Here is a 71692-nt window from a genome sequence, read left to right on the forward strand (position 1 = left end):
CATCTGTCAGAATTCATAGAACTGTACACTTAAGATTTATATAAATTAAAGTAAGCCACAATTTATAAGAGGAAAATTTTATTTTCAGAATAAGTCTGTGGTATAGGATGTCTCTTTGTAAATTTGATCTTCATTAGCACTTGTTCAAGGATGATATAATTGTATTTTATTTACAAGACATCATGAAATTGTCATTTGACCGGGAAATTCCCAGCATCTACAATGGCTCTCATACTTTGGAATCAGAACGGCATGTTCTCTATTACATTTCACTTTCACTTTCAGTGTTGGATCCTGGGTAGAATCTTTATATATATATAAACCTAAAAACTTCCAGTAAAGAAGAACTCAGCTAGAACTGAAGTCTTTAAAGCATTCTTATTATGTGAAATTCCCATTTAAAAGATCATGATTAGTTTCAAGGAAAAAATATTTTTGATTATACATCACTCTTAAAGGTTTATCAGAGTCCTAAACCAAGAAAGAGGCGAAAAACCCTCTCACTCAGACTTTGTTCACACATGATACTAGAAGAAAGCTGGCAGACTAGAGATAATAATGGCTATATGTGTGTACATTGTCACCTTCCCCATACTTCCTTAATTATTTTTGTCTCTAAAAGAGTATTTACAGGGAAAATGTATTTAGGTAAAGGGAGTTTTAATATAAAACATTTGGAATATCAAAGGGTTAGAAACAAACTTTCTAATCATATACTATAAAAATTTGAATGCTGGTTGAAAATGGAGAAAACCTTGGCTCAAATCCACCTTAACCAGAAGATGTCTCAGCACAGTCCAATTTTGTGCTGAATGCCCTGTGTTCCATTTCCATCGGAAGACTAAGTACCAAGTAACCTTGATGGGTTGTGTCTTTGGTTAGTAGATTGTCTTTGATCCACCAGAAGACACAAATATCATATGAGCTCTCTCAATCCATCTGTTAACCTGACATGTAATATTATTAGGTAAAACTGTTTAAGTTTACTGCTTAAACAGAGAATGTGGAGGGTAATATGGCAATGCAGTTAGACTCAAAGACTTCAGGTTTCTGTAAGAAGGTAATTGTAATGTTCCAGAGACCTCTTCTGTAACAAAGAGGCTAAAAATGAGGATTTTTTTCTCCCTAGCTCAAGCCATCCTATCATCTGACAAAACAACCCACCTATTAAAATAATTCCAATCTTTAAAATAGTGAAAATAAACTGAAAAGGAGAGTTGCATGATATCTTTTTACATAACCCTACGCTTCTTTTTTTTTTTTTTTCTTTTCCCTTCAGTACTGGTGGGGATTAAACACTTGGTCTCACACTTGCACAAAAGCTGTTATGCTGAGCTTCATCCCCAAACCCAAAACAAACAAACAAACACACAAACAAAAAAACTCTTATTTTGAGACAGGGTCTCCCTAAATTGCCCTGGCTGGCCTCCAACTTGAGATTCTCCTGCCTCAGCTTCCTGAGAAGCTGGGATTACAGGCGTGCAGCCACCGTACCCGGCTCTTACGCTCCCTTTCTGGAGCAAAACAAAAAGTGAAAATAATGAGAAAGATTTTGCAACGTTTCAGTGCTTTTTTTTTTTCTTTCAATGTTGAACTTTATGTTTAGTAGGTTGGAAAAATCTAACATTTTTCATCTGTAAAGTACATGGTGCACGGAGGGTGGGAGGAAGAGGCGTTGACTTCTTCCAGTCAGGCTGACCAATGATCTCTATGTCGGTTATCAAGATTTCCTCTGACCAAGAACAATGAAGCAAAGGTCTTTCAGTAAATGCCACACGGATATGTCACAGTTAAGTCAGGCATGTGTAGGGTCATGGAAATCCCCAAGTGGGTCTGCCAGGCCACTTATTAAGGGGAAGTGCGGGTGGTTATTACCGCTGGAGTTCCCCTAAGTCTTAAAAGGAAAGCACCCGCGCACATGCAAACCACTGGGAGGAGAGCAGGACGAGGGCGTGTGCAGGTGGGGACGGAGGCGTGGGGGAGTCGGGGCGAGGCTTTTAAAAGCAGCACGAGACTCGGACCCGCCCGAAACAGGCCAAGCGACAGGTGTACTCGGGAAGACTCGGCTGCTCCTCGCTGGTGCTCGTCGGCCTCGGCGGCGAGGGCTGCTGTGAGTGTGCGCGTGTGCAGCGTGCGTCCCCGCCTCGCGCGGGGCAGGCACGGCCTGCGGCTGCCGCGGGTCTCGGGGCTGGGCGCGGAGGACCAGCGTCGGTGGGGTGGCGCGGTATCAAACGCAGCCTAGAGGTCTGCTGCGGATCGGCTGACGAGCCTTTCCGATCCGATCCGGGACCAGCCACAGAGCGATTCTAGCTAGGGAACCCGGGCCTCTTCGCAGGAGCGCCCCAGCGGCTGCCGCGGAGACTGGGCTTTCCCGCTCGCGAGAGGCGCCCGGGGCCCAGGATCCCCCGGAGGGCGACGCTGGGGGAGGGCGACCCTGCGGGAGGGCGACCCTGAGGGCTGGCTCCGCTGTAGTGCCCCACCCTACCGTCCACCTTTCTGCTAGGTGTTCGATTTCTCTTTCATTTTTGGGTTGAGTCAGTAAAAAGTTGAAGCTTTGGCATTTTAATTCGATTGTCAAGAGGTATTACCCGGTCTTTGTGGGTGCCAGATAAGATTCAAGGAAGAGCCTGAAGCAGAGAGCTGGCACAGTAAGGACTCAATAAAATATTTAATGACCAAATGGAGGAATGTTCCCAAGTGGTGACAGAAGGCAGCAGATTTTTGGTTATTTTCCTGGTGATCAGCATAGAAATTCAATAGTGCTCCTAATCTAGTCAGTAAATCGTGGAGGTATTTACCTGATGCTAAAATAACAATGAAATGTATTTGGTATTTGTCACCAACATTAAGTGGTGCTATCTACTTATCTTCTGAAGACTCTACATATATTTGTCACGTTTAATTACGACAATCTTAAGAAGCAGGTAACATAAGCATTTCAAATTGAAAATGAAGAAACTGAAACCCTGAGGACTTATTTGCTTAAAGTCACACTCCTGGTAAAAGAGGACTAATTTGCTTTGGAAATCCAAGATATCTGACTCCAAAGCCTGATGTTAAATCACCATTAAGTGGACTTTGTAGTCATGGGTATAAAACTGATGTTCTTAATACCATGTAAATGATTCTGTGACCATACAGGGCTTAGTCAAGTTTGCTAACATTTACCTCTTCAACAAGAAGTCTGTATTTTGGGCAAAGTCTGTGGCTTGGTGGTAGAGCTCTTGCCTCACATTGGAAGGACATGGATCCAATCCCTAGTACCACAGAAACAAAGCAAACAAACAAAAAATCCCCACCAGCAAGTCAATATCTATATTCTATGCCAAGCTCTCTGTGATTGTTGTGGGCTTGAGAACTGGTACAGAAATCAAACACAGTTTCCATTCTGAAGGAAGTCATAGTCTGGGTGGGGGGTGAGAAAAGGGATATTAACTGGTGGGTATCAGAGAGGTGGCAATGTTGAATGCCTGAGAGGATAGGAATAATCAAAAGCCCTGGGATCCAGAAATGGTAGAGTAGGAAGAGAGGAGTTGGGGGACCTGAGCATATCTGAGAAGGAACCATAAGAAAGGAAAGAGGAATTCCAAGAGTGGTATCAGAGAAGTCAGGGGAATCAAGCCTTTTTAAGAGGAAGTGTGCCCCAGTGTCAGAGGCAAAACTTTCCATTGGTTCTGGCAAGAAAGTCCCTGGTGTTGTTAATATTGAATATTTTTCAGTGATGCTGGTTTAAGGAGCAAATGGGAGGGAGCAAAGTGGAGACATGGATGGCAGACACACGTTCAATTCATTAGGCCATGAAGGAAGGGAAAGATGAAGGGGAATTGCCAGAGTGAAAAATGGGGTTGAAAGAGGATTTTTTGTTGTTGTTGTCATTTGTTTCCATTTGAAAGTTAAGATAGACTTCAGTATGACTGTTACAAGGAAGGAAGAAAACCAGTAAGAGAGTGAGAGTTGGAGATGTGAAGGGAGATGGGGTTCAGAGCTAGTGAGGCAGTAGGAGAACTTGGAACCCCAGAGGGGCAGGTCTTGCATTGAGGCAGCGAGGAGGTTGTGAGCAAGAAGGTATGGATGTGAGAATGTGAAAGAATCATTGCCCAATGATGACTCTTTTCTTTAAGGAACAGAAAATAATTAAATAAAAATGAGGAGGGGAGAAATTTGAGGAAGTTATTGAAGGATTGGAAGAGTTGCCTAGGACCATGGCTAAACCAGAGTTGCTAAGGGACGAGAGAATAAGTCTGAGTGATTTTCAGTCTCAGTTGTCAGGGTTGCGGATCTTTTTTAGCTTCACTGGGAAGTGTAGGTGGTTAAGACAGGTTGAATTGATCCAGGGTTGTCATCTTGACATATCTTTTTTGTATTTGTTGTATAATTGTTGCCTGTATTTCCACAAAGATCTGCCTTGCTTCCATACTGAAGCTTTTTTAGGGTAATATCTGTGTGAGGGATTTGCAAACTCTAATGTACAAAGCCCAGGCAAGTGATTCAAATGAGCAAAACCACGGGTGGCTCTTTTAAATAAAAGTTTACTCTGCTTGTATATTTGAAGTGATGAATATTCTTCTTTTCCACAAAGAATTATGGTTCTTTCATTTTTTTCATAAAACAGGTCCCTCTTCATCTAACTTTCATTTTTGTTACTTTTGATAGGCACAGTTATTACAATTTCACTCCCCCCTTAATTCTGCTATAAGAGAGACAATAGTGCCAGTTCAGTGACAAAAACAACTGACAGTTTTTGTGTCAGGAAGTTGAAGCGCAGTGCCAGATAGAGAGCACTGAAGGGTACAACTGATACACCTGACCGTTGCCAGACAGGAATATGGGCCCAGGAACACCAGATCTTCTGCCTTTTCAAGAGAAGTTGAAATCTAGGATGTTATGGGGAATCTTTTACATTAAAAAAAAAAAAAAGTTAGCAATTAACTATAAGATTTTGAAATTTTGTGGTTCAAGAAAAAACTTATTTCGAAAACTGGTGAAATTCATTTTGAAAACTGGTGAAATTCACATAAGGCATGTGGATTAACAGTATTGTATCAATGTTCACTTTCTGATTTCTGTAATTGCACTATGGTTATGTCAGATGTTATTTTTGGGAAAGCTGATTCCAGAGAATGTGGGAACTGTGTGTTACTATTTTTGCAAGTTTATAACTGTAAATTAACTTCAAAATAAGAACATTTAAAAATTAACTGGCCATGGTAGCACACTCCTGTAATCCCAGTAGCTCTGGAATCTGAGGCAGGAGGATGGGGAGTTCAAAGCCAGCCTCGGCAATAGCGAGGCACTAAGCAACTCAGTGAGACCCTGTCTCTACATAAAATACAAAATAAGGGCTGGGGAGCTGGCTCAGTGGTTGAATGCCCCTGAGTTCAATCAATCCCTGGTACAAAAAAAAAAAAAAAAAAAAAAATTTAGAAAAATACTATGACTGAATTCTGTGCAAGCCAAACATAACATTTCTATGTGCCATTAGCTTGAGATCTTTGATCATTGTATGGGACTTCTTGTCCTTGGTGATGTCTAGGGCAGCACTTTTATTTTTTATTGCTTTATTTTGTTTTTGTGGAACTGTTGATTGAACTCAGGCCCTTGGGCATGCTAGGCAAGCACTCTACCATTGAACTATGCCTCCAGCCCCAACTTGTATAGCATCTTGTACATGATAGACAATTAGTAAATACTAGTGTTCTATTTTGGAGAGAATGTTTTTAGAAAAAGATGATTGTGTTACATCTGTGAATTATTTGACTTTTAAAATTCTCTCTCTCTCCCTTTTAAACAGGTTTACAAAGGACACAAACTGTTTTACTACTTCTAACTTTTTTCCAGTTTCTTCTGTAAATCAAAACATCTCAAAATGGAGGCCTAAAACCCTTAAAAGGGACCCAGTCTAGTCTCGGGAGGTAGTTTTGTGCATGAACAAACAAATTAATAAAGTTAACTGGCCTTTAGGTATAGTATCCAAAGAATGTTAATTTAAAAAAATCTAATTATATGATCTGTAACTGTAATGATTTTGAATTTGATTTGTAGAAGTATAGAAATTGGGGCATAGGGTTGAAGCACTCTTTTCAAAGTTAGCTAGGCAATCTCCTACTAGCTGCTGTTAGAGTAGAAAAAAGTACCTGGGTTTGGCTGAATTTAAAAATGAGTGACAGTTACCTGAACCAAGAGCTGATTGCAAGAATAGAGAAATATGCAAATGAAATGTTTGACACAATAAAAGACAATGACAAAGAATGTCAAGAACAAAACATTTTAATAAGTACAACAAATTTAGAGGAAGTAGGGAAGATAAACATGATGATTGGTGAAGAAATTATCATGTAGAAGGCCACTGATATTTTAAAAGTCTAAATTTTAGTTTTTTCAAATAGGCTGTTATCTCTGAGAATGATGAGAATAAGAATGATGGCTAGGGCTGGGGAGATAGCTCAGCTGGTAGAGTGCTTGCCTTGCTAAGCACAAGGCCCTGAGTTCAATCCCCAGTAACGCAAAAAAAAAAAAAAAAAAAAAAAAGAGAATGATGGCTGAATGGTTACATATTTTTTTCAGAAGGGAAATTTATATAAAGATAACTTTTTTATAGCAATGTGTAACAATTTTGATCTTCTGCTGCGTGTAAACCAAGTATAAAAACGAGCATTGAACTCTGCACTAGAAAACCCCAACATCTGTGGGCTCAAGGAAACCATGCTTGCCAACCACTGGTAAAACAAACAAACAAACAAACAAACAAACAACAACCACAACAAAAACCCCACACAGTGATATATTAGTCATTGCTAGTATTATTGACACAGAACCTACTTATTAATAACTTATAAGTCATAATTGAGAAATTCTAAATTTTGAGGTTTCTGTGGTTCACATGATAATTTTTATTTTATTTTTTGTCATGATAAATTCTGGTTCAAGGTACACTGTGAAATAATTTCTGACCCAAACCAAATTTATACAATTTGATGATTCATCTTAGCATGTAGACTTGGCATTTTGTAACTTTTGATTATTTTAAAAATTAAATCCACTACCAGAGAAAATTTGATGTACCCTGAATATAATAATGAAATTCAATATCATTATTGGTGGTTTGTGGCAGTCTTCAAGTTCAGCGCCTTCTATCTATCATAATTACCAAGGGCACTTCCTGGTTCTGGCCAATTACATCATTAGAACAAAGGAATGGTAACATTGAGTTGCCTCAGTGGCATGAAACTGAGTCCAAAAGACCGAATGAGCAGATACATTAGTCTCTGATGATTTGTTTAGATAGAATGTTTAATTTTTTAAGATTTCACATTATTATGTAATAAATATTGAAACCAGGTTTTAATGGCAGCCAATTCTGTTATTACTTAATCTTTAGAGGGAAACTTTAGAGATTGTTTTGTTCTCCTTATTAAAATGATCATAGAAGAAAGAATTACTTAATTTGAGAAAGATTTGGGATAAACCATATTTCACTGAATCTAAGATGCCATCACTTATGAGACATATTATTATGTATCTCTAAGAAATAAAAGTGTTGTTAACTAAAATATGCCATTGATTTTAAATTACCTCTTGATAACAGACATCAAATTGAGTGTCTTTAATTAAATCAGTGACCTATGGTAATGTAGTCTTTTCTTCCTATGAGATATGAGATAGATATATGCTTTTTTTTTTTTTTTTTTTTTTTTTTGGCTACCAAATTTTATAATTTCCAAAAAAACACACACAAAAAAATAAACATACTTTGACTATTTTTTTGTATGATGCTTATGGAGCATAGCTTTCCACCATGAAAAGCTAGCATTGTGAGACAGACACCTCTGCAGGTTGGTGAAGGCCACTGCTGCACCCTGGAGGTCTGCAGATGCTAACCTAGTTGTGGAGATGCCTCCTGGTAACCTAAAACACTTTATGCCTCTAGGAAGGGTTTTAATTTTCATCACAGGTTACTATGTAACATCATATTTACATTGTATGTATAAATATTATACAAATATGCAGTTGTAACTGTCCCTTAACATGTATCAGTGTAGGATTTAGACTCTCTCCATGCTGAAACCCTAAACACAGAGAGGAAAGAGTGAGAAAGTTCTCATTTTAGATGTTCCACCTAGAAGGAAAACTGATAAAATAAAAAAACCATGCACAAAACTACCTCCCCAGAGGAAGACTGGTCCCTTTTCTTCCTCATTCATTCCATTATGAACATAGTAGAAAATAGCATCTTCTTATCAAATTTGATGAAGAATGCCAACACATTTGAATTGAAGTATGACTTTTCATGTGAACTGTACCGAATGTCCACATATTCGACTTTCCCAGAAGGGGTTCCTGTCTCAGAAAGGAGTCTTGCTCGTGCTGGTTTCTATTACACTGGTGTGAAAGACAAAGTCAAATGCTTCTGTTGTGGCCTGATGCTGGATAACTGGAAACAAGGAGACAATCCTATTGAAAAGCATAAAAAGTTGTATCCTAGCTGCAGTTTTGTTCAGAACCTAAATTCAGTTAACAATTCGAAAGCTACTTCTCAGCCTTCTCTTTCGCCGCCTTTTTCTTCTTCACTAACAAATTCCACACATTCATTACTTCCAAGTCTGGAAAACAGTGGATATTTCAGTGGCTCTTATTCAAGTTTTCCATCAAATCCTGTCAACTCCAGAGCAAATCAAGATTTTTCTGCCTTGAGGATGAATCCCTACCATTGTGCAATGAATACCGAAAAGGCCAGATTACTCACTTATCAAACGTGGCCATTGACCTTTCTGTCACCAACAGATCTAGCCAAAGCAGGCTTTTACTACATAGGACCTGGAGATAGAGTGGCTTGCTTTGCCTGTGGTGGAAAATTGAGCAATTGGGAACCAAAGGATGATGCTATGTCAGAACACCTGAGACATTTTCCCAACTGCCCATTCGTGGAAAATCAGTTTCAAGACACTTCAAGATATACTGTTTCTAATCTGAGCATGCAGACACATGCAGCCCGCTTTAAGACGTTCTTTAACTGGCCTTCCAGTGTTCTGGTTCATCCTGAGCAACTTGCAAGTGCGGGTTTTTATTATGTGGGTAAGGAACTTAATCTGATAATTTAAAAAATTCAGCATGTTTTATTTTATACATTTTAGTGGGCAAATTATATGTATTCATAAGTTTTGGTCTAAAATAATTTTAGGTCACAGTGATGATGTCAAATGCTTTTGCTGTGATGGTGGACTGAGGTGTTGGGAGTTGGGAGATGATCCATGGGTGGAACATGCTAAGTGGTTTCCAAGGTAATTGTTTTGAAATTCTCTTTGCAAATGCTTGTGATAATCATGAAGTGGGTTCAAGGAGTTTACCCTACAATCAGCTGTAACATTATTCTTTGTTCCAAAAATACATTTATGAATAAGTTTAGAATGGGTTATTTAGAAAAATAATTACTTTAAATATTTTGTTGGTTTTAAGACAAAAAAGACATAGACTTGAGATTTTTTTATTAAAAAATGTATACATTCCAGCACCACAAAAAATTATAAATCATTTAGATCATATGAAAATGTACTAGGAGTAAATCAAATTTGTGTTAATTATTTAGACTGTATGTTAATAAATAAATTTAAAGATTCACATGCAAAAAATATGGATCATATTATAGAATATTTATAGGTATATTTATTCTATTTATTATAATTTTTATAGTTTTACCAAATTTTTTTTCAAGACAAATAAATATAAAAGACTTAGTTTTCAAAGGACTAAGATTTATTTTTTCTTCTAAGTTTATAATCAGTGATCTAAAATGATTCTGAATTTGGGACACTTAAACAGCTTTTAAATAGAATAAACACATAGGGATGATAAATTTGTTATTAAATTTGCATTTCACGTTTATAAAATTACCTTTCAAACTCTGTTTATATTTGAGGTGTGAGTACTTGATAAGAATTAAGGGACAAGAATTCGTCAGTCGAGTTCAAGCCAGTTATCCTCATCTGCTTGAACAGGTAGGGAAGTTTATTTTTTCCTTTTAAACCACTGGTTGGTTACCAACAGATAAATTTTTTCTATAATTATAGAGTGGTATTTTAGTCAAAAGATAAAAGTTGTTTTTAAAACATATTTTCCGTTTTTGTAAAACTTGATATGATCCTAGAAAGTACTATTCTTTGGAGAAAAATAGATTTGTAATTCATTAACTCCTGAAAAATAACATTTGTTATCTTCGTCTTTCAGCATTTCTCCAATCAAGTTGTAATAAATTAAACTATTTGAGGGAGAAAACTGGCTGGGGTAGTAGCATTTAATAGGCTTGCTATATAGTTTTTTTCTTAAAAAGATTTGAGAAAGAATGTTATTGCTCTTTCTAATCTTTCTGGGAGGACAAATGACAACTTATGTAATAGTTTGGGGGTCAAAAACTGTCTAACTATGGTCAATGGAACTGATTTATTCTATCCCAAAAGATGACCTGGGAGCATAAGATCTGTTATCTCATAGATCACTGATGAGCTGCAGCCCTTTTCCTGCCTTCAGGAAGATATATTTTGTTAGTACAAACACATACAGAGAAACACTGTTGGTTTATGGCCAAGGGAATAGCTGGTGGATGTAAATGAAATACTTGTTTTGATTAAAAAAATCATTTTGTCAGTAGGCAAGTCAGTTTGCAATAAATTTAATAAAGTAGGTCCATTGGCTCATTTTTATTGTGATGGGCAGGATGAAGTTTATATTTAACTGATATACATTTTTTTCTGTAGCTGTTATCCACCTCAGACACTCCAGAAGATGAAAATGCAGAGACACCAAGTATGTATAAAAATAATAATTGCTTCATTGAGATAGAAGCATTTAGCATTATTAAATTGAAGGTGATAGTAGTAATATACATTTATATTGATTTATCATTTTATGATGCGTTTTCAAATACACCATGTTGATATTTCTCAAACTTCAGTGCATATTGGAGTAGCCTGGAGAACTTTAAAAAATAATGCAGATTTCTAGTTTATCCTTCAGACCTATTAAAATCGAATCAGAGTATTAAGGGTGGAATTTGAGTATCAGTAGTTAGTGGATTTGTTTTGTTTTGATGGAGCTGTGGATTCAATCCAGATCTTTGAGGATGCTAAGCTTGTGTTCTTCCACTGAGCAATACCCACAGCTCTAGGCATCTAATTTTAACAAAATACCTACATCTAGTCTAACCCTTGTTCTTGTACTGGTGTGGGAAGAGATGTACTATGACATTAGACTGCTTACATATGCTTTCTGTGAAATGAAGGAGTATAGAAAATATTATCCCCATCCTTTAATAAAGACCCCAAAGCTCAGAGAAATTAAGTGACTTGCCTTAATTTCTACCTTAAACCTAAAAGGGGATAAAGCAAATGTTTGAACAATTGCTTCTATTCTATTTTCTAGCATTAAATAGAACTATTTAAATAAATATATTTGTATTTACTGTTCTTAGGGAAGAATAGGAAACAGGATAAGCATGACTCCTGCTCTCATGATAATGATCTTCGGGATATAAACAACACACAGATAGAAGGAGAAGATTTGGTGGAGAAAGGAAAGTGTGATGTGAGAGTGCCTGAGAGAACTAACTCAGACTTAGAGGATCAGAAAAGGCTTTCTGAGTCTTGGCAGAGAACCCAAGGGAAGAGGAGTCAACCAAGCAACAAAGGGAAGAAAAGGCCATTCTAGACATAAGGAACAGCATATGAAAGGCCTTTGTGAAATAGAACAGGCACATTTGAAGAACTGAACAAAATTCTGTATGACTAGAAGTAGAAGTTGCAAACAGATGAATGCATGAAGCAGGCTGGCTATAAGAGGGGTCAGTACTGTAGACAGAATTTGACCCAAGTGCTATCAGTTTGTAACTTCTGTCCTAGAGAGCAGAATACAAATAAGTGGCAAGGGATGAAGCTGAAGAGGCAAACAGGGTCCCAATTGTATGTGCACTTATAAGCTAAAATTAAATTTTGTATTTTATCCTGAGTGCAATGGAATTGTTGATGGAATTTAAGGAGTATAACACAATCAGATTTGCTTTTTTAAAAAATCGCTGGTTGCGGCATCGAGAATGAACAGGAAGGGAGCAATATTGTAGGAAGCCATTGCAGTAATAGAGGCGAGTGACAACAAAGGCCCCTTTCAAAAATATGTATTTAATTTAGAAAGCTCATTTGTTTATCCAACATAGGGAAAAAGAACTTTCCATTCTGGTGGGGAGCGATCTCTGACGTTCTTTTTCTTTCTTCTGCTTTCATATACATATTTAGCATGACAGATAGCATATATTTTGTATCTAAATACAATCTTCTGTATTCTTATTTTGGTAACTGAACATATTTATCATTTTAAATTTAACAAAGTTTATATAAAATGCATATACATTTTCTGGGTTTAGTGTTTGTGATATTTTAATAACTTTCAATTTAAAAGCATACAGACTATCCCAATGTGAGTCAAATCTTTTGTTCCATGTAGTTGTTCATTTTGGACCTGGAGAAAACCATTCAGAAGATGCTGTCATGATGAATACACCTGTGGTTAAAGCTGCTTTGGAAATAGGCTTTAGTAGAAGTCTGATAAAACAGACAGTTCAGAGTAAAATCCTAACCACTGGAGAGAATTACAGAACCGTCAGTGATCTCGTGTTAGATTTGCTTAATGCAGAAGACGAAATAAGGGAAGAGGCGAAAGAAAGAGCAACTGAGGGAAAAGAATCAGGTATGTATTTTATTAGTGTACTCTCTCTCTCTATAAGGATGCGATATCATTCTATGTATCTTACTGAAAATATACTAATTGATCAGTCAATCCAGTCAAATTTTTCTTATATTTAGTATTCTGAATTCAAATTCTGAAAAATTTCTTCACACTAAGATATATTGAAATTGCTGCTTAACTTGAAAATGTGTATGTCAAGAGAAAATATTTTTTTCCTTCTTTCCCTTAATTCAAATTTTACTCTGGATGGTTAACTTTGAATACAATTATTCATGGCACATTTTTGATCACTGGATAGTTGCTCACTCCCCTTTACTGTGGGATCAGGGGCAATTATTAATTTTAATATTAGCATAACAGTATGTCTCACCCTGTGACTAAAAATGAATGCACAAATTGTGATTAAGTATTCTACATGCCTGTACAAGAACTGAGTTCCCTTCCAGTGACTGTTATTTAGGCAAGTCCTAAAGTACTGTCTTACATTCATTCAGGCAAGCTACAATGTCCTCCTGTGTTAGCCTATTAGCTACTCTGTTCTCTATTGCTCTGCACAAAAACTTCCTCTGGGGGACACACTCCATCTGGTTGCGATTGCTATTATCATTCTGACATAGACAAAGAGAAATGCTGATCTCTCCCATGCCACTCTTTCCCAAGCTTGGATCAGACCCTAAGTCTGTCCAACACAGCTGAAGATAGACTATCACTCTTAGCAATCTCTTACTAGAGATTTAGGAACAAGAGAAGGAAATTATATTTCAGATGACAATCCAGAAGTAGATGAGACCTCTCGTTCATTCTCATAAATCTCTCTGCCTAGCTTTTGATCCATCTCTGTGTAGCACTAGCCAGTTAATACAAACAAGTAGGAGAGTCACAAACATGGTTTCCTTTATTAAAGATCAGGCCTCCAAATATTCATAACTCAGAGCAAAAAGCTTTCCCTTATCTTTGTCCAAGGCTATTTGGGATCTATTTCTTCCCAGGATGATTGATAGAGTGTCCACGCCATTCAGGATAAACTTTTCCCACCCATGGAGATGAATTTGTCTTCTGCCCAGTCCAGACAAATGTATCTGAACAAAGTAATACAGCAACACTCATTTACCAAGGTTCGACTCACTTAGTCCTACACACACACCACCAGTACAGTGGGAACACAATCTAAGTTCTTTGCCCTGCCTAGTCAAGTTCTTCACTTTTCACTGTGAAGTGGAGATTAGGCAAGTGTGTTCTTTCTGTAGTCATCTCAGTCTTTTTTTTTTGGATACTGGGGATTGAACCCATGGGGGCTTTGCCACTGAGTTACATCCCCATTGCTTTTTTTTTTTTTTTTTTTTTTGAGACAGGTCTTGCTAAGTTGTGTAAGGCCTTTGCCAAGTTGCTGAGGCTGACCTCAAACTTGTGATCCCCCTGTCTCAGCCTCCCAAGTCACTGGGATTTCAGGCATGCACCATCATGTCCAGTAGTCAGCTGAGTCTCAGTCACTGGTCATCACTCAACTATTGCCCAAGGAAGGCAACACTCATCTTTACATTTGTTGAGAGACCCAAGGGAGTCTAAAACCATCCACCCATAAAATGTTTATATTTTTTCCAAAGAAAATTAACAGTCCCCAGAGATAACTCCAGATTGATCATGTACCTCAGTTTACATTATCAAAAAGACCTCTTAGTGTCACCCTTCTATCTCTACTACTTAGCATGCTGTCTGCACATAGCCTGTGCTCAAGAAAACAATTTTTGAATGAGTGAATGAAAATACTTGTATTTAGGTTATTGATTACATTATAGTATCCCAAGAATAGTGGTGATTAGTTTCTTGAGAGGTATATAAATAAAGAGGAAATTTAGGGTATTTTTTTCTCAGAATAAATAATAATACGCTTCAAAGGTATATTCAAGTCCTTACTTGTTTCAAAGGTATATTCAAGTCATAATACAGTCTATGACTTTGAAATAAGACTTTCCCCCAAATACTAGCTATAGAATTTTAGAAATCTTAGGAATTTCAAAGAGGCTGGGGGGTATAGCTCAGTGGTAGAATGCTTGCCTAGAATGCACAGGTCATGGGTTCAATTATTAGCACCAAGAAAGAAAAAAAAATGTAGTTCAGAGAGTTTATAAGGCTAAGCAAAATGCTTTTAGAAAATTAAATGTTAGTTTGAAGAGATAATGTATTTCAACACCAAGAATAAATTGTTTTTATTTTCTAATATATTACTACTTGTCTAATGTAGATAACAGAGTATATTATTCTGAATCTTCCACATCTCTATTACTTTTTTTGATTCCTACTCTTTAAATTACAGAGGTTATTTTTTAAATTTCTTCAACTGTTATGTATAGAGTGCCTTTGTGTCAGGCACTAGTCTAGGTTCTGGTCCTTTTCTCATTTATTCTCAAAGCTTCAGTTATGGGGCTGGGGAGATAGCTCAGTTGGTAAAGTGTTTGTCTTACAAGCACAGGGCCCTGGGTTTGATCCCCAGCACCGCAAAAACAAAACAAAACAAAACAAAACAAAAAAACTTTGGTTATATTCAAAATGTATATCTCCAACCTTGACTTTTTTACTAAACACCATTTTTCATTCTTTTTGAAATAGTTGTATTTATGTGTCCTATACTAATAGGACAAAGTCCTGTTGTCCTATTACTGTTACTATTGTGTTAAACCTCACAATCATCTCTCCTAAAATAATCATTCTTCAGACAGCCCAACTTTTGCCATTAGTAATTTTTTTTTTATCGTAAACAAATGGGATGCATATTGTTTCTCTGTTTGTACATGGCATAGAGGCATACCATTTGTGTAATCATAAATTTACATAGAGTAATGTTGTTTGATTCATTCTGTTATTTTTTCCCTTCCCCCCACCCCTCCCACCCCTCTTTTCCCTCTATACAGTCCTTCCTTCCTCCATTCTTGCCCCCCTCCCTAACCCTAACTCTAACCCTAACACTAACCCTTCCCTCCCCCCATTATGTGTCATCATCCACTTATTAGCGATATCATTTGTCCTTTGGCTTTTTGAGATTGGCTTATCTCACTTAGCATGATATTCTCCAATTTCTTCCATTTACCTGCAAATGTCATAATTTTATCATTCTTTATGGCTGAGTAATATTCCATTGTATATATATACCACAGTTTCTTTATCCATTCATCAACTGAAGGACATCTAGGTTGGTTCCACAGTCTGGCTATTGTGAATTGAGCAGCTATGAACATTGATGTGGCTGTATCTCTGTAGTATGCTGATTTTAAGTCCTTTGGGTATAGGCCAAGGAGTTGGGATAGCTGGGTCAAATGGTGGGTCCATTCCAAGTTTTCTAAGGAATCTCCACACTGCTCTCCAGAGTGGCTGCACTAATTTGCAGCCCCACCAGCAATGTATGAGTGTACCTTTCTCCCCACATCCTCGCCAACACCTGTTGTTGCTTGTATTCTTGATAATCGCCATTCTAATTGGGGTGAGATGGAATCTTAGGGTGGTTTTGATTTGCATTTCTCTTATTACTAGAGATGTTGAACATTTTTCCATATGTTTGTTGATTGCTTGTAGATCTTCTTCTGTGAAGTGTCTGTTCATTTTCATGCCATTAGTTATTTTATAGAAATAGATTTATAGTAGAAAATACAAAATAAATTTGAAAAAGAAATAGCTTTATGGATCATGGTAAGCTGTATGATAATGAATAAGTTTAGAGTCTTAGTCCAAAGAGATAGTACAATCACAGTTTTTGGTTTTGTTTGTTTTTGTTTTCTTTCAGTACTAGGGATTGATCCAGGGGTGCCCTACCACTGAGCTACCTCCCCAGCCCTTTTTATTTTTCTTATTTTGAGACAGTGTTACCAAGTAGTTGCCTAGGCTGATCTCAAACTTTTGATTCTCCTGCCTCAGCCTCCTGAGTAGCTGGGATTACAGGTGTACCCCACTGCACCCAGCAAATTGCAGTTTCAATCTACATAATTTTTTACCAATAGATTCAAATCTAGATCTTGAAGGAGAATATGATGATTGTATAAGATCAATAGAAGGTCATCATTGACAAACAGGATTTACTCTTCAAAATGTTGTTAGTGACTTTCCCTCACTATACAATATTTAGGGAGTGGTGATATGTCTGATTTGAGAAAATACTTAAAATATCAACTTAAATATGGAAATTTAAATTTTATGAAAGAATGAAAAAAATTTTTAAATTGCTTTAATTCTTTTGATTTTACCTTTCTTCAATTTGACTAAATTGAATTAAAATTTTAATTTTATTAGTTTCTAAATTTTGAGTTAATAGCTTAGCATTATCACAGAATGACAAAGCACAGGTCATGATCCCACCCTGTTTCTGCTTGACTTTGCTAGTTATGTGTCCTTTGCCAACTTATTTGCCTCATTGTGGGCTCTGTTTTCTCATCCATTAAATGAAGGAATTAGTACCTACTTCAAATGGCTATTGCTGCGGCCCTCTCATCTCTGCTTTCAACTGTTAATTAAGGAGCTACTGGACAAGAGGCAATGGGGGATGAAGAAAAGACAAATAGACACACATGGACAGAACAAGGCAGGGCCAGGTGGGCAGCCAAACTCTGATGGAATTTGACTGACCCAGAGCTAGCTCAGCACATTTATTAAATAGGTTTCATCAAAAAGTTATTTGTGGGAATGTTTTTGCAAAGCAGGCAATCTGATGGATGCAAAACTGGCAAGACAGTAGGGTCATCTTGTTTTGCTCAGAATTCTCTATTCCTGGAAGTTGGTGTCTGGACTCAAGGCCTCAGCTGATAACTCTGGTCCTTTGCATAGAGTTTCCTTGGTCTGGCATTACTGCAGCAACTGGGCCATCTTGACCTGCACTAATGCACAGACAGTTCCCAGTGCAACACAGTCACTAGAGAGTCAGACCATGATTCAAGTCACTGCTTTCCACAGGCTATTATGAAGATGAAATGAGTTAACATGTGGCGCACCTAATGTGATGCTCAGTAAGTGTCATTCCTCATAATCGGCATTATCATCAGGCACAAGGATCAGGCACCCCAACCCTAGCAATCAATATCAGAGCCTTACTGATGGTGAATTGAAGATAGTTTTCATTCACTTGTATATGTAAGTGTGGAAGAAAGTTTGTGAGCAGAGTTTGAACATGTTCATGTTTGTTTTCTTTTTTATAAAGAAGATCTATTATTAATCCAGAAGAATAGAATGGCACTTTTCCAACATTTGATTTGTGTAATTCCAATCCTGGATAGTCTACTAATTGCTGGAGTGATTAATGAACAAGAGCATGATGTTATTAAGCAGAAAACACAGACTTCTTTACAAGCAAGAGAACTGATTGATACCATTTTAGTAAAAGGAAATACTGCAGCCACTGTATTCAAAAACTCTCTACAAGAAACTGACCCTGTGTTATACAAGCATTTATTTGGTAAGTGCAAGAAAATTATTTTTGGGAACTTCCTGGGTCAGTTCAAAATATATTCATAAACAACTAGTGATTATTGAAGAGAACTCAATCTAGTTTATTAACTGCACAAAAAGATCAAAGACTTGTGTTGCCTTGATATTATGAGTGTTTGGCCAAAGTCAAATTACTAGTTTGAAAAGTACATTCTTATTTGTCCTAATAATGCTTTTTCTTTTTTTTTTTTCCCTTTAGTGCAACAGGATATAAAGTGTATTCGCACAGAAGATACTTCAGGTAATAGTATTAACACTTTAAGCCACTAGAAAGCATTGTTTTTATTTTCTTGGTTTTTTTTCAAAGGGGGAAAAGCAAATTGTCTTTTGTTAAAATTTTTTTTCTCTCTTCTCAGATCTGCCAATGGAAGAACAATTGCGGAGACTACAAGAAGAAAGAACATGTAAAGTGTGTATGGACAAAGAAGTGTCCATAGTGTTCATTCCTTGTGGTCACCTAGTGGTATGCAAAGATTGTGCCCCTTCTCTAAGAAAATGTCCGATTTGTAGGGGTACCATCAAGGGTACAGTTCGTACATTTCTTTCATGAGGAAGGTCCAAAACTTTGTCTAAACTCTAGAATTAATGAATGAAGTGTATTATGATTTTAACTTTCATACTCATTTGGTTTCCTTAAGTTTACTTATTTATTTGCAACTTGGAAAATTTTGTCTTTTGTAAATATATTTATGTAAATATATACTTAAAGTACACAAACAAAACCAAGAGAATGATGACTTTTGTTCATGGGAACAAAAAAGTAGGAATAGCACTACAAACATAATATTAAAAGTTTCAGCATTATTGAAGTTATAAATGAAGCATGATTTAAGATATTTGAGTTTAACTTCCAGGATTTTTAACATCTTGAAGTTGTATTAAGAACCAGGGACATGGACTCTTTGTCTTTTTTGATCAGTGTTTATACACAAGAAGGTCTTAATATTGGTCAAATGACATTTTAGGGACACAGCATTTTTGAAAAAAAATGTGAGGAACAATTTAATAAAGCAATGAAAATTACTCTTGTTCTTGGTATCTTTAATTTCTATTATATTGGCTAGATCAGTCACTCCCAGACACTTTCTGTGTACCTTCTTAAGACCTCTTGAATGTTGGACTAAAATCTCGATCCCTTCTGGTAAGACAAGTCTTCTCTTATACTTTAGAGCACAGGGGTCAACCACACCTGACTCTTTTTTTTTTTTTTTTTCTTGTAGGATTTTATGGGATGCTTCAGGCAAAAATCAAAGTGTCCCCTCAGTGGGTTTGTTTATTCACTTGTTTATTGATTAACTTAAGTCATGAGTGCCAGTCCTACCCACTGGGGGAAGCCTATATTTTTATTCACACCACTCAGGCACTAATTCTGGGACTTAGAAAGTTGACTGATTAGTAACTCTTGGGACCAACAGCTTGTTCCTGTCAGTAAACCTGTTCTGTATTGTCAGTGCAGCAGAATTTCCTTCTCCACCTTACTTTTTTCAGTACTTAACATGTTCAACTCATAATTCTCTATCCTTTGTTTCGTATAGGGGTAATAAGGCTTTAAAGCCAGAAATAAAATTGTAATAGGGAATATTCTGGGACAGCCAGACAAAGGCTGGTCATTTAGGCCAGTTCTAGAGATCTGCTAGAAAGATTGGGAACTACCCAAGGAGAAGGAGGGAAGAATCCATCTTTTCATTCTGATGCTGGGTGACCATTTCCTTGGGATGAAACTAATTTACCTCTGCTAAAAGACTCAGCTGTCTAGCTGCAATTTAACCAGTGACATCCTGGAGTACTTGACTGCATTAATTGTAATATTGCTTGGATGAGTTATTATTTAGCTATAGGATAAATATTTAGACAGTAGACCTTTTTTGTAACCTCAATTTTTGTATGGTTCTTATTTAGCACACTACAGTTAATATTTGAACCTGCTTTGCCACATCCATGTAAAACGCTTGTTCATTTCTCATTTTTTATAATAAATAGCAGAAATAACCAAGTTATTTATTCAAATATGTTAATTCTCTATTAGTTAAATTAAAAATCTGTTCTGAAAAAAATCATTATAGAGAATAATGGTAAGTCCATTTGCTAACCATATGTCAGGCCCTATTTGGGGTACTTCAGTGTTATTCCCTTTGACTGCCTCCAGCTCCACTCCCCACTCCCCACTCAACCAGGTCTTCAGTCACCGTAATTGAGTTGATTATTTAAACGACAACATACACTATATAACAAGTGAATCCAAAATAATTCAGAACTTGGCATGGGTTTAATTTCATAATTAGGACATATTAGATAGCTTCCATCCATCCTTTTTATTAACTCCCTTATATTACTTGATACAATTGCCTATTAAGTTCTTTGTGGTTGCAAGCAATGTAACCGTCTTCACCTCCTTTCCATGAAGGTGCTATCTTTCTTTGGTTTTGTGCACACTGGAGTGGACAGGGTAAATGTGTACTAAGTAAATTGCAGCAAAGCAGACAAATGTGATGTTTAAGGAATTCATTATTTCAGTGGCAACATTAATACTCTTGAAACAGAGCATCAGTGGATTGGCATTCCTACCCCCATAACTCTAATCAACAAGATTTGGGAGAAGTCTAATTTCCAGAGATTACTATACAAATAATTGGCATTTTTCCCCCAACTGCACAACAAAACCACTCCCCACCAGATTGTCACGGCCCTGCAGAATCTTCAGCTCATTTCCTCCACTCTCTTCACTGCTCACTATCTTCCAATTACCTTTCTTCAACATGGCAAAGTGCTTTATGCCTCAGGGTCTTTGTGTAGGGGTGGAAAAGGGAATCATCCTTTTCCTACTCATCAAACAGGGTCATTACCAATATCCCCTAAAACAATAAATAAGTCAATAAGAAAACCAAGACAAATTTATCATTATTTTACACAACACTGAAGCCCTCAGATTGAAGATGCCAAAGACCCAAGGTGAACAATCAATTTTTATGCTTAGGTTCTATGAAGCAGGGACAGCTATGTAGGAGTGTGATTGGACAAAAGGGTCTGAGCAAATGGAAATAGACCGAGTGGGGAAACCCAAGAAGTCCTATCTGTTCAGATTCCTGTTAGCCCCTTAGTTGAGTATTTCTTCCTCCTGGGTATGAACAGGGCCACTGTGGAATGAGGGTCTTAATTTCTTTATGGCCATCTTTAACACAGAAAGGCAAGGGAAGTTTGGAGTAGTAATTCTAGTTTTTATGGCTGGATTTGGGGGGAAAGGGGACTGGTTTCTTTTTTTAAACTTTTTATTTGTTCTAATTAGTTATACATGACAGTAGAATGCATTTCGAGTCATTGTACACGAATGGAGCACAACTATTCATTTCTGTGGTTGTACATGATGTAGAGTCACACACAAATATCTAGGGTAATGATATCAATCTCATTTCACCATCTCTTCCACTCCATGACCTACCATGGGGAAGAGGAATTTTGGTTTCTATGATTCACTTCAAGGGAGAAGGAGGGATAGGTCAGAGGGAAACTTTGCTTCTGAATCCTTAATTTTGGCATCTCATTTTCTGAGCACCAACAACTACTCTTCATTTCATTTACTCTTTCCTTGGCAAATTCCTACTCATTTTCCAGCCTCAGCCTAGAAGCAACTTTCTCAGAGGGCTTCTCTGACTTCCCCCTGTACTATGTTATATCCTTTTGGTTGTGTCTCTAATGGACTCTGTTCTTTTTTTCTAACACTTATCCCAATATTTACACATTTTTTGTTTAGTGTCACACTCTATTGTCTGAATTTCCATAAGGACAAGACCCATGTGTTTTGTTTGCCACTGTATGTCTACTACTTAGCACAGAATCTGACTAAATAGTCCCTTGTTGAATTACTGATTGAATGAAGAACCACTTGAGTGGAGGTGAGATGTGAGGGGGTCTTTTCTTTCCTGTACTGGGAATTGAACCCAGGGGTGCTTTCTACTGAGCCACATACCTGGCCCTTTTTATTTTTTTATTTTGAAACTGGGTCTCCCCAAGTTTCTGAGGGTCTTTTGAAGTTGCTGAGGCGGTCCTTGAACTTGTGATGCTTCTGCCTCAACCTTCAGAGATGCTGGATTACAGGTGTGGACTACTACACTTGGCTCGGGGGTGGATTTCATCTTCCTTAAATGCAACTGTTGATAAGTTACTAAGTCCTACTCATTGATAGAGAATCATAAATCAAATTCCATACTTCTTTACATATCAAAAGGAATCTTTAGAAGGGAAAGATCAGTGTAGTTAAAAGAATTTGTGTAAGAAGTGGAATTTAGAACATTTTTCTCAATGATGAAACATGGCATTTCAACAAAAAGCACAAGAAAAGGCAGATACAGCTGGGTAAAGTGGCGCATGCCTGTAATTCCAGGGACTTGGGAGGGTGAGGCAGGAGATCGCAAGTTTGAGATCAGCCTCAGCAGCTTACAGACTCTCTCATGATTAAAAAAAAAAAAAAGTTGAAAAGGACTGGGGATAAGGGGATACAGATCAGTGGCGCTGGGGATGTGGCTTAGTGGTTAAGCACCCCAGGTTCAATCTGAGGTACAAATAAAATAAATAAAACATTACCTATATAATTGATGCATAGGACGAGCTTTAATCTCATTCATGATAGAGCAATGAAATTAAAACTACAGTTAACACTATTTCTTATCTAACAGTTGGCAACAATTCAAAAGTTGACAACATCCTTCCCTGGTGACGTGATGGGGAAAACATGTATTCCCATTCCCATGCTGGTCAGATTGCAAAATGTCAATATTCCCACAAATAAGCATTTAACTACAAATTACATATGAACTGATATTCGAATTAGCAATCCAACTTCTGGAAATATATCCTAAAATAAGATACATGTCCATGATCATTCATCGCAACATTATTTGTAAGAGCAAGAAAGAAAACCATCCATATGTTCATCAGTAGGAAAGTAGTTGATTATACTATGGTACTAGTTTTGTCTCAGACCAGAGAGAACTTCTTCAAGTTGGCTCCCGAGTCTATGACGCTACCCAAGTAGTCTTAGATTGCTTTTTGGTGGGAAGGAGAGGTGGAGGGCTCCGGAGCCCTTGGTGGGGTGGATGCCCTCCTCTGGGGCTTCTCGCTGTGAGGATGGTGCCTTCTTATGCACAGATTAGGGCAGAACTTGTTCTTGGGAACCAGGAGCCTGACACTGAGGGCAGCCAGTGTGAATTCTCATTTATGGTGGTCCACTTGTGAGGAATAGAGTTTGGTCATCCATTTTCAGAATATAGTATTTAGCCTTAATTGGGATATGAGATCCAATTGTAGCTATTTTAACTATAACCATTCCCTTTGCCTGCCCCAATTTTAAAATTAGCTATATATAGTTTGTACCTCCAACTCCTCCCATCAGGGCAGGGGAAGCTCTGCATTAGGTATAAAAACAGGTGGACTACCTGCCCAGGTGTGCTTGGTAGACGGGTTTGGTAGCGCTCCCGTGCTTGATTGCTTGCGGCACCTACCTATTTCTAACCCACAGGAGGGAGGAAGCTGATTTTTACTGGGTAGATGTCTGCTTCAGGATCACCACAACATCTCTGCTATTGGCTACCACTCTACCCTCATAGACTTGTGGTGAATCAGCCCATAGAGGTGGAAGGAATTGCGACCCTTCAAATTATTGATTTGGCTTAGTGCTGCCCGTCTACTTATTCCTCTTGATTAGCTGACTGGAGCAGTTGTACAGGACAGTCCATGGCAGATGCATGATATGGCCGTGTCTTCTTTCCCTGCTGCTGTGACCAAGACAGAAAGAGGCCTTCTACTGCTTTTTGAATATATTGTTTAAGTTGGATATATTATGGTGCATCTACCGATGAGGTATTAAGCACAAATTAGAAATATTTACATGTACTAGTATTGAGTGGTCTCCAGAATTTGAGAAAGGTGGAGAAAAGTATGCTGTTTATTTAAGAAAAATGGAGATATAAATATACATATTGTATTTATAAAGACATGAATCATAAAAAAGTGTTTTAATACATTACTTTTGGGCAGGCAGGGAAAAGAGGGGAAAATAAGGATTTTTCAGAGTAAAGAAAGGGACATAAGGATGTATGGAGAGGTTTAGGGACTGGGGGTGTAAATCGGCATTAGAGGGTATGCTTAGGATGTCTAAGGTCCTGAGTTCAGTCCCCACCACTTAAAAAAAAAAAGAAAAAAAGAGGCTAAATAAAACCTTGAATTCTTTTTTCTTTTTTTAAATTTATTTTTATTGTAAACAAATGGGATACATGTTGTTTCTCTGTTTGTACATGGAGTGAAGGCCTACCATTTGTGTAATCATACATTTACATAGGATAATGTTGTTTGATTTATTCTGTTATTTTTCCCTTCCCCCCATCCCTCCCACCCCTCTTTTCCCTCTATACAGCCCTTCCTTCCTCCATTCTTTTCCCCCCATTATATGTCATAATCTGCTTATCAGCGAGATCATTCTTCCTTTGGTTTTTTTGAGATTGGCTTATCTCACTTAGCATGATATTCTCCAATTTCATCCACTTGCCTGCAAATGCCATAATTTTATTATTCTTTATGGCTGAGTAATATTCCATGGTATATTGAAGGACATCTAGGTTAGTTCCACAATCTGGCTATTGTGAATTGAGCAGCTATGAACATTGATGTGGCTGTATCTCTGTAGTATGCTGATTTTAAGTCCTTTGGGTATAGGCCAAGGAGTGGGATAGCTGGGTCAAATGGTGGGTCCATTCCAAGTTTTCTAAGGAATCTCCACACTGCTCTCCAGAGTGGCTACACTAATTTGCAACCCCACCAGCAATGTATAAGTGTATCTTTTTCCCCACATCCTCTCCAACACCTGTTGTTGCTTGTATTCTTGATAATCACCATTCTAATTGGGATGAGATGGAATCTTAGGGTGGTTTTGATTTGCATTTCTCTTATTACTAGAGAAGTTGAACATTTTTTCATGTCTGTTGATTGCTTGTAGATCTTCTTCTGTGAAGTGTCTGTTCATTTCCTTAGCCCATTTGTTGATTGGGTCATTTGTATTCTTGGTGTAGAGTTTTTTGAGTTCTTTATATATTCTGGAGGTCAGTGCTCTGATGTATGAATGGCAAAGATTTTCTCCCACTCTGTAGGCTCTCTCTTCGCATTGCTGATAGTTTCCTTTGCTGAGAGAAAGCTTTTTAGTTTGAATCTATCCCAGTTATTGATTCTTGCTTTCATTTCTTGTGCTATGGGAGTCCTGTTAAGGAAGTGTGATCCCGGGCTGACATGTTGAAGATTTGGACCTACTTTTACTTCTATAAGATGTAAAGTCTCTGGTCTGATTCCAAGGTCCTTGATCCATTTTGAATTGAGTTTTGTGCAGGGTGAGAGATAGGGGTTTAGCTTCATTCTGCTGCATATGGATTTCCAGTTTTCCTAGCACCATTTGCTGAAGAGGCTATCTTTTCTCCATTGCATATTTTTGGCACCTTTGTCTAGTATGAGAAAATTGTATTTATTTGGGTTTGTGTCCGTGTCCTCTATTCTGTACCATTGATCTACCTGTCTATTTTGGTACCAATACCATGCCATTTTTGTTACTATTGCTTTGTAGTACAGTTGAAGATCTGGTATTGCGATACCCCCTGCTTCACTCATCCTGCTAAGGATTGCTTTAGCTACTCTGGGTTTCTTATTCTTCCAGATGAATTTCATGATCGCTTGTTCTATTTCTGTAAGGTATGTCATTAGGATTTTAATTGTAATTGCTTTGAATCTGTATAGCAACTTTTGGTACTATGGCCATTTTGACAATATTAATTCTGCCTATCCAAGAACATGGGAGATCTTTCCATCTTCTAAGGTTTTCTTTAATTTCTTTCTTTAGTGTTCTGTAGTTCTCATTGTAGAGGTCTATCACCACTTTTGTTAGATTGAGTCCAAGTATTCTATTTTTTTCAAGGCTATTGTGAATGGAGTAGTTTTCCTAACTTCTCTTTCTGAAGATTCATCACTTATGTATAAAAATGCATTGGATTTATGAGCATTGATCTTGTAACCTGCTACTTTATTGAATTCACTTATGAGTTCTAAAAGTTTTCTGGTGGAATTTCCCGGTTCCTCTAAATATATAATCATGTCATCAGCAAATAGGGATAGTTTGAGTTCTTCTTTTCCTATTCGTATCCCTTTAATTTCTTTTGTCTAATTGCTCTGGCTAGAGTTTCAAGGCAATGTTGAATAGAAGTGGTGAAAGAGGGCATCCCTGCCTTGTTCCAGTTTTTAGGGGAAATGCTTTCAGTTTTTCACCATTTAGAATGATATTGGCCATGGGCTTAGCATAGATGGCCTTTATAATGTTATGGAATGTTCCCACAATCCCTATTTTTTCTAGTGTTTTGAGCATGAAGGAATGCTGTATTTTATTAAATGCTTTTTCTGCATCTATCTAAATAATCATATGATTCTTGACTTTAAGTCTGTTGATATGATGAATTACGTTTATTGATTTCGGAAGGCTGAACCAACCTTGCATCCCTGGGATAAAACTCACTTGATCGTGGTACACTAGCTTTTTAATATATTTTTTTATGTGATTTGCTAAGATTTTGTTGAGAATTTTTGTGTCAATGTTCATTAAGGATATTGGTTTGAAATTTTCTTTCCTCGATGTGTCTCTGTCTGGTTTATGTATCAGGGTGATATTGGCTTCATAGAATGAGTTTGAGAGGGTTCCCTCCTCTTCTATGTTATGAAATACTTTAAGGAGTATTGGAATGTGCTCTTCTTTAGAGGTTTTGTAGAACTCGGCTGAGAACCCATCTGGTCCCGGACTTTTCTTTGTTGGTAGGCTTTTGATGACTTCTTCTATTCATTACTTGAAATTGATCTATTTAAATTGTGTACGTCCTCCTGGTTCAGTTTAGGTAATTCATACGTCTCTAGAAACCTGTTGATGTCTTCGAGATTTTCTGTGTTGTTGGAGTATAGATTTTCAAAATAGCTTCTAATTATGTTTTGTATTTCTCTCGTGTCTGTTGTGATATTTCCTTGTTCATTCCAAATTTTAGTAATTTGAGTTTTCTCTCTCCTCTTTGTTAGTGTGGCTAAGGGTTTATCAATTTTGTTTATTTTTTCAAAGAACCAACTATTTATTTTGTTAATTTTTTCTATTATTTCTTTTGTTTCCATTTCATTGCTTTCAGCTCTGATTTTAACTATTTCCTGTCTTCTACTACTTTTTGTGTTGCTCTGTTCTTCTTTTTCTAGGGCTTTGAGCTGTAGTGTTAGGTCATTTATTTGTTGATTTTTTTCTTCCTTTATTGAATGCGCTCCATGAAATAAATTTTCCTCTAAGTACTGCTTCCATAGTGTCCCAGAGGTTTTGATATGATGTTTCTTTGTTCTCATTTACCTCTAAGAATTTTTTAATTTCCTTTCTGATATCTTCTGATATCCATTCATCATACAATAGCATATTATTATACTCCAGGTATTGGAGTAGTTTGTTTTTTACTCTGTCATTTATTTCTAATTTCAATACATTATGATCTGATAGAATACAAGGTAGTACTCTATCTTCTTGTATTTGCTAACATTAGCTTTGTGGCATAATACATGGTCTATTTTAGAGAAGGATCCATGTGCTGCTGAGAAGAAAGTGTATTTGCTCTTTGTTGGATAGTATATTCTATAAATGTTCATTAAGTCTAAATTATTGATTGTATTATTGAGATCTATGGTTTCTTTATTCAATTTTTGTTTGGAAGATCTGTCCAGTGGTGAGAGAGGTGTGTTAAAATCACCTAGTATTATTGTGTTGTGGTCTATTTGATTCCTGGAATTGAGAAGGATTTGTTTGACGTACATGGATGAGCCAATGTTCGGGGCATAGATATTTATGATTGTTATGTCTTGCTGATTTATGCTTTCCTTAAGCAGTATGAAATGTCCTTCTTTATCCCTTCTAACTAACTTTGGCTTGAAGTCCACATTATCTGAAAGGAGGATGGATACTCCAGCTTTTTTTTACTGTGTCCATGTGCATGGTATGTTTTTTCCCATCCTTTCACCTTTAGTCTGTGGGTATTCTTTCTATGAGATGAGTCTCTTGCAGGTAGCATATTGTTGGATTTTTCTTTTTAATCCAATCTGCCAGTCTATGTCTTTTTTTTTTTTTTTTTTTTTTTTTTTAGTATGTTGCCTGTGTTCTTTATTTCTTTATTTATTTATTTTTTGCAGTGCTGGGGGTTGAACCCAGGGTCTTGTGCTTGCAAGGTGGGCACTCTACCAACTGAGCTATATCCCCAGCCCTGCAGTCTATGTCTTTTGATTGATGAGTTCAGGCCATTAACATTCAGGGTTATTATTGAGATATGATTTGTTTTCCCAGTCATTTGACTCATTTTTGTTTTTTGACACAACTTGGTTTTTCCTTTATTTGGCTATTCCTTTAGGCTAGTTCTGCCCTTTGCTGATTTGCATCATTGTTTTTCATCTCTTCCTCATGGAATATTTTGCTGAGAATGTTCTGCAATGCCGGCTTTCTTTTTGTAAATTCTTTCAGCTTTTGTTTATCATGGAAGGATTTTTATTTTATCGTCAAATCTGAAGGTCAGTTTTGCTGGGTATAAGATTCTTGGTTGGCATCCATTTTCTTTCAGGGCTTGAGAAATATTGTTCCAGGCTCTTGTAGCTTTCAGGGTCTGGATTGAAAAATTTGCTGATATCCTTATTGGTTTCCTCCCTGGATGTAAATTGATTCTTTTCTCTCACAGCCTTTAAAATTCTGTCTTTATTTTGTGTCAGGTATTTTCATAATAATGTGCCTTGGTGTGGGTCTGTGGTAATTTTGTGTATTTGGAGTTCTATAAGCCTCTTGTACTTGCTCTTCCATTTCATTCTTCAGATTTGGGAAATTTTCTGATATTATTTCATTGAATAGATTGTTCATTCCTTTGGTTTGTTTCTCTAAGCCTTCCTCTATCCCAATAATTCTTAAATTTGGCCTCTTCATGATATCCCATAATTCTTGTAGATTCTGTTCTTATTTCTTACCATCTCTCTGTTTGGTCAACTTTGTTTTCACGATTAAATATTTTGTCCTCAATGTCTGAGGTTCTGTCTTCCAGGTGTTCTATCCTATTGCTTATGCTTTCTATGGAGTTTTAAATTTGGTTTATTGTTTCCTTCATTTCAACGATTTGTTTGTTTTTTTTTTTTCAGTATCTGTAACTCTTCATTGAAATGATCTTTTGCTTCCTGTATTTGCTCTTTTAACTGTTGATTGGTGCGATCATTTAATGCCTGCATTTGCTCTTTCATCTCCTCGTTTGCTTCTCTGATTTTTTTAATTATGTACATTCTGAATTCACTTTCTGACATTTCTGCAATGCTGTCGTTGGGTTTTATTGATATAGCATCTAGGTTTGTTTGGGACATTTTCTTCCCTTGCTTTCTCATATTGATCAGGTATCAGTGGGACTCTGAGATATTACAGATTTCCTCTATTGGCTTATAGTGTCCCTGTAGATTTCCAGTATATCACCTCCTAGCCTTCAGTAGCCTGAAGTCTTAGAGGAACTTGATAATGCAGTGCTTCCGAAGAAAGCTGCCCCTGGCCCACTGCTGGGTGCGGGGTTGGGGGCTGGGTGTGCTCGGAAAGCCTCTCACTGGGCGGGCCTGCTCGGAGAAGCTGCCCGCCGTCCTGGCCTTTTGCCCGGCCGAGCTTCACCCAGTGGGAGTGACTCACCCAGTGTCTCTGAGTTGATCTGAGTCTCTCAATATCTCCCATTCTTGAATCCTGAATTCTGGAGCAATACGAGATGCAGTCACCCTCTAGTCCACCATCTTGAAATTCCCAAAACTTTGAATTCTTAAATTTGAGTTGGAAGTATCAGTATGAGGTAATGATGCATTTTATTAACAAACAAACCAGTATTACCTAGCTCTGTCCACAGACAGGTATAGAAACCATAGAACTCCCCAACAGTATTACACAGATTATGGTCTTTACCATTTTCTACTAAAGGAAACAAAGTGGTATAGGTAAATGGTTTATGATGGGAATGGGGTAAGAAATGTACAATATGAGCCTGGAAAGCGACCAAAGACTAGTTACTAGAGTTGTGTCAAAGACTCAGGAGCCAACCTGAATTAGCTGCCACTGTCCTAACATGAAACAAATTGGGCACCAACAGTAATAATAAGTGCATTGATTACACTGGATCCATAATGATAGGTGCTCATTTTTAAGTTTTTGTCTAGCAGGAATTTTTTTAAAGTAGTATAATGTAATGATGTAATTTTATTTTCCACTAGAATAACCATTCATGTTCATTCACCATGACTTAATAGTCATTCTTTTTCACTAATATGTAATTCAATGTCATATATCAAACTATCATATACATATATACAGATCTCTTTTTTTTGGATCTTTACCTGCTTCCTTTGTTTAACTGTCCATCCTTGTACATATAAAAATATAATTACTTAATTACTATGGTTTTATTATATAACTTACCTTGTAGGCTATCTTTTCAATACTATTTTTCTTCTAAATTGTCTTAAATTCATTTAATATTTTTTCTACATAAACATCAAAAATGTTAGGATAGCAACCTCAGAAGACATATATAGCCTATTTTTAAAAAATTACCAGCTACACTACACTGGCAATATGGGAAACAAATTAACCAAATAAATGTAAAACTAAATAAATATAAAACTAGACTCCATGGGTATATAAAAGTAATACAGTGCTACTTATTATACCTGAATGATATTACATACTTTTTTGGGGGGGAAAACATCTAAAGTTTTGGACTTTTTGAAATGCAAAATTTCCCCTATTATAGTACATTCATTATTTTACTTTTTTTGGTCTGCCAAGAACTGAAAGAGACAATTAGTCTCGAATTCAGAATGAACAATTCTTGCTATATATATTTTCTCACTTAAATTAGAAAAGTTCTGTAACTTTCCAAGAGAAATAGTGAACTGAACTACATACTGAATTACTACCAAGACTCGTGCATTTTTGGAAGTTTTTAGTCATTGGGGATCATAGCATTTCTTTTCTCTGTATCATAAACTGTCAGAAATACTTTCCTTTTACTACTAACATTGGGACAGAAGACCTCCTGTGACTGGCGGGTAGAAATGACATGAACAGGAAATGGGAAATGGTTCAGGGTCCTGGAATTCCCCTGGCTGCCTAATCAAGTGGCTCATTTTACGTTTTTAAAATGTTTGCCCCCTGGGGCTCCCAAGAGAGAAGAAGGCATGTAATTCCATTGACAAAGACTGGCTAGCAGATTAAAATATTTAAAAAAATTTAAAAAGTCAGCTGCAATACAACGAACAATGCATGCCACTGTGTTGGCATACTACTAGAAAGGAGGAAGACAAAAGACTAGTAAAGCCGAGGTTAGGTTTTATTGACAATTTTCTGTCAACTAAAAAGGTTTTTGATAAATGGCTGTTTGTGTGGTTCCTATAGGATTTGTACGTGCACGAATGTATATATACTATTTCATCCAAATAGTCGAAAAATATTGCCTATTTCATGTTGCTAGAAATCAGTTTTGAAAATGGAAACTTTTCACATTAACACAGAAAACCAAAAATTTAAAAGTAAACAAAATGTGACTGATGGTAAAATGCACCAAGTCTTTAAAATTAATCTGCTGCTGCTGTCACTTTCCCAATTACACAGCCGGCAGCTGAATGCTGATGCTATGCAGATGCACTGAGCTCAGAAAAACGGTTCCAATTATTTACTTTATTGAAAAAGAGAGGGGTTTAAAAAAAAAAAAAAAAAGTCACCAAGACGAACTCATTCTCACAGTAGGTCAGCTCGGACCAAAGGAGGCGTCCCACCGCGGCAGTTTCGCCAGGGCTGGATCCCAGAGGCCGCGGGCGGGAAGGGCGGGACACTCCGGCCCAACAGCGATCCCTCAGGGTTTCCCAAGATTCAAGCGCAACGCTCCCGGTGTGCACGTTCCCCTCCCGAGACCGTTAGGTCGAGGAGGGGGAACGTTAAAGACACACCGCCAGGTTCAGAACTGAAACACCCCGCCGATGCGGGCCGCCTCCTCGCCCCACCAGCCGGCCGTTAAGTTCGGCGGGGTGGCCACACTGCATCCGGCCCCCATGCGTCCTTCCGGGACTTTCCTCTTCCCGAACCAGAACGCACGCTCCACAACGCTCTCATGCGCTCGATCTCCGCACGTCCTCACGCGGCAGTTGGCTCCCGCCCCGCGGCAGGGCGTACTGACGTCACCGTGCGTCCGCGTTGGCCCAGCTGGGGTTGGGGTTTTCGGAACACCAGAAAGCGGCGGCGCTGGTCGGCACTCGGCTCCCCTTCGTGTAGGTGCCGTTGCTTCCCTGGTCTGAAGAGGCCTCGAGGTCCCCGCCCTGCTTTCGTGCGTTCAGCGCCGGTACTGCGGTGAGTGTACTCCGGGTCGGTCGGTCGGCTACTGCCCTGAAGCAGCGGCCGGGTGTAAAACAGGGCCAAGGGCCGCTCCACCGAGCGTCGAGGGTCGCCAAGGGCTCTCCTCTCTCGCGGAAGCTTTTTATTTAATTCGGAAACCCTAGCTTCAGGACTTGCAGTCGAAGGGGTTTTAGTTTTTAAATGACTTGTTTTCAAGCTGACTCTGGCCACCGCCCACTTTTTCCGTCCTTGGACTTTGACCAAGATATTTTCTCTAAGAATTTTTGCAAGATTTTAAACTTAGCTCTCAGTATTTCTTTAATATTTTGAAGACAGTTGTATGGCGGCGAGATCTCATATTTCAGGTGGTTATAATTGCGCTTTGCCAATAAGTAGTCCTATATTGTGGGTTGTGAGAAATAACTCGGGGAAATTAATGGGTAAACCCCGTAGTTTCTATTTTCCTTCCCAGTCTGTCCCCCGCCTAGCTACAGTTTGCACAAAGAGAGCAAAATCGATATGGCACTGTGTAAATAAAAGTCTATAACTTAAAATATAAGATATAAAGGATCAGGGGTGGAGAGCGTTTGCCTAGCATGAAGGAAGGAGGTCCTGGGTTCCATCCCCAGCACCTTAAAAAAATACACAAGATCTGGTGGAATTAAGACAGTTTTATAAGTCATCTTATAAAACCAAAGCCAGTGTTTTACAGTTGTTATTTTTTTTTTTTTTTAATTGCTTTCTGTGGTTGTTCCTTTGGAATTGTGAGGGAATGTTAGTCTTTCGGAGTTTATTAGGTTAATGAGCCCTTCCTGATGCCTCTTACTCTGAGTGGGCTAGGCAGTGACTAGGCATTGAAAAATAATGTTGTGCTGTCACTAAACGGGTTAGGGGTATCTGTTATTTTTCAACACTGTCCCCTTTTGTCTCCAACAAAGTTTGGGAGATTATCTTATGAAAGGGGAGGGAGACCAAGGACAGAATGTTTTTTCTGTGAGGAAAATGCGATTCTCTCTTTGAAATTGTACACTTAAAAAAAGATGTCTAGTTACTGATATGGGGTATATTGCATGTCTCTATTTTATTTAAGAGCTTTTCCAATTAGAAAGTTTTGGTGACAAATTGCTGGAATTCAGATGTATTATATAAAGTGTAAATCACTCTTAAACTTTACTGAATAAATTGAATCTCTTAAGTTCTGTGTGCCATGCAATTACAGTTTTCTAATATACTTTTGTTTTTTAATATTTTTCAGATTTACAGCCCTGAAGAGTTCCCCCCCTACTCATTTTTCCCCCTGCAGAAATGAATCTCAATATGGAGAGAACAAAGCTTTATAAAGGGATAAAATTTGAATTTTATGGAGTGTAATTTTGTGTATGAATCACATTTTTAAAATATTGAGTTTTTGGAAGGAAGCTAGTAAATTCTGGTACATTCTGTGTAAGCAGTTATTCTATTGGTAATATATTGTTAGGCATTTGTGATAACAAAAGAGCTATCTTGATAAATTAATTCATCCATAAATTATAACATGACTGATACCGTATCTGAAAGGTCCTTAAATGAAGATCAGTTTAAATTTTTTAATTCAATATAGAAAGTGTGTGCTGTGGATATTTTATGGCTGCGTTTATGGAGAAAATACCATCAGTTGACCAGGTATAAAAGATATGCAGAGTTAGGAAGAAATACAATATGATACTGCAGGAAGTAGAAACAAATATAATGTTTAGCAAAGGTAGAAGAGTTAACAATTCATGAGCTTTAAACAAAATTCATTTGACATCACATATGCTATATATAGGCATATATGCTATATATATATATATATATATATATATGTATATATATATAGGCATACAATAAAGCTGTGGGTGTTGACTTCCCCAAAGTTGTTAGCTGAAGCTAATGGAACCCACTAAGTCAATTCTGTGATAAGCTATGTGAAATTAGTCGTTAAATAATGTGACCCTTTGAAGATTTTAATTACTCTTATTTGCTAGAATAAGAAGGGATTATTTTGTATGTCACAGTAAAGTGCTTATAAAGGGGAAAAAGCTTACATTTAACTTTACTTTTGTGGCATACTCAGTAATTGTCCTGATATCTAGGTTTACCTAGCTTGCAACCAAAAGCAAATTAAAGGCATAATTTAGATATTCTGTTGTTGCTTAGAATTTTGAGAATATAAACTTCTTTGAAAAACAAAGAAGTTTTTAATATTTTTAGAAGTACATAAACTTTTTTCAGGCCTTCAAGTCAGTTATTATAAGAAATTATGAGCAAATAGCATGTGGGTTACTTAAAAGTGCTAATATAATCCAAAAGTATTTGAAAGTGTTTTGGTAATTTAGAAGAGATATTCATCCCACCTAGATATAAATCTAGTAAAGAGGGTGAGGTGGTTCAACTAAATAGGAGTCTATTTCTTTTTGTGTAAAAAAGTGATGAGAAATTTTATTTGAAAGTTTTAGCCATCAGAAAGTACTTCTACCTACTCATGCACAAAACTACCTCCAAAGAGTTATCTGAGATCCCTTTCATCAAAAAATAAGTATAATGGAAGATAGCACAATCCTGTCAAATTGGACAAGTGACAACAAACAAACAATGAAGTATGACTTTTCATGTGAACTCTACAGAATGTCCACATATTCAACTTTCCCTATCGGTGTTCCTGTTTCAGAAAGGAGTCTTGCTCGTGCTGGTTTTTATTATACTGGTGTGAAAGACAAGGTCAAATGCTTCTGTTGTGGCCTGATGCTGGATAACTGGAAGCAAGGAGACAATCCTATTGAAAAGCATAAACAGCTATATCCTAGCTGTAGCTTTATTCAGAATCTGGTTTCAGCTAGTCTGCAATCCACCTCTAAGAATACCTCTCCAATGGGAAACAGTTTTGCACATTCATTATCTCCTAGTTTGGAACATAGTGGCTCATTCAATGATTCTTATTCTAGCCTTTCACCAAATCCTCTTAATTCTAGAGCTGTTGAAGACTTTTCTCCTCTGAGGACTAATCCCTACAGTTATGCAATGAGTACTGAAGAAGCCAGATTTCTTACTTATAATATGTGGCCATTAACCTTTTTGTCACCATTGGAATTGGCAAGAGCTGGCTTTTACTACATAGGACCTGGAGATAGGGTAGCCTGTTTTGCCTGTGGTGGGAAGCTAAGTAACTGGGAACCAAAGGATGATGCTATGTCAGAACACAGGAGACATTTTCCCAACTGTCCGTTTTTGGAAAATTCTCTAGAAACGCTGAGGTTTAGTATTTCAAATCTGAGCATGCAGACACATGCAGCTCGAATGAGAACGTTTATGTACTGGCCATCTAGTGTTCCAGTTCAGCCTGAGCAGCTTGCAAGTGCTGGTTTTTATTATGTGGGTAAGAAACTAATAAATAGCCATATGGCTTTTCTTAATTTGTTTTCGATTTATGTATTAGAACACTTGAATAGTCAATTTTTGGTCCTTTTTTTCAATTTAGATCGCAATGATGATGTCAAATGCTTTTGTTGTGATGGTGGCTTGAGGTGTTGGGAATCTGGAGATGATCCATGGGTAGAACATGCCAAGTGGTTTCCAAGGTAACTTTTTTTTTTTTTTTTTTTTTTTCTTATTTTCAGTGCTGGGGTAAAAGGGTCTTGAACATGCTAAGTTTACACTCTGCCACTGAGCTTTAACCCAAGTTTCTATCAGTGTAATAGGTATTCCTACATAAAACTTGGGGCTTAAAAGAAGTAGGTACACTTACATGATTACGTTTACTTTTAAATTATATATGGCAAAGTCTCATCATGGGTGAATTAATCTTTCAGAAGACCAATTTTTAATTAAAATGTTCTGCAATCTTTTGTGTACTTTTCTTCTTTTGTAAGCCATGCACTTTGGATATAATTTAACTTCTTGTGACTCATTTGAGAGAGTGCGAGCAAGCTACAGTAATGTATTTCCTCCAGCCCATGCTCTGCCTGTCTAGTTACCACTCAGGAGTCTATTCAAATTATCAAACAAATGGATTGATCCATTTATGAGGTCAAAGCTCTCATAATCCTAGTTTTTTGCCTCTGAGCATTGCTGCATTGCCTAATGTGAATTTTTTCATCCCAATCACAACAGTACCCATTATACATTAACTCCCCATTACCTCCTACTCCTGCCACTTGACTGCCACTTACCTGCTGGTAACTTCTTTCTGCCTTTATAAATTTGACTATTCTAAGTACTGCATGTAAATGGAATCATATGATATAGATAATATTTGGACCTGTGAGTGCCTTTCACATTAATGAAGAATCTCTTTCACCATTTCAGGAACTTACAGGATCCTTTTGTCATTTTTATATGATAAATGACAAGAAAGAAGTTGAAGGCTGGGGATATAGCTCAGGAGTGGAGCTCTTGCCTAGCATGTTCAAGGGCCTGGGTACAATCTCCACTTTGGTACAAAAAAAAAAAAAGAGAAATATTTGATTATGGATCAGTGTATTGTTAAAAGTTGTACTTTGTATCATTACTACTCATATGATGTAAATTTTGATTTTCACTCTGAAAAGTGATGTTTTTTTAAAATTCTAATATGAGACAAAACTTTTTTTCAGAATTTTAAATTATTTTTTGCTTTATGAAGTTATATATATAATTTGAAATTTACTGATGTTATGATATCAAAAAGACAAACACCTTCCAAATTCCAGTGTTTGAATTGCTACATTTCATGCTTTGTAAAGCAAAATGAAATTTTTAAATTTGTAATTTGTGTTTAGCTCTAAATGGTTAGCAAGGGAGAAGACTTGGGAGTGCTTTTTGCTAAGTACTTTTCTAGAAACAACAAATTTTGTGAATAATCTTTAATCTCAGTAAAAAACCACAATGGATAATTATTACCACTGTATTTTAGCACACATCACTTATTTATCAAATATTTAGGTACTGCTTAGTATTATTTTAGATACTGAAGATATAACAAACAAATCTCTGACCTCATGGAATTTATTGGAGAAGGGAGAAATATGGGACAGCCAGTATTTATTGTGCTTCATGTCTTTAACCATTAAGAATATAATCAGTTCAATAACAAAAATAATTTAAAGTTATACAGAGATCAGGGATACAAGACAACTAACTGTGTCATCTGGGTGATGAACCTGAATCTTCAGTGTGTTTATATGTTTTCTACTACTGGTATGTGATTATTATAATTACTTTGAAATTTTCAAAGTATTCTGTTTTAAAGGGGAAGGAAATTCTTGTTTATTTTATTTTTTTAATTGTAAACAAATGGGATACATGTCGTTTCTGTTTGTACATGGAGTAACAGCATACCATTTGCGTAATCATACATTTACATAGGGTAATGTTGTTTGATTCATTCTGTTATTGTTTCCTCCCCCCCCACCCTTCCCACCCCTCTTTTCCCTCTATACAGTCCCTCCTTCCTCCATTCTTGCCCCCCTTCCACCTTCCATTATGTGTCATCATCCGCTTATCAGCGAGATCATTCTTCCTTTGGTTTTTTGAGATTGGCTTATCTCACTTAGCATGATATTCTCCAATTTCATCCATTTGCCTGCAAATGCCATAATTTTATTATTCTTTGTAGCTGAGTAATATTCCATTGTATATATATAACCACAGTTTCTTTATCCATTCATCAATTGAAGGACATCTAGATTGGTTCCACAACCTGGCTATTGTGAATTCAGCAGCTATGAACATCGATGTGGCTGTATCTCTGTAGTATGCTGATTTTAAGTCCTTTGGGTATAGGCCAAGGAGTGGGATAGCTGGGTCAAATGATGGGTCCATTCCAAGTTTTCTAAGGAATCTCCACACTGCTCTCCAGAGTGGCTACACTAATTTGCAGCCCCACCAGCAATGTATGAGTGTATCTTTTTCCCCACATCCTCTCCAACACCTATTGTTGCTTGTATTCTTGATAATCGCCATTCTAATTGGGGTGAAATGGAATCTTAGGGTAGTTTTGATTTGCATTTCTCTTATTACTAGAGAAGTTGAACATTTTTTCATGTCTGTTGATTGCTTGTAGATCTTCTGTGAAGTGTCTGTTCATTTCCTTAGCCCATTTGTTGATTGGGTCATTTGTATTCTTTGTGTAGAGTTTTTTGATTTCTTTATATATTCTGGAAATTAGCGCTCTATCTGAAGTATGAGTGGCAAAGATTTTCTCCCACTCTGTAGGCTCTCTCTTCGCATTGCTGATAGTTTCCTTTGCTGAGAGAAAGCTTTTTAGTTTGAATCTATCCCAGTTATTGATTCTTGCTTTTATTTCTTGTGCTATGGGAGTCCTGTTAAGGAAGTCTGATCCTAAGCCAGCAAGTTGAAGATTTTGACCTACTTTTTCTTCTATAAGTTGCAAAGTTTCTGGTCTGATTCCAAGGTCTTTGATCTATTGTGAGTTGATTTTTGTGCACAGTGAGAGACAGGGATTTAGTATCATTCTGTTGCATATGGATTTCCGGTTTTCCCAACACCATTTGTTGAAGAGGCTATCTTTTCTCCATTGCATATTTAAAAAAAAAAAAAGCCCTAAGAAAACCATCTTAATCTTATACCTCAAAGATCTAGAAAAAGAATCAGACCAAAATTAACAGATAGAAGGAAATAACAAAGATCAGAATAAAAATATCTTGTTTTATTTTTAAAAAAGGTTTATTGAGTTATAGTTTACATATAGTTCACTTTGAGTTTTAATGTGTTGAACCATATAACCAGTACTGCAGTTAGGATATATAGAACATTTCCATCAACCCAGAAATAAGCTGAGAATAGAACTCAAGTGTTCTCATGAACAAATTTTTTTTTTTTTTTTGCGGTGCTGGGTATTGAACCCAGGGACTTGTGCTTGTGAGGCAAGCACTCTCCCAGCTGAGCTATATCCTCAGCCCATGAACAGCTTTTCGATGACTGATTTAATCTCTTTGCTAGCTGTAGATGCATTTGCTCTTTCTGTTTCTTCATGATTTTAATCCTGGTGGGTTGTATCTTTCTAGAATTTTGTCCATTTCTTCTTGATTATCCAGTGGTATAGCAGTTTATAGTAGTTTCTTATGAGTTTTTATATTTCTGTGATAGCAGTTGTAATGTCTCCCCTTTTTGATTTTGTCTAAATCTTTTTTTTTTTTCTTAGTTTGTCTAAAACTGTTGATTTTGTTTATGTTCTCAAAACACCTAGCTCTTAGTTCTGATGATCTTTTCTGTTGTTTTTTTTAATGGTCTATTTTTATTCTGATCTTTGTTATTTCCTTCTATCTGTTAATTTTGGTCCGATTTTTTTTCTAGTTCTTTGAGGTATAAGATTAAGATGGTTTTTTTTTAGGGCTTTTTTTTTTTTAATATGGGTATTTATCTTAGAACTGCTTTTTTACTGCATCCCATAAATTTGGGTATATTTGAATTTTTGTTTTTGTCAAGATTTAAAAATTTTTTCCTTTTAGTTTCTTCTTTGACCCATTGGTTGTTTCTGGCTTTGTTCTCTTATTGATTAATTTTATGCTAGTATGATCTGTAAAGACACTTGAAATGATTTCAGTCTTCTTGAATTTGTTGTGACTTGTTTTGTAATCTGACAGATGACCTGTCCTGAAGAATTTCCTGTGTGTGGTTGAGAAAAATGTATATTGTTGCTGTTGGATAAGCCCTCTGCATATCTGTTTGGTTCGTTGGGTCTAATAGTGTAGTTCAACTCCAGTACTTCTTTATTAATTTTCTGTCTGGATGATCTATCCATGTTTGAGAGTATGGTACTAAAATCTCTATTATTATATTGCTATTTCTGTCTTTGGATATGAAAATATTTTCTCTATATACTTAGGTACTCTGATGGTGGATGCAGATATATTACAGTTCTTTGATGAATTGGCTACTTTAACATTAATGACCACCTTTGTCTCATGTTAGTTTATTTAAATCTCTTTTGTTTGATAGAAATATAAATATCCCTGCTTTCTTTTGATTTTTATTTGCATAGTTTTTTTTTTTCCTACCTTCATTTCCAAATTGTGTGTTCTTAAAAGGTAAAGTGAGTCTCTTATAGACAGAACATAATTGGGTATTTTTTTTTTTTTTAATCCATTCAGTCATACTGTGTGTTTTGATTGAAGACTTTAGTCTGTTTACATTTAAAATAATTATCAGTATGTAAGGATTTACTATTACCATCTTGTTCATTGGTCTCTGATACCTTTTATTTCTCTGTTGGTGTCTTCCATTGTGATTCGATGGTATTCCATAGTGGTGTGCTTTGTTTCCTTTCCCTTTATCTTTTGTTACCAAATGTAGATTTTTTTTGCCTTGTGGTTGCTGTGAAGCTTACATAGAACATCTTATAAACATAACACTCTATTATAAACCAACAGTCTAATTTCAATTGCTTACAAAAATTTCTCTCCTTTTTCTCTACCCTCTCCCCCCGGTTACATTATGGTTTTGATATTACTACATCTTTCTGTATTGTGTATCCATTAACAAGTTATTGTAGCTATAATTTTTTATTTATTTATTTACTTACTTACTTACTTACTTACTTACTTATTTAAATAACCTTGGACTTTGTCCTTGCTGGGCAAGCACTCTACCGCAGGGCTATATTCCCAGCCCCAATACTTTTTTCTTTTTGACTATTATATATTAAAGTGGTTTTCACGTAGTCATACATTTTGAGTATTCTGAATTTGATTGCATATTTATCTTTACCAGTAAGTTTTATACTTTCATGTTACTTAGTATTCTTTTATTTCTGCTTGAACTCTTTGGCATTTCTTAAACCATTGGTTTTGTTTTGCCTTTTTTCTCTCCCTCTATATTTTTTTGTGGTGCTGGGCATCAAACTCACAGCTTCATGTACATTACCTATCATTGAGCTACATCCTTAATCCTCTAGTATTCCTTGTAAGGCAGATCTAGTGGTATGAACTTCCTCAGCTTTTGCTTGTCTGGAAAACTGTGCATGTCTCTTTCATGTTTTTGAAAGAGAGCTAGGTAAAGTGGTCTTGGTTTGTAGGTTTTTATTTCCAAGCACTTTAAATACATCCTTGAACTTCCTCCTGACCTTCTGCTGGTAGTCATTTAGGGTTCCCTTGTATGAGATGAGTAACTGTTCTCTTGCTGCTTTTAAAATCCTTTCTTTGAGCCTGTCATGGTGGCAGGTCCCTATAGTTCCAGGTTTTGGAAGCTGAGGCAGGAGGATTGCTTGAGTCTAGTAGTTCAAGGCCAGCCTGGGCAACATAGTAAGATCCCATCTCTACCAACCAACAAACAGTTCTTGTTTCATCTTTGATTTTTGACAATTTTATTTTAATGTGCCAATTTTATTTTAATGTGCCAACAGTCTTCTTTCTGTAGAATCTGAACTCCCTGTGCCTGGATATCCATCCCTCTCTCTAGATTAGGGAAGTTTTCAACTGTTCTTTAATCTTCCTGTCCATTCTTTTGCTCTTTTCCTTCTTAAACTCACATAATGCAAATATTGTTTTACTTGAGGGTACAATTCATATATAGGCTTTCTTCATCATTTGTTTTTCTTGTTTTTCTTTCACTGATTGGATAATTTCAGATGACTGTCTTTGAGTTCATGAATTCTTGTTTTGCTTAATCAAGTCTGTTGCCAATGTTCTTACTGTGTTTTATCTTTCAATTTATTCAGCTTTAGAATTTGTTCTATTTTTTAAATTTTTTTTATCTCTGTTTAACTTCTCATTTTGTTATGTATCGTTTTCATGGTTTCATTGAGTTGTCTATATGCTCTTGAAATTCACTGAGCAGTTAATAAAAATGATTATAAATTCCTTGTTTTATCAGTTCATAGATATCCCTTTGGGTTGGTTACTGGAATATTGTGTTCCTTTAGCAATTGTATTTTTTTTTTTTTTTTAATTACAACTCTTTGGTGGGGAGCTTCTTGCAGCCTTGCACATTTAACTCTTCTAGACTTTCTGAATTAGTTTCATTGGGGAAAGATCTTTACCTAGGGGTGGATGTGTTGGGTTCTGGCTTGTAGGGGTATGATGGCTTTGGTTCCATGGGATGCCTCGTGGCATGGTCTCTATATGACTCTGTTAGCTGAAGTCATTATGAGTGAGGAGTACAAGGATCCTGTTTCCAAGGAAGCAGCAAGGGTTATTTGGGTCTTTGGTGGCAAGGCTGCTGGAGACTGGATTTCTTTTTCTCATGGGAAATGTCATGGCCAGTAGCATCTCTCTTGGCACCAATTCTACCTTGTGAGCACTCTCTTGGTGGTGGTGGTGGCACTGATATGTGTGCATCTATAGCCACAGAGCCAGGGTCACTTGTGCAGATACATGCTGAGAGACAGTTGACTCTACATTCCAGGGCACTGGTCAGCCTGTAGCAGCGATGTTTCTGTTGCCTGAGACAAGGATGAATACTGAGTAGCTTTGAAGCTGGGTCTGGAGCACAGATGTGTGCAGAGCAGCTGCAGAACTGGATATTGAAGAGTACCTGAGCAGAATATATGTGGCATCCTGGAGAATCTAACATGTGGATGCACATACAGCCTCTGCAGGTCTGGGTTCCAGAGCATGCATGGGGGGAAAAAAGAGGGCTGCTCTCTCCTGGAGTAGTGCAACAGCTGCTTGCTTTAGGCAGGGAGGTATGGCAGTGTCTTCCTTTCTTAGGGCTGGGGGTACCCACTGCAGCAATGGAGAGGTGCAGCAATGTCTCCCTTTCTAGGGGTTCCATAGCAGTAGAGTGTGTATCTCAGTGGTGAAAGCTGTTAGTTCCCTTTGCAGAATAGGTTGCTGGGTTCAACATCAATGAACACTAAAGAAATAGAGAGTCTTTCACTTTGAAATCTCTTTAGAGGTCTGTGTTTGTCTCAGTAGCTGTTGCAATGTCTTCAATGGCAAAGGAAGCTAGGGTCCTTCCCAGAGAAGACCACTGGGGACCTTGATGGGTCCTACTACATGACTGATAGAGATAGCTTCTACCCTTCTTTGTTCCTGTCTCCAGATGTTTGAGCTCAGCTGATCTCCTCAGTGATTTCTTCTGTGCAGTTATTTGCCTCCCCCACACACTTCACTGTATTACTGTAGGTTAATTGGACTATTGACGCTCCTAGAGCTATCTTTGTTCCTGGATAGCTATCTTGTTTTTTGTGGGAGGATGAAGGATCTCTTAATCTGTCATCTTGCTGATTTCATTCTGTGGCTTATCTTTTCAATTATTTTACATTGGCTTTTGAAGAGCAGATGCTTTTAATTTTGTTGATGTCATTTTATCAATTTATCTTTTTGGATTATGTTTTTGATCTTTAAATTTTTTGTTTTTTCATGCTGGGGGTTTTCTCTGTTTTCTACTAGAAGTTTTATTATTTTAGGTCTTTTATTTAGAAACTTGATCTGTTTTTAGTTTATTTTTACATGATATGAGCATAAGTCAAGGGTTTTGTTTTTGTGGTTTTTTTTTTTTTTGGCATATGAACATCCAGTTGTCTAGCACCATTTGTTTAAAAAAAAAAAAAGGAGTAGAATGGCAGTAGATGTTAAACGAACTACTTCCTGGAACACCTTTGAGTAGCCCTGACACAGTGTGTGTAGATGAAAATATTTGATTTTATATTTTCCAGAAGGAATATGGTAGATTGTGCTTCAAATACAATGGAAGAGAAAACACTGGAAAAGGTTTAGCAGTTAATGTAGTATGAAAGATAAAATTTAGGAATACTGATTTACAATTTCTGAAATAGTGTTAAGTCTAAAAAACAAATTGCCCCTTTCTAGGTTGATATCTCTTTGTTGTTGGTGTGTTACTCAATGATTTGAAAATATCAATGCACCACATAGTAAGAACATGTATGTTTTATGATGATATTGTTTCTCTGTTGGATATGTATATCTATTGGGTTGTAATGTAAAATGTTTTTGCTATGAGCTATTATCACATAGGTTTGAAAGCTACTTTTCTAGAAGAATCAGGTTGTTTTTGGTATGAAACAGTGTTTAAACATATTTTCCTTATGTTTTAGGTGTGAGTTCTTGATACGCATGAAAGGACAAGAGTTTGTTGATGAGATTCAAGCTAGATATCCTCATCTTCTTGAACAGGTAGTTGTATTTCTAAAATTAATAACATTGAATTCTATGTGATAATTACAGAAGTATCATAGAAGTGATTTATTTCTGTTTGCTTATTAATTCTAGTTTCATAGTTTGTGTCTATATTAATGACACCTGAAATTTAATTTTGTTACTGATGCGTTTGTTCAGGGCCCTTTAAAAAATATTGTTTTTTAGTTTTTTGAAAAATTTTCATCCTGCCACTGTATAAATTTGTGATGGGGTTGGAGAAGGATTTTAGTGACTTTGCTCTTTTCCAGAAAAACAAACAAAAAAATAACTTGTTAGGGGTTGAAACCTTTTGATAGTAATCCAGTTCAAACCTTACTTTCCAAATAGAATGAGAAACTATTACTACATTTTCTTAATCCTGAAATGGGAGAAATACTTGAATTCTAATTTGGAATTGGGTGCAGTTTAAGGAAAGATGTAATCATGGTAAAACAAAGCAAAGTAAAGTTTGTGAATTACCCAGTTTTTGAAAGAGCATATACATTTATTTAAAGCAAACTAATAATAGTACTACTATTCAGATTGTTGGAGATTTCTGATTTACCTATTAACTTTTCTCCTGTTTCATAGCTGTTGTCAACTTCAGATACTCCTGGAGAAGAAAATGCTGAACCAAGTATGCATGAAAGTATTTCAAATATAGAATGGGAATTTTTATAAGAATGTTAGAAATGAAAGTATGTTGAAAAAAAAAAAAAGAACAAGGGGGGATGTTTCTGAAGCCACAGGAGAACATACTGGGAAATTAACAAATATTGTGTATGTACTAAGATTCATGACATATAAAAGAATTATAGAAAGTTTTCTAGTTCAAAACAAGGCCAAATTGAGAGATATAGATAAGCCCTCAAAAGAGGAAAAGGTTATTGTGAGCTACCATGATTTAGAAAAGGCCCAAGCTAAAGTATCAAGTTAGATGTTAGGTGTTCAAGTCAGTTATATAGTATTTCAGTGCAAGGATATCTTTGGATTAAAACTTAATTTTAGCCATATCTGTTAGTATTTAAATGTGTATGTATACATATGTGTCCAAGATTTATTAAAATAGTCTACCATTTTATGTACTAATCACATCTGAAAAAGGGTGCTCTGTTCTTCACACACCATTTCAAGAGGAATTTGCAGTTTTGTAGCTGAAATAGTAAAGTGACCAAGGTATATGAGTACTAGAAACTGTGACTCAGGAGAATTGGATAAGGAATTAGGTAACATTTGAATGGAAGGAATATCTTGGTACATAGTAACTGTCTCCTGTAATGGAGCTAGGAGAGAGTAAATAAATCATGGTACTATTCTTATTTAAAATTTGTAAACACAGCTGTCAAGTGGACTGCCCTGTAATCCTGCTGCAGTTCCCTAATAAAATCACTTTGCCAGTCTTCAAAATGGCTATTTCACAACCAACCACCAATCCACATATATCCATGTATTTTTCTTTCTGTTCTTTTATAAAGTATGAATTATTCTTGCCCATAATCTAGGACCAGCCCTTTTGCTTGTTCTCTGGATTCTACCCCCTACTTCCAGTACTGGGGGATTGAATGTAGGGGTACTTTACCACTGAGCTACATCCCCAGCCCTTTTTTTTTTGGAGACAGGGCCTGGCTAAATTGCTGAAGCTGGCCTTAAACTTGCAGTTGTCTTGCCTTAGCCTCTCAAGTTGCTGGGATTATAGGCATGCCCCACTGTGCTGGGCTTATTCTCTGGATTCTATTAAGAATGTTGCTTTGGTAGTGATTTATCTTTATCATGGTCACTGGAACTGCTGTTAGGAAGTCTGTAATTTGACCTGTTAATTAGCTTTTGATATAGTTAAGTGCTTTATCCTTTTTTTTTTCCTCTCCTCATTCTTGTTTTTGCATTCAACTGCCTCTTATAGCATGTCTGCATACCCTGCCCACACAGCAAGACCTCAGCCTGCACCTGCCGTGTGCTTGTGCTTCATCCTCCTTAACACACCCTCTTTCTTGGCTTCCCTGATACCAGACTCATGGTTTTCTCCTATTTTCTTCATTAATCATGAATAGGTTTTCTTTGATGCTTGCTTTTTCACATTTCTAATTGATGGAATATCCTTCCTGTTTAGCCCAAATTTCTCTTGTTCCTAGCCCCAGGCTGTAATGTTCAACTACCTGTTTAAATCTCAAAGATAGTTCCATCTTTAGCTATAATAGGTGTACCAGAGTTAATATTACAAAGCAAACATTTCTCCCCATCCTTTATTCCTCAGATTTGCTCCTTTTCTGGTCTTCCCCATCTCAGTTAATGGTACTTAATTAATGATATTTGCCAAGATTAATCTCAGGCTGAGATTGTGGCTTAGCAGTGGAGTGCTTGCCTAGCACACATGAGGTGCTGGGTTCGATCCTCAGCACCACATAGAAAAAAACTAAAATAAAGCTATTATTTAAAAAAAAATCCACTTAAAAAACGTTATTCTCTTTTTTTTTAGTTTGTATATTTGATCTAATAGAAGTCTTTATTTCTCTCTTCACAACATATTCCAAATATGACTACTACTTCATAACCTTCTGTCACTATTAACCTAATTCATACTGACATCATCATCTGTCATAATATTTTAATAGTTCCCCCTGTTATTCATTTTACCTCATTTTCCACAAAGCAGCCAGAGTCACTTTTTGAAAAACAAAAACAAAAAAAAAGACCCACATCTGTCCTCAGCTTAAAACCCTCCTAGCAAACTTAGAAAAAAAAAGAGATAAACTCCTTACAAGCCTCTATATCATCTGGGCATTGTCCTCTCTGATTTTTCTACCACCTTCCGTTTTTGACCATGTCAAGCTTTTCCCCTTGTTTACACTTGATTGAGTCTTTTCAGGTATTCCAGTAGCTCACTCTTTCTTATCATTCAGGTCTTTGGGTTTGTTTTTATGTTGCCGGGCATCAAGTCTTTGTTTTGATGTTATTTCTTTAGATAGGGAAATACATGCTGTTCACGTGTTTGAGCAAAGTTGTTCAGAATGCTTTTTTGACATGTTATGTTTTATGTTTATTGGAACAGTTTTCCAGCAGATGGCAGGAAAGTGTCTTGAAGAAGTATGACTGTAATTTACAAAATGCCATATGAACTAGCATTCACCCTGTTACCAGAAAATTCTTCTTTGACTAACCTATCTAAAATGGCTCCTGCCTCCTCCTTTCTTTTAATCACCTTAAATTATTTCCTTCAGAGCATCCGCCTCTATATATAAACACCATATTACTTGCTTACTATTTATCACAGTTTTTATTACTACTTTAGATAATTTTGGATTCTGTTTTATTATACTTTTTCATGTGTGTTTATGTTATTGTCTGTTTCAGCTGTCTGCCAGCTGGTTGGTTTCTTGTCATCCTTCCTGTCCAAATTGTTTTGTCTTTTTTTGGGGTGGTGCTTAGGATTGAACCCAGGGCCTCATGCATACCTGACAAGTGCCTGGATATAATTTTTCACTTCTAAGTTTTTTATAGCATATTGGTTTCCAAAAATGAATATTTATTAGAATCATTTGGGGGAATTTTTGAATGATAAAAATTTCTTTGTCAGGTGTGGTGGCAGAGGCCTATAATCCCAGTGACTTAGAAGGCTGAAGCAGGAAGATTATAAGTTTGAGGCCAACCTGTGCAACCTATCCAGACCCTGTCTCAAATTAAAAGGCCTGGGTGTGTGGAGACACCCCTGGATTCAATCCTTAGTACTGGAAGGGAAAAATGCAAATTCTTAAGCCTTTTTCCAAGAGAGTCCTTCATTAGGTCTAGATCACAGTCAGGAAAGTGATATTTTTAAAAGGTATACCATATTAATTATACTCTTATTTAGCCATTATTGAGTCCTGATTTTTAATAGGTAAATTGATGCATATAGTGCATCTCTCCAGGCTATGAGAGTAAAGGTTGTGTCATAGTCATCATTTTCTCTGTAGTTTATATTTGTGGAATTTAATATTAGTAAATGTCTTTTCACATAGTTGTTCACTTGGGACCTGGAGAAAGTTCTTCTGAAGATGCCGTCATGATGAATACACCTGTGGTTAAATCTGCTTTGGAAATGGGCTTTAGTAGAAATCTGGTAAAACAGACAGTTCAAAGTAAAATTCTAACCACTGGAGAGAATTATAAAACAGTTAATGATATTGTATCAGCACTTCTTGATGCTGAAGATGAAAGAAGAGAAGAGGAGAAGGAAAGACAAGCTGAAGAAGTGGCATCAGGTATTTTGTGATATTAATTATCTACATTATTTTTCATTGAGGCTATTCATTGTCTCATATTACAGGATAGCATCCTTTTCTCATACCCACTTACAGCTGGTAACACCACCTCAGGCATTTCTAAACTGAAGTGTCTTCTCTTCTACCTCTCTCAGTTGCCCCTACTTGAGAACCACTGACTACAGCATTTTTTCTATATGATTATTTCCTGTTAACATGCTCCTGAAAGTTAACATTAAAAATCAGAGAATTTTTAACAAAAAATTTTTAACAAAAGGTAGAACTCAGAATGATATCCTAGGGCTTAATGAGAACCCCCTGCCCAACTCAAGGATGGTATAGAACCGATTTTGGTGTTTATGTAGATTGTTTTAATTCTCAGCTTTTCAGAACTAGTCTTTTAATTAATCATATGTTCCTTAAACCAGTGTTTGTTTTGTATAAGCATCAGTGCTAAATACTGTGCTAATCATGATGTTCTCAAGGAGCATGTAGACTAGCTGGAAGACTCATGCAAAAGACAAAGAGCTAGCAAAGAGGTAAGGGTTGCATGTGTAGTTTAAATTGCAGTATTGGTTTGGAAGAGACGCTTCTTTTCAAGCTTGTGAGTAGTTAGGAATAATTTAAGACACCCTTATTGTGTAGCCATGGAGCGAAATGTTTAAGACTTGTGTCTTGTGATAGATTTGTGTTTAAATTCTGGCTTTCATCAGCTACTAAGTTGGCAGTTCATTGAGCTATACCTCAGCTTTCTGATCTATGAAATATGGATAATAATAGTAACAATCCCACAGGAGTACTGTAGGATTTAAATGAGATATTTCTAGTAAAATACTTGAGCACAGTGCCTCCCACATAAAATTTCTATTAAATTGTTTTAGTATTAGCAATTGTATCAGCTTCATGCATGCCAAGACATACACGACCTCTGAGGTACACCTCTAGCCCCTCCTTTAAGTGTATTGGAAAGTGGGAGTGGCTGGTCAAAGAAAGGGTCTGAAGAACGTGAAAGATTTAAGGATTTTAAAGCAGTTAAGCTCATGTGGATTACTGTTACCAGTCTACTTACCTTGATTTTGTGACTTTCTCCAACTTTGTATACATTTTAGAATAGTCTTGAATTATGGATATGGGAGAGTTAGTAGGTGAAAGGCCAAGTAAGGAACAGGGAAAAGAGCTAAGTGTGCTAATAAGAGAACATCATTGGAATAACCTGACTTATCTCTAGATTGGACTGGGAGATAAACAAACCAAGAGACAACTCTCGGGCTAGTAGAATTGGGAATGATCTGTGGATCTTGAAAAAATAGAGAACAAATTTGTTAGCATTGAGGCAAATTACTAAGGTAGAAAGACAGGTTGTGGTCAGAGTAGGGAATTTCATAGTTTTGAAATGAATAGGGAAGTTCATTTCTAGAAAGTTGTAAAAGGGGAAGGAAACTAGACTTCTGTTTTTAATTTATTGCTAATGAGATTTATACCTTGTAGCAATGTACTTAAATTTTTTTTGAACGTCTGAAAATAAGCAGTTTTATAGTGACTGGGGCTCCAAAAGGAAGAACTTTATGAATAATACCATAACAATTTATATTTCATAAGTATAGTAAATTACTTATGGAATTTTATGTGATTTGAGATTAAAGGAAAAACATTTGCTTTTTAAATAAGATCAAGTTTGATTCATATGCAATTTATTTAAAAATTGCTATCAATGTGGACAGTTTATTAAAAAAAAAAAACCCAGCCAACTGTGTGCCAGATATTGTACTAAATTTTTTTTTCGTATATTAATCCTCTTTGAGGAATATACTGTTATTACCTGTATTTTACAGATGAGGAAATTGATTGAGGTGTGTGGAGTGGGATGTTAGGGGACTTGGCCAGTAAGTGGCTAAGCTTACATGCAAACCTAAGTTAGTCTTGACTTTGCAGCTGAAGCTCTGCAACATTACAGTTCTGCATCCCTAAGTATGAGATGTTTAAAAGAATACTGGTCTAAGACACCTGGTTTTGCAACTTATTCTGTAACTCTAGACTAGTTACTCATTCTTTTCTGAGTCTTTTTCTCTCTATCTGAAAATGGGAGGCAGTAACACTTGCCTTGTTTGATTGATAGGATGTGTGTGTCAAATGAAACATTGATATACAAGTACTTTAAAAAAGTAAAATGACACAGTGTAAATAGAAGTCAGTGTTATTAACTCCATGGTGAAACAAATTCAGAGGTGAGAAACTTTAACTATCCTCATATTCTCTGCTTGCTTTCAACAGAATAAAGAAAACAGGGTTCTAGTATATGTTAGAATATTGACTTAAAGATGACAGAAATAGAGACCCTTATTTTCTGTTATGTTTTATAATCTTCTGGAAGTTTATAATCTGGATGTTTTCCAAATGACAGACTTCAGAATGCCAACAAGTCATTTTGTTCTTTTTCAAGCCTTGTTTAGTACCTAAATGTTTGTAGGGTTAGTTGTTAATGACTATATGATTATAGTTGGAGGAGTTTAATGGCTTTTTTTCTTTTTTTTTTTTTTTAATGAAGATGATTTGTCATTAATACGGAAGAACAGAATGGCTCTCTTTCAACAATTGACATGTGTCCTTCCTATCCTGGATCATCTTTTAAAGGCCAACGTAATTAATAAACAGGAACATGATATTATTAAACAAAAAACACAGATACCTTTACAAGCAAGAGAATTGATCGATACCATTTTAGTTAAAGGAAATGCTGCAGCCAATATCTTTAAAAACTGTCTAAAAGAAATTGACTCTACATTATATGAGAACTTATTTGGTGAGTTTGTTGGGGAAAAAGTTTTAAGAAATCCTTAGCATTATGGTAGTCTCTGACAAGCAGAATAAATCCATTTAAAAAAAAAAGTAATTTAACTTGTGCACCAAAAGTGGTATCTTTTATTGTCCAAGTAGTATACCTAAATGTAATAGTTCTTGGTAATATATAGCTTTCTGTAATGATATTTGTATCATTCAGTGGAAAGTTTGAAAAACAAATTAGGTGAGCAGTTTTGCATTTACCTTCCTAGAATGATTTTTTTTTTTTTTCCTTTCCTCAGTGGAAAAGAATATGAAGTATATTCCAACAGAAGATGTTTCAGGTAAAATAGAATTAAGACTTAAAATCAATGTGAAATATTAACCTTTTTTTTTTTTAATGGGATGTAAAGTAAAAACTGATTTTTCACTAAAGTACTTTTTGTTATTAGGTCTGTCACTAGAAGAACAATTGAGGAGATTACAAGAAGAAAGAACCTGTAAAGTGTGTATGGACAAAGAAGTTTCTATTGTGTTCATTCCTTGTGGTCATCTGGTAGTATGCCAGGAATGTGCCCCTTCTCTAAGAAAATGTCCTATTTGCAGGGGTATAATTAAGGGTACTGTTCGTACATTTCTCTCATAAGAGAAAAAATAGGCTGTACAGTAGTTTTTACTCAAAAGTCTAAGCTGTCGTTGAACATTGAAAGCATCTAACATAAAAAAGGAATGCTTGGTTCTTCATTTCGTGACATTTATGTTCTACTCTGTTTAGGTATTAATAATCTTGTTTCAAAAAAGATAGTATTATATATTTAATCTTAATCTGTTTAGTTGCAAGAGAAGATTTGTTTCGTGAACTAAATCAGTATATAAGTGTGAATGTAGGAAGAATTAAAGGAGTAGTGTCTGTGCTTGTTATGGGTCATTTTTGGGTCTTCTTCATAAAAGTTTTGGGTACTAAATTGCAGTATAGTTTAAAAGAACTATTAATTAGTAACACTGGAATTCATCAGAGTTGTTGCCAGATTCTTTGGTGCTTTTCACTTGTTTTGTAAAATAAGGATTTTTCTGTTACTAATAAACAATATTTTCCTTGATTTGTTGGAAACAATAAAATGCTTTACAAGGATTACAGCATCAAAATGTGTTTGTTTTTTACCCATTATAAAAAGGAATTTTCATCTGTGTTCATTGCACTCACTTGCTGTGAAGTAAGAAATTGAATTCATGGAACATTATTGTTTTTTAAAAATTGTGATTCATGGGATTTCTTTTAAAGACAATATAGTTGCTTTGAATAATAAAGATAAAATGTTGGATGAAAACTGAATCATTATCAAAAACTCTTAGTAAAATTAGATAAATGTACATTAGGATCTTTAAAAAACAGCTTTGCTGCATAGGTGTTGATGAGGTGAGGAGGTAGGACACTAAGTACCTCCTTTTTCACATAAGACTCTTTAACGTTTCTCACATCTAGTTCTCTGACAGATTAGGAAGAGAGGTAGATAGGAGGTTTAGTATTTAAAAAAAATCCATTTTTCTTCTTTCCTCCAGTCTTTTAGATCTTTTCAAGTGGAGAATATGCTAAGAAGGGTGGGTGAAAATTTCTCTGTCCTCTAGTCTGTTCTCTTTCATTTGTTTCCCTCCTAATGTTCTGATGTGGGAAGCCACCCATGGTTTGTATGAGAACCAAGCTTAGCTGGGCCATTAACCAGGAAAATCTGGTCGTAGGAACTCAGTTACTAATAACTGATCTAGATTGTCTGAGTCAAGTGGTTACCCTGCGCTAGCTTGCCGCTGAAGTTCAAATTCTGGCCCTGGATATGGGAATGACTTGCTAGAGTCAAATGGCTTGCTTAACTCCACCCCTTATCCTGTTTTTCACAGAAGAAACTCCTATGGGCCCCCTTTTGATCTGTACTGGTATAAATAAACCAAGCGTAGGCTCCTTCCTTTGTTAGAGCCAGACCCTTATTGGTCATGCCCCTGCTTCAAAGATAGATTCTGTTTTCTGTTGTTTCTGATAAATATATTTCATTAGCTTTTATTTCACAGCCAGCCTCTCCCATATGAACCCTTTCCCTCACCCACATGGTCGTACAGCAAGATTCTGATACATGTTTGTAAATCCAGATGCATACACCTAGGTTCGAGACCTCATATCAGAAAGAAAATCTCTTTCATTCTATAGAGAGAATGTAAGAGGAATTTTTTTACACTGTAAGTTTTATTTATTTTTTTTGAGGTATTGGGGATTGAATTTGGGCACTCTACCACTGAGCTACATTCCCATCCCTTATTTTAAATTTTGAGTTTCAAGTCAAGACTTTGCAATCCTCCTGCCTCAGCCTTCTGAGTAGCTAGAGTAACAGATGTATCCCAGCAACCCCCTAAAAGTTAATAGATTCAAAATATTAGTTTTTCTTTCATCATGAATTATGATTCCTGAAGGGTTTATCAGTTCTTTTGAGGAGTCAGATTAGAAGTCCTTTCATCAAATAACCCAGTGTATCTAAATCAGAACTAATCCTGAGTTGGGTTATAGCCTGGTGGTAGAGAACTTGCCTAAAATGTGCCAGACTCTTGGTTTGATCCCTAGCACTGCAAACAAAACAAAAAGTCCCCCACCCTTGCAAAAACAATCCCCCTTGTTATTATAAAATGTTATTAAATCTTTATTTCGATTTTACTTAATAGTAGCTATTATATATCAAGATCCACTGTGTGCCGGGCAGAGTCATAGATGTTTTTTGAATTATGCTCTGGGCTGGTACTAATTTTCAGTACTTCAGAATGTGACTTTTTGGAAATGGCTTTAAAAGAGGTAACTAAGGTAAAATATGATAATATAGGTGAGTTCTAATCCAATATGACTGACATCCTCTAAGAAAAAGAGATTTGACTACAGATGCACAAAATGAAGACCACCTGAAAACACTGGAGAAAGATGGCCACCAACAAGCCAAGGAGAGTCCTTACAAGAAACCAAACCTGCCAACGCCTGGATCTCAGACATAACTACAAGAAAGAACTGTAAGAAAATTTTTGTTATTTAAGCCACCCAGGCTGTGGAACTTTGTTATGGCAACTTAAAACTAATACAAGGTGGTGGGTACTTACTTAAAGGACATTAGCCCTAATCTTTTCTGCAACTCTACAAAGAAAAATTTGGACATGGGATCTCACCTGACTCCTCAGCCTATGCTAAGGAGTCCTATGAAGCTGTATTGGTAAAATTGCATGGACTGCCATATAATATAACCTTTGAGTTCTTAAGAGTTTATCTTATTTGGCTTTTATTTAGCTAACTAGATTTAACAATTGCTATAATTTTGATCTAGAGTGTCACCAAAGGCCCACATGCTAAAGGCATGGTTGTCAGCCTATGGTGCAATGGTCAGTAAAAAGGAGGCTGGGCCTAGAGGATGGAAATTGGCTCACTGGCGGCATGCCTTTGAAGGGATATTGGAATCCTGGGCCCTTCCTCTCCCGTTGCATCCTAGCCTCTTCCACCATACACTCCATCAAGATGTACTGTAGTGCCACAGGCCCAAAGCAATAGGGCCAAACTGAAACCTGTGTAACTATAAGCCCAAACCTTTCCTGCTCTGTTTATGTTGAGTCTATTGTCACAATGGAAAGCTGACTAACTAATGTGTAAGAACTTTTTTGCATTTGGTATAAATATTGCATAAGATCTACTTAAATGATGTTATTCATACTTTATCCATGAACTGAATGAATCCTTACACATGCCTACATCTGATAAGGTTTTATTCTTAATGCTAATCAATGTCCTAATAGATGCTCATTGTGTTGAGCAGGTAGAAGAATGTCAGATGTTTTGTTAGGTTTACATATTGTTGCATTTATTAAAGCTATACAAGATATAGTGTCCCTTTTTATAAATTACTTATAAACATGGCAAGCAAGTCTCAGTGAACTGATTAGATTGCTGGAGATAATAAGTGGTAGACTGAATTGTGTATGGTCTATGTAGGGAAGGCTCCAAAACACTTATGTTGAAATCACACTTGTTTTCTACTTTATTGGGTTTAGAAAGAATGTTTCTTCACCCTTTTAACCTAAATAGGGAGAACTATGTAATCATTTGTTAGACTTCTTGCTTGTTTCTCATGTTCTTTCTGAAAAGAACTCAACTTCTGGGACTAGAATTCTTCCAAGAAACTACTTGGCTTTGAACATGTATCGCAATTTTTTTCTAGAAATGTAACATTTCAGTGAGTATCCCCTACTATATATAAAATAAATCAATGAGTACATAGTAGCACAATTGAACTTGTTGATCTCAAAATCCCCATTACAATCCTAAAAATTGTTAAGAAACCCAAAGAACTTGTGTTTATGCACATTGAACATTTTGGTGGTTACTAGGTTAGAAATTAAAATAATTTGTATAATATTTATTAATTCATTTAAAAATACAATAATTACAAGCTAGTGAAATACCTCGAGAAATAATTAAAATTTGGTGAAAAGAGTGACATTGTTTTATGTTTTAGCAAAGCTTTTTAAGTCTAGCTTAATAGAAAACAGCTGGGTTCTTGTGTTTATGTCTAACGATATGTTTTAGTGGCAGTATTTGATGAGAATTCAGCCTCTCAGAGGTATATATTTGGAAAAGGAAGAATTTTTAGATAATTGTGGGTATTGTTTCTTGATACAATGCTAAAACTTGACAGGTGGTCATTTCTTAAAAGACATTTGGAGTATAGGTTAAAAAATATCAATGATCTTTTTAAGAAGGTAAACTTTTTGTAGAAACATTTTAGATTTATTACAAAATTGAGTGGAAAGTACAGACAGTTCCTATAATGTATTCCTGTGTCTACACATGCACATCATCTTCCACTGTTGACATCCCACACAGCAATGGTGATTTGTTACATGATGAACCTGCATTGACACATTATCAGTATTTTTGTCAGTAATTCTTTTAAGTAAAATGCTGTTCCTTGAACAGAGCAGCTAATTCAGCTTAACAGTTCAATCACAGAAATGCCTTTCTTTGAGAAAATCATTGTACTTTGGTAAGTAGAAGTATTTTTTGTACACTTCCCACTTTGTCACATTAAAGTGATGTTGATGTTTAGTCAAGGGTCAAATTTAATTTTTTTTTATTGTAAACAAATGGGATACATGTTGTTTGTACATGGGTTAAAGGCATACCATTTGTATAATCATAAATTTACATATGGTAATGTTGTTTGATTCATTCTATTGTTTTTTCCCTTCCCCCCACCCCTCCCACCCTTCTTTTCCCTCTAAACAGTCCTTTCTTCCTCCATTCTTGCCCCCCTCCCTAACCCTAACCCTAACCTTAACCCTAACACTAACTCCTCCCACCCTCCCCCTTATGTGTCATCATCCACTTATCAGTGAGATCATTCGTCCTTTAGTTTTTTGAGATTGGCTTATCTCACTTAACATGATGGTCTCCAATTTCATCCATTTGCCTGCAAATGCCATAATTTTATCGTTCTTTATGGCAGAGTAATATTCCATTGTATATATATAACCACAGTTTCTTTATCCATTCATCAATTGAAGGGCATCTAGGTTGGTTCCACAGTCTGGCTATTGTGAATTGAGCAGCTATGAACATTGATGTGGCTGTGTCTCTGTAGTATGCTGATTTTAAGTCGTTTGGGTATAGACCAAGGAGTGGGATAGCTGGGTCAAATGGTGGGTCCATTCCAAGTTTTCTAAGGAATGTCCACACTGCTTTCCAGAGTGGCTGCACTAATTTGCAGCCCCACCAGCAATGTAAGAGTGTACCTTTCTCCCCACATCCTCGCCAACACCTGTTGCTTGTATTTTTGATAATTGCCATTCTAATTGGGGTGAAATGGAATCTTAGGGTGGTTTTGATTTGCATTTCTCTTATTACTAGAGATGTTGAACATTTTTTCATATATCTGTTGATTGCTTGTCGATCTTCTTCTGTGAAGTGTCTGTTCATTTCCTTAGCCCATTTGTCGATTGGATTATTTGTGTTCTTGGTGTAGAGTTTTTTGAGTTCTTTATAGATTCTGGAGATTAGTGCTCTATCTGAAGTATGATTGGCAAAGATTTTCTCCCACTCTGTAGGCTCTCTCTTCGCATTGCTGATAGTTTCCTTTGCTGAGAGAAAGCTTTTTAGTTTGAATCTATCCCAGTTATTGATTCTTGCTTTTATTTCTTGTGCTATGGGAGTCCTGTTAAGGAAGTCTGATCCTAGGCCGACATATTGAAGATCTGGACCTACTTTTTCTTCTATAATCTGCAGGGTCTCTGGTCTGATTCCATGGTCCTTAATCCATTTTGAGTTGAGTTTAGTGCAGGGTGAGAGATATGGGTTTAGTTTCATTCTGTTGCATATAGATTTCCAATTCTCCCAGCTACCATTTGTTGAAGAGGCTATCTTTTCTCCATTGCATATTTTTGGCACCTTTGTCTAGTATGAGAAAATTGTATTTATTTGGGTTTGTGTCCATGTCCTCTATTCTGTACCATTGATCTACCTGTCTATTTTGGTACCAATACCATGCCGTCTTTGTTACTATTGCTTTGTAATAAAGTTGAAGTTCGGGTATTGCGATACCCCCTGCTTCATTTTTCCTGCGAAGGATTGCTTTAGCTATTCTGGGTTTCTTATTTTTCCAGATGAATTTCATGATTGCTTGCTCTATTTCTGTAAGGTACGTCATTGGGATTTTAATTGGAATTGCATTGAATCTGTATAGCACTTTTGGTAGTATGGTCATTTTGACAATATTAATTCTGCCTATCCAAGAACATGGGAGATCTTTCCATCTTGTAAGGTTTTCTTTAATTTCTTTCTTTAGTGTTCTGTAGTTCTCATTGTAGAGGTCTTTCACCTCTTTTGTGAGATTAATTCCCAAGTGTTTTATTTTTTTCGATGCTATTGTGAATGGGGTAGTTTTCATAATTTCTCTTTCTGAGGATTCATCACTTATGTATAAAAATGCATTGGATTTATGAGCATCGATCTTGTAACCTGCTACTTTACTGAATTCACTTATGAGTTCTAAAAGTTTTCTGGTAGAATTTCCTGGTTCCTCTAAGTATATAATCATAGCATCAGCAAATTGGGATAGTTTGTGTTCTTCTTTTCCTATTCGTATCCCTTTAATTTCTTTGGTCTGTCTAATTGCTCTGGCTAGCATTTTAAGGACGATGTTGAATAGAAGTGGTGAAAGAGGGCATCCCTGCCTTATTCCAGTTTTTAGGGGGAAAGCTTTCAGTTTTTCACCATTTAGAATGATATTAGCCATGGGCTTAGCATAAATGGCCTTTATAATGTTAAGGAATGTTCCCACTATCCCTATTTTTTCTAGTGTTTTGAGCATGAAGGGGTGCTGTATTTTATCAAATGCTTTTTCTGCATCTATTGAAATAATCATGTGATTCTTGACTTTAAGTCTATTGATATGGTGAATGACATTTATTGATTTCCAGATGTTGAACCAACCTTGCATCCCTGGGATGAAACCCACTTGATCATGGTGCACTATCTTTTTAATATATTTTTGTATGCGATTTGCTAAAATTTTGTTGAGAATTTTTGCGTCAATGTTCATTAATGATATTGGTCTGAAATTTTCTTTCCTCAATGTGTCTCTGTCTGGTTTGGGTATCAGGGTAATATTGGCTTCATAGAATGAGTTTGGGAGAGTTCCCTCCTCTTCTATTTCATGGAATACTTTGAGAAGTATTGGAATGAGCTCTTCTTTAAAGGTTTTGTAGAACTCGGCTGAGAACCCATCTGGTCCTGGACTTTTCTTTGTTGGTAGGCTTTTGATGACCTCTTCTACTTCATTACTTGAAATTGATCTATTTAAATTGTGTATGTCCTCCTCGTTCAGTTTAGGCAATTCATATGTCTCTAGAAACCCGTTGATGTCTTCGAAAGTTTCTATTTTGTTGGAATATAGATTTTCAAAATAGCTTCTAATTATGTTTTGTATTTCAATCGTGTCTGTTGTGATATTTCCTTGTTCATTCCGAATTTTAGTGATTTGGGTTTTCTCTCGTCTTCTCTTTGTTAGAGTGGCTAAGGGTTTATCAATTTTGTTTATTTTTTCTAAGAACCAACTATTTATTTTGTCAACTTTTTGTATTGTTTCTTTTGTTTCAATTTCGTTGATTTCAGCTCTGAGTTTAACTATTTCCTGTCTTCTACTACTTTTGGTGTTGGTCTGTTCTTTTTCTAGGGCTTTGAGCTGTAGTGTTAGGTCGTTTATTTGTTGATTTTTACGTCTTTTATTGAATGCGCTCCATGAAATAAATTTTCCTCTAAGTACTGCTTTCATAGTGTCCCAAAGATTTTGATATGATGTTTCTTTGTTCTCATTTACCTCTAAGAATTTTTTAATTTCCTTCCTAATATCTTCTGTTATCCATTCATCATGTAATAGCATATTGTTTAATCTCCAGGTGTTGGAGTAGCTTCTGTTCTTTACTCTTTCATTTATTTCTAATTTTAATCCATTATGATCTGATAGAATACAAGGTACTGTCTCTATCTTCTTGTATTTGCTTACATTACCTTTGTGGCATAATATATGGTCTATTTTAGAGAAGGATCCATGTGCTGCTGAGAAGAAAGTGTATTCACTCTTGGTTGGATGGTATATTCTATAAATGTCCGTTAAGTCTAAATTATTGATTGTGTTATTGAGGCCTATGGTTTCTTTGTTCAATTTTTGTTTGGAAGACCTGTCCAGTGTTGAGAGAGGTGTGTTAAAATCACCTAGTATTATTGTGTTATGGTCTATTTGGTTTCTGAAATTGAGAAGGATTTGTTTGACATACATGGATGAGCCACTGTTTGCGGCATAGATGTTTATGATTGTTATGTCTTGCTGATTTATGGTTCCCTTAAGCAACATGTAATGTCCTTCTTTGTCCCTTCTGACTAACTTTGACTTGAAGTCCACATTATCTGAAATGAGGATGGATACCCCAGCTTTTTTGCTGTTGGGGGCTGTGTCATGTTGGCGGCACCGGGATGGCACCTGATCACATTTGCAGCGAGGAGGTTAATTGACATAAGCACACTCAGGTGATTTTTCTCGTCCATGCACAGAATGTATGCGCATGTGTTCTCGAGCACTAATTGCCTGCTCGGAGCATCTTGCTAATCTTTGCGTAAGAGGCGTGGCCCTGCTCTCCGCATCCTGGAGGTGATATAAGTGTAGGCGGAGCGAGACACACACACAGCAGCCATTAGAAGCAGCCAGAGGGAAAAACACGCGGCAGTAGCTAGTAGGGACATACGCAACAGCAGCCATTAGCAGAAGAAAAGCAGTAGCAGAAGACACGCCACAGCAGCCATTAGCAAAAAAGCCAAAAGAAAGAACACAGCAGCGAGTAGGGGCAGCGGCGGAAGGCAGATCGCAGAACAGAGAACTGAGATGCATCACTAGGGCACTTTGGGTGGACGTACCCTTAGTTCACAGGATGCAGGACTTTAAGGCGTAGCAAGTTTCTCTCTTAAGCAAAGTCTCTCTCTGATAAGCAAAGTTTCTCTCTTAAGCAAAGTCTCTCTCTCTGATAAGCAAAGTCTCTCTCTCCTCTCAAAGCAAGTAAACCTCATTTCCTCTATCCTCTATAAGTAAACAAGCAAGAAAGCAGTGCACTAAGAGAAAGATAGAAGTGCCTCAGTTTCCACTCTACCACCCATAAGACCCGTGCAAGTTGTTGCTGCAGGCAGTGACAAATATCCATGGATTTTGGAACCACAAAGAGCCAGCGACATTTGCTGAGTCCATGTGCATGGTATGTTTTTCCCCATCCTTTCACCTTTAGTCTATGTGTATCTCTTTCTATGAGGTAAGTCTCTTGCAGGCAACATATTGTTGGATCTTTCTTTTTGATCCAATCTGCCAGTCTATGTCTTTTGATTGATGAGTTCAGGCCATTAATATTCAGGGTTATTATTGAGATATGATTTGTATTCTCGGTCATTTGGCTCATTTTATTTATTTATTTATTTTGACACGACTTGGTTCTTCCTTTATTTGACAATTCCTTTAGAATAGTTCCTCCCATTGCTGATTTGCATCTTTGTTTTTCATCTCTTCCTCATGGAATATTTTGCTGAGAATGTTCTGTAATGCTGGCTTTCTTTTTGTAAATTCTTTTAGCTTTTGTTTATCATGGAAGGATTTTATTTCATCGTCAAATTTGAAGGTAAGTTTTGCTGGGTATAAGATTCTTGGTTGGCATCCATTTTCTTTCAGGGCTTGAAAAATGTTGTTCCAGGCCCTTCTAGCTTTTAGGGTCTGGATTGAAAAATATGCTGATATTCTTATTGGTTTCCCCCTGAATGTAATTTGATTCTTTTCTCTTGCAGCCTTTAAAATTCTGTCTTTATTTTGTAAGGTATTTTCATTATAATGTGCCTTGGTATCGGTCTGTTGTAATTTTGTATATTTGGAGTTCTAGAATCCTCTTGTACTTGATCTTCCATTTCATTCTTCAGATTTGGGAAATTTTCTGATAGTATTTCATTGAATAGATTGTTCATTCCTTTTGTCTGTTTCTCTAAGCCTTCCTCAATCCCAATAATTCTTAAATTTGGCCTTTTCATGATATCCCATAGTTCTTGTAGATTCTGTTCATGATTTCTTACCATCTTCTCTGTTTGGTCCACTTTGTTTTCAAGGTTAAATATTTTGTCTTCAATATCTGAGGTTCTGTCTTCCAGGTGTTCAATCCTATTGGTTATGCTTTCTATGGAGTTCTTAATTTGGTTTATTGTTTCCTTCATTTCAAGGATTTCTGTTTGGTTTTTTTCAATATCTCTAACTCTTTATTGAAATGATCTCTTGCTTCCTGTATTTGCTCTTTTAACTGTCGATTGGTGTGATCATTCAGTGCCTGCATTTGCTCTTGCATCTCGTAATTTGCTTCCCTGATCATTTTAATTATGTACATTCTGAACTCCCTTTCTGTCATTTCTTCTGCCATGCTGTCGTTGGTTTTTTTTGATGTAACGTCTAGATTTGTTTGCAGCATTTTCTTTCCTTGTTTTCTCATATTGTTCAGGTATCAGTGGACCGCTGAGATATTGCAGATTTCCTCTATTGACTTACAATATCCCTGAAGATTTCTAGTATATCCCCTTTTAGCCTTCAGTAGCCTGAAGTCTTGGAGGGAGTTGATAATGCGGTGCTCCACAAGGAAGCTGCCTCTCTATGGGTGGTGGCCTTCTGGTGGGGTATATTCCTTGCTAGTGGGCAGAGGTACCTTCACTTGCTGACGAATGGTCATCCAAAGGGGAAGTAGGATGTGGGCTGATGCAAGGCCAGTTTGGGCCTGTGTCTCTGGTTTTACAGTCCTTGTGGGAGAACCTCACCTGGCAGGGAAGACTCACCTGGTGGGAGGTCTCGCTGGTCAGTTCCCCTCCTAGAGGTTCCATTCAATTCACAACTACCACCTGGGCTGGGCAGCCTTCTTCTGCAATGTTCCCAGGGACCCAGACCTACCTCCTGGTCCTGGAAGCCTCGCCATTCGCAGAGGAGTCTCCTTAGGCTGCCTCTCCTCAGAGAAGCTGCCTGCAGTCCTGGAGCCTGTTCTACACCTAATCGCCTGGCTATGCGGCCCCTCCTCTGAGCAGCCACCTGGAGCCCCTTACAGTCGCTTCGAGTCCCAGTGACCCGCCACACGCCTCTTCCTCCGGCAGCCGCCTGGTGTTCCATGCAGTTGCTCTGAGTCCAAGTGACCCACCGCGCACCTCCTTCTCCTCCAGGCAGTCACCCAGAGATCTGTTGCGTTCGTCACGAGCCCTAGGAACTCACTGTGCACCTCCTCATCCCAAGTGCCACCCGTAGCCCTGGTACAGTCACTCCGAGCCCAAGCACCCCGCCGCGCTCCTCCTCCTCCTCCAGGCAACCCCCGTGTTCAGGAGCGGATGCTCTTGAGTCCAAACCACTCACCACGGTGCTCCTCCAGATAGCCGCCCGGAGCCCTGGTGCAGCTGCTCCAAGTCCAAGTGACAAGCCGAGCCCGTGCTTCTCCTCCTCCTCTGGGCAGCCCCCGGTATTCAGGGGTGGTCGCTTTCAGTCCAAACAGCTCACCGCGCACCCCCTCCTTTGGGCAGCCTCCCAGAGCCCGGGTGGGTTGCTCCGAGTCCAAGCGCTATGCTGAGTGGCCTCCTCTCCGATGCTCCCAGTTGTCTGCGTTCACTGCTCCAGCGGGGGGAGGGGTGTCTTTGTCGGGCAAATCTACTTCACAAAGTTCCCCGCGTTCGGGGACTACTGCCCCATCCGGGATGCCTCCCCAGTGGGAGAGACTCACCCGGCTGCTTTGAGTTGGTCCCAAGTCTCTCTATATCTCCTCTTCTTGAGTCCTGAGTCCTGGAGCAACATGAAATGCAGCCACCCTCTAGTCCGCCATCTTGAATCCCCCCAAATTTGATTTTTTTATGACTTCACCAGATATGGAACCACGTTCTTACATGAATGTGGCATTTTTTAAAATTGCAGGTATGTTTTGATGCCACTATCTCAATTCATGTGAAGGTGTCAACAGTTTGACCACCAATGCTTTTTCATCATTTGTGCAAATGTCAGCCCAGTGAAAATGGCAAATAATATTTTAGGTTTGGTTTGTGTTTTAGAAATCCCAAAAGGATTTCCAGGACTCACAGGGCCTATGGGCTATCATGTAAGAACCACTGGCATGGTAACCATTAATCTTACTTTTTTTTTTTTTTTTTAAATAAAAATGAATCCATGAAGAACTAAGGGAGAACTTTTAGTCTACTCATGTTTCTTTGGTATAGTGGGAGCTCTCTTTGTGCATGCCCATTTCTTTTGGTACTTTTGGAAGAGAAACTTGGTTATACTTGGTAGCTCAATGCCATCTTGCCTTATCTTTCTCTTTGGTAGCTAATCAGCCTGCCTGATTAGTGTACCATTTTTCTCTGTGGCTCTGCCATCACAGGGTCCTGCCTTAATTTTTCAGTATTGCCATGACTGGTATCTAGCTCATATATTCTGGGATTTGTATTAGAAAATCTACACCTGTTTTCCTCGAAAGCCTTTATTGGTAATGAAGGTGAGTTTTTATCTCTATGTGATGATTCTCTTCACCCTTTACTGGTTCTTGGGTAGAAGGTATACAATTTAAAAACAATTATTTTTTTCATTTTTTGGTAGTGGAGATTTAACCCAGAGGTATTTTATCACTAAGTTTCATTCTACTTTTTATTTTTTATTTTGAGACAGGGTCTTGCTAAATTGCTGAGGCTGGCCTTGAAATTGTGATCCTCCTGCCTCAGTCTCCTGAGTCACTGGGATTATAGGCATGTGCCACCATATCCAGTGGAAGGAGTGTAATGTGCCCCACAACACTGTAGCGGACCTTGTTGATCTGTTGGTATATGAATGGTTATTCAGGGGAAGAGGGATAGCTTAGTAGAAACAGAAAGGCCATTGTAATAATTGTGCTAGATCCTGTTACCTTTCTGGTATAATGGTGTCTGTAGGCAGGTTTTAACTACAGTCCTTGGAGCTTTTAAACCTTAGCAGCTCTAACAATAAAGGGTTAATAGGCAAGTATGATGTTGTAAGCCACACAGCTGCATTGCTCAGTATGATTTAGTGAAAAAAAAAAAAAGCCATGTATTTTAAATCTGAAGACTTTGCTTCTCAGTTCTCCTATTTAATAAGGTCTTTGACAAATCCTTTATACCTCTGTGGTCCTTAGCTTTTCTATGAGCATTTGTATCTGCTGTTTATTCCTCAAAGGGCTATTATAAGATCTAATGTGGAATTCCACATAAAAAGTTTTGTGTTCTTTATTAGTGGGTGATGCTAATGACAGTGTCATGGGTCTGATCTGCAAATAGAAAGCATCCTGTTCTGTGTTTGATCTGGTAAAACTGAGTCATAACATTGAACTATACTCAGTTTTTTTTTGTTTGTTTTATTTTCTCCCCACTACTACTTTCAATTTCTACCCAGTGGTAATCACTATTAAATCTGATATGCATTTGGTGTGTGGTGTGTATATGTACAGATGCATATGTACATGTTGTTTTATGTTCAATGTTACTTTTTCGCTAGACATCACCATTTCATGGCTGGAAATGTAACTCAGTGGTAGAGTGCTTCTTTCCTAGCATGTACAAGGCCCTGGGTTTGATCTCTATCCCACAAAAAAAGCAAACAAAAACTCAACCATAATTTCATCCTCAAAGTTATAAGAAAATGAAAGGATTTTTTTTGTCTATATTTATTTGATATGTAAAATCTTGTCATATTGCTGACAAGTATTTGTATAATCTGTTTCTAATGGCATTGGCTTCCTCTTGTGAAACTTATCCCTTTTGAGGCTATTTTGATTGCTGGAATAATTAATAATATAGCACAATTCTGGGATAACATGAATGTATTCCATACACAGATGAAAAAACATGGGAACAGGTGTAAAGATCAGTGTTAGGTTTGGCACATGTAAAGGCACAAAAGTGCAAAAGAATGGACAGAAAGATGCACTACGAATTAAAACACATTACTCCTGTTTCACGGACGCTCAGAAAAAGATATTTTAATCTAAAGTAGAAAATAAGTGACATAGAGAAGTTCAGATAAAGTACCATTGGGATGTTTTTCAAAGCATTTTAGCTTAAGTTGGATGGGGATTGGAGCTCAGTGGTAGAATGTATGGTTAGTATTCATGAGACTCTGCTGTTCAATGTCTAGCACCAAAAAAAAAAAAAAAAGTTACATATCAATTATGTATTGAAAAGCAAGATATACAAAGTTGAATGGAGACAGGTGTGAGGGAGGAAACATGAAAACAAAAATTATGAAGCATTTTTGGAAAAAGTGAATATTCAGTGAATGAATAATGGAAAAGAAGTTTGGGAAAATAGGCTGGACATCCATTTTAAGAGAATTATGAATTAATTTTTTTTTTGTCTAGATTTCATTCTGTGTAGGTATAGAGGAGCAAGGAGGAGGAGTTATGATCAAATCAGTTAAAAGAATAATGTGGCAAAACTGAATTTCTATATAAAGTGGGTGGAAGGCAAGCTGATTGGGTAGAGATTTCCACTTAAGTCCTTCTGCATTCCCAACATTTTACACATTGTTTTTATGAACTTCATAAAGCATAAGTAATATTGAGAAAATATTGTTAGAAAATGGAGGGGATGCAGATTATAAGATAGGTAAGCCTCCCTTAAATAGCTAGTGGAGGTAGCAATGTGTAAAATGTTGGCAATGCAGAAGGACTTAAGTGGAAATCTCTACCTGGATTTTTCAGTAATTCATTTGATGTTACATTTTTCATCTCTTCTGACTTTAATTTCCTACAAGGGTTGTAACTAACCCAGGAAAAGTTTTTGGTTTATCACCCACATAAACCTTTTTTTCCCCCAATTTTGATTAAAATTGCCTTCCATAAAATTAACCACTTTGAAGTGTACAATTCCATAGCATTTAGTATACTAAATATGTATCTATTACTTTATCAAGCTCCAAAACAATACTAATACCCCAAAAGAAAACACCAGAAAGCAGTCAGTCTTCTTTCCCTCCTTTCCACTTTCCCCTACAAACAGCTTTTGCTTTTTGTCTGTGGATTTACCTATTTTGGACTTTCATTCATTCATTGATGAAGTTGAGCTCTTTCAACCTTTTGGGTAATGTGAATACTGCTGCAATGGATGTTCACATATATGTATCTTGAGTATCTTTCCAATTCATTGGGGAAAGTATCTACAAGTGGCGATGGGTCATATAGTAACTCTGTTTAACTTATTGAGGAACTGCCAAACTGTTTTCTACAGCTGGTGTACCTTTGACTTTACATTTCCACCAGAAATTCACAAGGATTTCTGCTTCTCCATATTGCAATCACACTTTATTTTTCCCCCTGGTACTAAGAATTGAACCCAGGACTTCACACATAACATGCTATGAATGTACCTTTAAACTACATTCATAGACTTTTTTTAACAGATATTCTAGTCGGTGTGAAATGGTATTTCATTGTGGTTTCCATTTGCATTTCCCTAATGACTGACATCAAGCAATTTTTCATGTGCTTTTATTTTCTTCAAAGAAATGTCTGTACATGTCCTTTGTCCATTTTTAAATTGGGTGGCTTGGTTTTTGGTTGTTGAGTCCTAAGAGTGTGTATACTAGACAGTCATGATTTGAAGATACTTCTACACTCTGTAGGTCTCTTGATTTTTTGATGATGTCCAGTTTGTCAAGTTTTCTTTGGTTGCTTTTGTTCTCATGTCTTAAGAATTCATTGCAAAATCTAAGATCATAAAGGTTTAGAGTTACATAGTTTAATTTTTATATTCAGGCATTAATCCATTTTAGTTGTTTTTTGTATATAGTATAAAGTAGGGTCCAACTCCATGGTTTTGCATATGAAAATCCAGTTGTTTTTGAACTGGTTGAATACACGATTCTTTCCCCATTGAATGGTCTTGATGCCACTGTCAAATATCGATCAGTCATAGATTATGGGATAATTTCTGGGTTCTCAAATTCCATTGGTCTATAGTCTATGCCAGTATCACACCGTTTTGATTAATGTAGTCTTGTAGTAAGTTTTTAAATTGGGAAGTGTGAGTTATCCAATTTACTCTTCTTTGTCAAGATTGTTTTGGGTATTTGGGGCTCCTTACAATTCCATATGAACTTGAGGATAAAGCTTTTGGAATTTTGATAGCATGAATCTATAGCATGCTTCGGGTAGCACTGCCATCTTAACATCATTAAGACTTTGAATTTGTGAACATGGAAATGTTTTTCCATTTAGGTTTTTAAATTTTCAGCAATGATTTGTAGCTTCCAGTGTATAAGTCTTTGCTGTTTGGTTATATATCTTCCTAAGTATTTTATTCTCTTGGATATTATTATAAGTAGACTTGTTTCCTTAAAATATAATATTTTTTTGATTCTTCGATATTTTTTGTATGTTCACCTTGTATTCTGCAACTTGGCTGAATTTATTAGTTCTAGTAGCTTTTCTGTAGATTCTTTGGATTATTTGCTGTCTGCAAATAAGTTTTACATCTTTTCCATTTTCAATACTTTTTCTTACCTAGTGAAAAAGTGGAACTTCCATTGCAGTGTTAAAATACAAGTGATGAAAGTGGGCTTGCTTGTATTGTGGGTGATCTTAGGAGAAAAGTGACTAGTATTTTATCATGGAGCACATTAGCTTTGAGTTGTTGTTTTTAAATAAATGCCATTGATCAAGTTTTGAAGAAGTTCTCTTTATTGCTAGTTTTCTGGGTTTTACCATGTTGGATTTTGCCAAATGCTTTTTCTGAATCAATTGAAATCATGCCACCCCACCTTTTGTTCTATCATTTTGGTATATTACATTGGTTTTGCTATGTGGAACTACCTTTGTATTCCTGAGAGAAATCTGATTTTAACATGATATAAAATCTGTTTAATGTATTGTTGGATTTTGTTTGTTTTCCCTTTCAGTTGTTGGGTTTGTTTTTTGTTTTCTTTTATTCTTTAATACCTTTGCTCCTGAGTTCCCAGAAATTCCCTTCCTGATCCCACAGCAAAAGCAGTAGTACAGGACTTCCAATAGCATTTTGCTACATGGTCTCAACCTTTGTGTGTGTGTGTGGGGGGCATGCATGTGCACGAGTATGTAGGCATTGCAGATTGAAATCAGGGCTTTGTGCATGCTAAACAAGCTGTACCACTGAACTATACTCTGAACTTTTTGAAGTAGCAGCAGTAGCAGCAACATGTCAAAGTTCTACATAAAAGGAGTAAGCACTTTAACTGGTTCTTTAAAAACATTTAAAATGATTATAATAAATGTTTTAATAATAGAAATGGGCAAAACCTTCGAGTAGTTAGGAAGTGATAAATCCAGACACTTTTTTTTTTTTTTTTGACAAAAACCATCTTTTCCCAAGAAGGGAAAGAAAGGTGTTAGCATGCAGGGTTGTTTACTGGAATGTGGGTGCGAGGGGATGGTGTTGCTGCAGGAAAAGGACAGGAAGCTGAATTTTTTCCACAACAGAAATCTTCCAGGACTGAAACTCAGGCCTTCAACTCATTTTCCTCTTAAGATTTTTCACAAGGTTGTCAGCTGTTTATATACAAAGATATCCCTTAAATTGTGTTCTCCCCTTTACTATAAACCCAGTAATGAATCCGTATGATCACACAAAAAATAGATATAAAATGTTTGTATTTATCAAATGTTTCATTTTTAATGTGCATTATTTATTTGGAAGTTGTCAATGTCTCTGCACTCCCATATAATAATTGAAAGTATTGAGAGTTACACAATTTTTGAAGTGTTTTCAAAGCATATAATGAATTATTTTTGTTGTAAACATTTAATGAAAAGTTTGTATGTGCTATATACTATTTCAGTTATAAACTTGATTCCTTTTATAAAGCAAAATTAATTTCCCTATAGATTAAAAGTGACTAAGCTATGAATTTGAAGAATTATATTTGTACACATAAAACCAACAAAGGATTTATGTTTGCCTAAGATATATATATATATATATATATATATATATAAAATTACAAATCAACAAAAAAGCCCATTAGAAAAATGGGGATGACATTTAAACTGGTAATTCACAAGTATAATCACACTTCACAGTCAAGTGGCCAACAAATATGTGAAAAGGTGTTTAACTTCATTAGTTATAAGGGAAATGGAAAAATAAACCAAGTGTGAAACCACTACACACTTAACAACTAAAATTTGGGACTGACAAATCAGGTGTTGGTGAGAATATGGAACTTTGGACCTTATTAGAATTTACTATAAGTGATATGATGCAGTATTTATCTTTCTCTGTCTGGTGTATTTTGCTTAACATAATGTTTTCCAGGTTCATCCATGTTGCCACAAATGACGGGCTAAATAGCAGTTCATATGTTTATCTGCTACATTTTCTGTATCTTCATCAGTGGATATGTAAAGTTGATTCCATATCTTGGTTACAAATATCTCAACACACTGATTTTATTTTCTTCAGATCTTTACCATGAAGTGGGATTGCTGGATCATATGATCCTATTTTTAACTTTTTGAGGAACTTCTTGAACACTCTAATAATGTCCAGGATAAATGTCATAGGCTCCCAGAGACAGGCACCCTAACTGATGAGCTGGCAAGTGGGTGTTTAAGAAGCAGCCAGGGAACTGGAGATGAGCATATGTACGCACATGGCTACGGTGCCTGAGGATCAAGGTGAGGCTTAGTCCTCTGTGGTGGCCGAGCTGGTGTCTGGAGTGTTGGCATATACAAAGACACAATGGGCTTGCTGGGTGCAGTGGTGCACGCCTGTATTCCCAGCAGCTCGGGAGGCTGAGGCAAGAGGATCACCAATTCAAAGTAAGCCTCAGCAAAAGCGAGGCACTAAGCAACTCTGTGAGATCCCATTTCTAAAAAAAATACAAAATAGGGCTGGGGATGTGGCTCAGTGGTAGAGTGCCCCTGAATTCAATCCCTGGTACCCCCCAAAAAAGGCTTCAGGGTCACAGGAGTGAGTGTCTTTGCTATAGTTTCTTTAGTAGCTTTGGTGTTTGAGGTGTGGCATGCTGCACAGCCTTGGGGCGAGGATCTGGGGCATGGTCTAGCTCTCAGTGGCAGCTGAACCTGGTGTCTGGAGCATAGACATGAACAGACTTGACTCGGGAGGACAAGGTACAAACTAGCTTGCTATGGCAATGGTTCCCATGTCTGAAGTGTGCATGGGTATAGGGCCCACATACAGAATGTGGGAATTTGCACAGAGGCCACAGATGCAAATATGCACATTCTCTATGAGTACACTCAGGGTTGGGAAAGATGGCAGCTCTAATTCTGGAATAGCATAATAGTGGCTGCTTCACAAAGTAAGGGGGTTTGGGGGCACTCTGTCTGCTCTGGTGGGAATGGCTATTACTTCTCTGGGGGGG

At 36.9% G+C, this 71692-nt stretch overlaps 2 protein-coding genes across 4 annotated transcripts; both read left to right on the forward strand.

Moving 5' to 3' along the window:
- The first annotated feature begins 6622 nt into the window (after positions 1–6622).
- BIRC3 (baculoviral IAP repeat containing 3) lies at positions 6623–19218 on the forward strand. Of its 2 annotated transcripts, none has more exons than XM_079101962.1 (8): positions 6623–9072; positions 9179–9278; positions 9914–9992; positions 10749–10797; positions 12487–12729; positions 17909–18163; positions 18395–18436; positions 18552–19218. In XM_079101962.1, the coding sequence occupies exons 1-8, from the start codon at positions 8148–8150 to the stop codon at positions 18743–18745; spliced, it is 1887 nt and encodes a 628-aa protein (XP_078958088.1). In that variant the 5' UTR covers positions 6623–8147; the 3' UTR covers positions 18746–19218. The 2 variants fall into 2 exon arrangements, with proteins under 2 accessions (XP_078958088.1, XP_078958089.1); XM_079101963.1 differs by having other exon boundaries at positions 17912–18163.
- A 15292-nt stretch (positions 19219–34510) lies between these two features.
- On the forward strand, positions 34511–52871 carry BIRC2 (baculoviral IAP repeat containing 2). Of its 2 annotated transcripts, XM_079101964.1 has the most exons (8): positions 34516–36011; positions 36114–36213; positions 44631–44709; positions 45304–45349; positions 48705–48947; positions 51493–51747; positions 52028–52069; positions 52178–52871. In XM_079101964.1, the coding sequence occupies exons 1-8, from the start codon at positions 35180–35182 to the stop codon at positions 52369–52371; spliced, it is 1791 nt and encodes a 596-aa protein (XP_078958090.1). In that variant the 5' UTR covers positions 34516–35179; the 3' UTR covers positions 52372–52871. The 2 variants fall into 2 exon arrangements, with proteins under 2 accessions (XP_078958091.1, XP_078958090.1); XM_079101965.1 differs by lacking the exon at positions 51493–51747 and having other exon boundaries at positions 34511–36011.
- Positions 52872–71692: the final 18821 nt, after the last annotated feature.

The sequence above is a fragment of the Sciurus vulgaris genome, assembly GCF_902686455.1.
Source record: "Sciurus vulgaris genome assembly, chromosome: 11".
NCBI lineage: Eukaryota > Metazoa > Chordata > Mammalia > Rodentia > Sciuridae > Sciurus > Sciurus vulgaris.

Bases quoted from the DNA above. Each gene is read 5' to 3' on its own strand.
- BIRC3 (XM_079101962.1), top strand. From the start codon at position 8,148: ATGCACAAAACTACCTCCCCAGAGGAAGACTGGTCCCTTTTCTTCCTC. The intron at 10,798-12,486 runs GTATGTATAAAA...TGTTCCATGTAG, and splicing joins TGAAAATGCAGAGACACCAA to TTGTTCATTTTGGACCTGGA. The intron at 12,730-17,908 runs GTATGTATTTTA...TTTTTTATAAAG, and splicing joins AACTGAGGGAAAAGAATCAG to AAGATCTATTATTAATCCAG.
- BIRC2 (XM_079101964.1), top strand. From the start codon at position 35,180: ATGGAAGATAGCACAATCCTGTCAAATTGGACAAGTGACAACAAACAA. The intron at 44,710-45,303 runs GTAGTTGTATTT...CCTGTTTCATAG, and splicing joins ATCCTCATCTTCTTGAACAG to CTGTTGTCAACTTCAGATAC. The intron at 52,070-52,177 runs GTAAAATAGAAT...TTTTGTTATTAG, and splicing joins TCCAACAGAAGATGTTTCAG to GTCTGTCACTAGAAGAACAA.